Below are 72,089 nucleotides of genomic sequence, written 5' to 3' on the forward strand. Positions count from 1 at the left end.
ATATGTTTCTTAATTCCATTCTTTTACTTTTAGATGTGTGTATTGTTGTGAATTGTTAGATACTACTGCACTGTTGGAGGTAGGAACACAAGCATTTCACTACACCCGCAAAAACATCTCTTAAATGTGTATGCGACCAATAAAAATAAATGGTGATCTTAGGCTTGTGCGTGGCTGCTCAGAAATTGGAAACCCATTTCATGAAGCTCCCAACAAAGTTATTGTGCTGATGTCGCTTCCAGAGGCAGTTTGGAACTTGGTGGCATCCTATGACGGTACCATGTTGAAAGTCACTGAGCTCTTCAATAAGATAGACCATTCTACTGCAAATGTTTGTCTGCATGCTCAATTTAATACACCGGTCAGCAACGGGTGTGGCTGAAATAGCCGAATCCACTCATTTAAAGGGATGTCCATATAACACTATATATATATATATATACAAAAGTATCTCTCAAATCCATGAAAATGAACTTCTTGGCCAAGTGAACATGCAGAAGAGTCACTGCATTTTGGGAGGAATGGGGCCTTTGAGGAGGGGGACACCTTCTCTGTGTAATTTCCAGGGGAAGAGGGGGCTGAAAAGCAGACATACTGTACACACATTTAGTAATTGTAGAATATTCCTACTGTATAGTAGGAATATTGCAAAAATCGCTGAAGTTGGAGACTTTTATCTCCCTTACCAACTTCAAACATCTGCTATCTGAGCAGCTAACCGATCGCTGCAGCTGTACATACTCTATTCGAAAATAGCACACCCATTTTCACCTACCTCATCCCCATACTATTTTTATTTATTTACTTTTCTGCTCTTTTGCACACCAATATCTCTACCTGTACATGACCATCTGATCATTTATCACTCCAGTGTTAATTTGCAAAATTGTAATTATTCGCCTACCTCCTCATGCCTTTTGCACACAACAGACTCCCCTTTTTTTCTCTACTGTGTTATTGACTTATTAATTGTTTACTCCATGTGTAACTCTGTGTTGTCTGTTCACACTGCTATGCTTTATCTTGACCAGGTCGCAGTTGTAAATGAGAACTTGTTCTCAACTAGCCTACCTGGTTAAATAAAGGTGTTCTCAACTAGCCTACCTGGTTAAATAAAGGTGTTCTCAACTAGCCTACCTGGTTAAATAAAGGTGTTCTCAACTAGCCTACCTGGTTAAATAAAGGTGTTCTCAACTAGCCTACCTGGTTAAATAAAGGTGTTCTCAACTAGCCTACCTGGTTAAATAAAGGTGTTCTCAACTAGCCTACCTGGTTAAATAAAGGTGTTCTCAACTAGCCTACCTGGTTAAATAAAGGTGAAAAAAAAAATAGTACTTGTTACATTTACTCAGTTTTGTTAATTATTAAACTAGGATGTAACACATACAGTATATTAGTGCTCAGTCCTAGTAAGTGATACATAATGGGAGGAAAACTTTAGTTCAAAAGAACATCACATATGGCAAAAAGTCTAAAAAGTGTTTATTGTAAGATGTTACATTTAGAATGTATTTATTTCTCTAGCAGCACTATTTAAATGACACAGATATTCAAGGTCAGTTACAAGATTGGCATTTTTTTCTTTTGCAAGGTGTTGCTTTGTAAACAAAGAAAAAACGGAACTTTACATCATATGCTTACCACAATTTGACCATTTCTAACAAAGATGTTCCATATGTTAAAAAATAAGTTAAACATTAATAAACACTGTCTTTTGAGTTAGAAAACAAATGAAATATAGACCAGTTAAAATAAATAAAACAATACAAAACAATAAAACAGCAAATGTGAATGGCATTATTCAACAAAAACGTTACAATTTCATCATTACCGGATATATACACCACAAGTCTTTTAAAAATCTATTTTTCCAATTCTGTTTAGGGTGGGAGCACAGGTTCTCTGAAATATTACAAAATGTTGACCTGCTTGACAAAGATTCAAACAAAGCCCCAATAATTGTTCAGTACTTGTTAATTATATAAACGTATAACTTGAATGCATAACTTGAACGTTTTATCTCAAATAACAAATGAGTTGACTAATGTCAAGGTTGTGTGTGAAAATTTATTTTGGGGAGAAAAAGTTAAATACGTTTTCCTTTTTTTCCCACATGGGCCTACAACAGTGAAGTGAAGAGGGTGGGTTTATGACAGGCTATTCTGTGTTTATTACAAACAAACCGCAAGAAACAACACCATCAAAACCCAACAAAGATATTCCTTCCCTACATGTCTAGAAATGGACCGAGAGGACCATTTCAGCCTTCGGTAAATGTTTTGGCAAATTCTAGCAGAGAAAGCAACTATAAGCAACAGGAGAACGTTTGGCAACTTCACATGCACTCTGTAGATAAAATTAGATTTACATGACCAAATTATATCAGGTAGAATGACAGCCTATAACAACTACCTAGAATCAGGAAACCCAGTGCTTATTTAAACCAATAGCCCGGTGTGATTTTGTCATAGATTGTCATATTAATACTGTCATGCGGAGAAAGGAAAATAGTGACTGACAAGATTGACGCGTAGAACGTCTCAATGCTCACCAATCCATGACTTCCTAAACACAACCCCTCCAATTACAGTAGGCTATGCCCCTTTTAAAGAAGATATTTGTCACTGTGAAAGAGGGCAGCTACAATAGCACAGATAATGTCAAACTTAGGGGTCAGTAAAGGGTGTCCACTAAATTACTGGTCACTTTCATATGCCACTTTGTAGCTTGAATGTCACAGTCTTTCTTGAATATATGAAGCACCTAAATATTTACATTACATATCTCAAATGTTTGCTTTCATTACATTTCCATGGCAAGATCTTTTAACAGCTCAACAAGACAAAAGAAAAAGTCACATAACAGCCTGCTCAATAAATTGTTACATGGAAACGAACAGCAAATGTGACTTGTAGAAGTCATTATTGACTTGCCCTGGAAACACTCTCAAGAGATAGCTATAGCGTTCACAATCATCAATGGTTGTCGTACAACAATCCCTCTTGATGCCCTTGAGAGTTCAATTGAGCGTTCCCAGACACGTGTTAAATGGCCTTTAGATAAAAGTTATTGAGTCATGCAACTGCATACTGTCAAATCATCTGAAGCAACCTACTGTTATGATATGGGGGGTAGTTTTTTGTTAGCACATAGATAAACAGCACACTACCATTTCCACTCCACATCCCCTGGTGGCAGCAGCAATCGGGCCATATGCTGTGCCAAGCCTTGATAAGCAAACAGGTGGGGGCAATCAGGGATGGACAGAGAGAGGTGGACAGGAGACTCTCGGCCGGACAGTGTTTTGTGTCATCTCTTTAGTTTTGGACATGCCTTTTTGCAGTTTCCTTTTTGTATGTATTAATTTTCATCAACATAAACTGAACACACAATCATCTGCTTGGGCTGGCTGACCAGAGAGTCAAAACAGAGCCATCCCTGGACCCAGAAAAAAATGGTCTGTCTCCTGGGGCAAGTGCATACAACACGGTTCACATACTCTGACTTCTCAGGTTAACAAACACATTAAATCAGGTTACAGACCATTTAGCTAGGCCTAGGACCCCTAGACTTAGCGAGTGTAGCAATATCAGTAGGCCAGCTAGCTGGTTTCGTAACACTACAATAATCTAATCTCATTCATATGAATAGGATTAAAGTCATTCAGGCAATTGACGAGAATATACTAAAAAAAGACTATATTGTCAATATTAGTGAAACATACTAGAAGTAAAATAATCTCTCAAAAGAGTTCTAACGTTACCAACTGTCTGCATAATGCAATACTTTAATACATACTCATACAGTATTGTTTATGGTAAATAACTGAATTATTATTTTATTTAGCAAAAGCATGCTGAATATAAAATAGAACTTTCAATTACTCGAGTGACCTTTAAAAGGGTTATTTTAATTCCAGATCATTGATGTTATCTACAAAGGCATTGCGAAAAGAAGGTTCTGGCATTCTAAATCAATAAACATGCTCTGATTGCCTCACCAATTGTGTATGTTGAAGAGAAATACCTGTACAAAGCGATCCCTATCATCCCAAAGCAAGACACAATTGTCATAAATGCCTCTGATCGAGGTAAAATGTGTGTTTGAGGATTCTCCTTCCTACTCTTTTGCTATCGCTATCTGGAGTGAGACCAGTTTACATAAACAATACAGCAACGTTCTATATCGATGCCGGTTTCTGTGTCTGGTCACAGCCAGTTTCATAAAGTGAGATAAGGGACGTATGCATTATGTTGAAGAGCAAGGACAAAAGGGCAAAAACATTACGGAGAACATTAAATTATGGAGAAAACCTGCCACTTACAGTTTACAGACATGTTGCCTCCCAACAGCCCATATCATACATGCATCCAATCTCATGATTGAAGCTTTCCCAGTCTCAAAGTGTTATTATTCAGCCATTAGGAACCAATCCAAACTATTATTTAGCTTGTGGTGAATAGGTAACCAGTTCCAACACTCTGTCTAAATGTTAAGGTAAATTTACTATACCCATTTTTAACATGAATCCCACACTGCAATGTTCCCATGTTACACAAATTCTATGGATTGTTTACATGAGAGGCGATGACCTGCTCTAATTAGCTACCCAGCATTCCGAAAACCTTTTTATAACAGAAGGAAGCCAGAAGTGTTTAACTGAAATATACTGTCAGCTGCAACTGTGTTAAACCAGTGTACAGTAAGTGTATCTTTGGTATTAGTATAAAAAAAAACTTGATATAAAAGTAATGTTCCAAAAGGTTTCCAAAACCATATCAGAAGTAGGGATTATCGACATTTAGACAGAGCTTCAGGACTGGTTACACATTCCCTGCCGCAAAAATAATAGTTTGGATGGGAGCCAAAGGACTGTATATAGCCATTTGTAACAAGGAACAAGAATTAGGCCTACAGGATCATGTTAAACAAACGGTGCTCAGTTTTAAGCAGACAGTGAATAATCGGAATAGTACAATATCCGAGGAACTAGTGTAGCAGTTAGTGCTCTTGAGATCATGGCCTGAATCACTGACGGACACCTGTGGTGGTAATATTGACCAATGATATTTTGTTGTTGAAAATAGCCTTCTTTTTTTGGTAATTCCTGAAAAGCCTCAATGTACTGTATCTTTGTAGATGACTGGACATTAGAAATCAGTTGAGAGATGAGATGGGAGTAAGGTATGGATGACACTTAACAGAGGACAAAATCGGTGTGGCCAACAGACAAAAAAGGTGGAATCTAATGCTGTTCCCCACATTCTTTCAATATAATTTTGTCAACTTGATTACACTAATGTTTAGGTCTTGTGACAGTTTTACATAAAGAATTCTTAATGGTTTTTAATTGTTGTGGACAATGCATTGGAGGCAGCATTTCTGGAGGCGTGGTAGGTGACAGACTATAGAAACCCAAAGCTGAAGTAAGTCATTTGTATGTAATTTCATGAAAAGCCAGTATCTTTGTTTGCACAGCTATACTTCTCCATTCTCAAATATGGACGCATATAAAAAGGTACCTGTGACAGAAAACTATCTGGTATTGCCAATTCCCAAAATCATTCTACAATTTATATTTAAAAAAAATCTATGTAATGTATACTATTAGACAAAACCCAGCAAGACAAGTTCACTCATAATATTTATTATTATAGCATTATTTCAATCAATGTTTGTGTGGTAGGGTGACAGTGAGTCACCACTAATGTCCCTTCGTGGACATTACAAATGGTTTCTAATGGAGTTAGAGGAAAGAGTATAATTAAAACATGTTTAGCGCTTAGAGAGAAAAAAAGAACAATTAAACAAAATTAATAAGACAGGTGTTTATAGGCATGACCCTTTGAAAGCAAGTACCCAAGCTCTCTCAGTATCTGAACACAAAGCTAACCCAGTGGACAAAAAAATGTACATCGGACCAGAGGCGGCATGCCCATAGGGGGCAAAGGGGCACGTGGCCCCTCAGCTTTGTCTTGTATAAAAAAAAAATATATATATATATACACACACTACAATTCAAAAGTTTGGGGTCACTTACAAATGTCCTTGTTTTTGAAAGAAAAGCACACTCCAAGATGCTGGCCTTCTAGACAGAATTCCTCTGTCTAGTGTCGGTGTTCTTTTGCCCATCTTAATCTTTTATTTTTATTGGCCAGTCTGAGATAAGGCTTTTTCTTTGCGACTCTGCCTAGAAGGCCAACATCCCGGAGTTGCCTCTTCACTGTTGCTGTTGAGACTGGTGTTTTGCGGGTACTATTTAATGAAGCTGCCAGTTGAGGACTTGTGAGGCGTCGGTTTCTTAAACTAGACACTAATGTATTTGTCCTCTTGCTCAGTTGTGCATCGGGGCCTCCCACTACTCTTTCTATTCTGGCCTCCCACTACTCTTTCTATTCTGGTTAGAGACAGTTTGCGCTGTTCCGTGAAGGGAGTAGTACCCAGCATTGTACGAGATCTTATGTTTCTAGGCAAATTCCCGCATGGAATAGCCTTCATTTCTCAGAACAAGAATAGACAAGTTTCGGGAGAAAGTTCTTTGTTTCTTGCCGATTTGAGCCTGTAATCGGACCCACAAATGCTTACGCTCCAGATACTCAACTTGTCTAAAGAAGACCAGTTTTATTGCTTCTTTAATCAGAAGAACAATTTTCAGCTGTGGTAACATCATTGCAAAAGGGTTTTCCAATGATCAATTAGCATTTTCAAATGATCAACTTGGATGAGCTAACAGAACATGCCATTAGAACACAGGAGTGATGGTTGCTGATAATGGGCCCCTGTACTCCTAGGTAGATATTCCATAAATGTCACGCCTTGGTCATTGTATTTTGTGGTTTTGGTATATGTTTGGGTAGGCCAGGGTGTGACATGGGTTTATATGTTGTGTTTCGTATTGGGGTTTGTATTAATTGGGATTGTGTATGATTAGGGGTGTGTCTAGTTAGGCTTGGCTGCCTGAGGCGATTCCCAATTGGAGTCAGGTGATTCTCGTTGTCTCGGATTGGGAACCGTATTTAGGTAGCCTGAGTTTGCGTTGTATTTTGGTGGGTGTTTGTACCTGTCTCTGTGTAGTAGTCACCAGATAGGCTGTAATTAGTTTCACGTTTCGTTTGTTGTTTTCGTATTTCAGTTATTTCATGTACCGTTTTCATTCATTAAAGTCATGAGTAACCTACACGCTGCATTTCGGTCTGACTCTCTTCTTACAACAGACGAACATCGTTACAGAAACACCCACCACTCACAGACCGAGCAGCGTGTGAACTGGCAGGAGCCTAAGGAGGACGTTATGGACAGCAGAAGCATGGAGTATACGTCTTGGGAAGAAATCGACAGGTGGGCGGCCGACCCGGAGAGAGTGCAGGAGCCCGCCTGGGATTCCCTAAAACAATGCGAAGAGGGCTATAGACGAATGGAGTCCAAAAGGAAAGCACGGAGGCTCAGAGCGAAAACCGAAAGTAACGGGGGAGAGCGCAGAGAGAGAGTGGCTGAGTCAGGAGTCAGACCTGAGCCTACTCTCCCTGTTAATCGTGAAGAGCAGTTGCAGTGGGAGAGGCTGCACCACTTGGAGATTTGGACATGGGAGGAGGAATTAGACGGTAAAGGACCCTGGGCGCAGCCGGGAGAATATCGCCGTCCAAAGGAAGAGATAGACGCGGCTAAAGCGGAAAGGCGCAGGTATGAGGAGGCAGCACGGCAACTCGGTTGGAAACTGGAAAAACAGCCCAAAAAAATTATTGGGGGGGGGCTAGAAGGGAGAATAGTTATGCCAGGTAGGAGATCTGCGCATACTCCCTGTGCTCACTGTTGGGCTAGAGCAGACATGGGCAAACTACGGCCCGCGGGCCACATACGGCCCGTGAGGCTTTTTAATCCGGCCCGCCGAACTTGTCCAAATTATAGTAAAAACCTCCTTTTTTCCCCTTTCCCTGCAATGCCCACGTTTCCCCAATAGATGGCGCACTCAAAACACATTGACCGTTGTTGGAGTGGCGCGTATTTCTCTTTATTTCACTTTAATTTTCACTTCGTTTCACGTCACCATTAAGCCCTTCTGTGAAAATGAGCGGACCAAAGAGAAGGAAAGTGGACAGCGAATGCCGAGTGTTTAATAAGGAGTGGACAACAAAATACTTCTTCACTGAAGTCCGATCAACGGCTGTATGTCTGATATGCCAAGAAGCTGTTGCGGTTTTCAAAGAGTACAATATCAGCCGTCACTTTGCCACGAAGCATGCAAACTATGCTAGCAAGCAGTCAACACAAGAACGGGCGGCTACTGCTCAGAGGTTGGCAGCTAATTTACAGAGTCAACAGAACTTTTTGACCGACAAACTGCAATTCAAGAGTCAAGTACCAAGGCAAGTTATTTGCTGGCATTCAAATTAGCAAAGGCTAGCAAGCCTTTCTCCGAAGGCGAGTTTTTGAAAGAGTGCATGGTAGAGACAGCAGGTCTCTTGTGTCCGGAGAGCAAAGCCAAGTTTGAAAAAAAAAAGTTTAGCACGCAGGACAGTGACTCGCCGCGTGGAACTGATTGACGAAGATATAGTCAGCAAGTTAAACAAAAAGGCGGAGTCCTTTAAGTTATATTCACTAGCACTGGATGAAAGTAACGACATAAAAGACACTGCTCAGCTCCTAATTTTTATCCGAGGGATTAACGACAGTTTTGAGATAACGGAGGAGCTTTTGAGCATGGAATCACTGAAAGGGAAAACGCGAGGAGAGGACTTATATGAACAGGTGTCTGCTGTCATCGAGAGAATGAAGCTACCTTGGAGTAAACTTGCCAATGTCACCACGGATGGATCACCAAATTTAACTGGAAAAAACATCGGGCTGCTGAAAAGAATCCAGGATAAAGTGAAAGAAGAAAACCCTGACCAGGATGTTATTTTACTTCACTGCATCATTCATCAGGAGTCTCTGTGTAAGTCTGTATTGCAGCTTAATCACGTCGTGGATCCAGTTGTAAAACTTGTTAACTTCATACGAGCAAGGGGACTTAATCATCGTCAGTTCATTACGTTCCTGGAAGAAACTAATGCGGATCACCAGGACCTACTTTACCACTCTCGCGTCCGCTGGTTAAGTTTGGGGAAAGTGTTTCAACGAGTCTGGGAGCTCAAAGACGAGATTCGCTCATTTTTTAATTTAATGGGGAAATCCGAAGAATTCCCGAGCTGAACGACACAAACTGGCTTTGTGACTTTGCGTTTGCTGTGGACATATTTTCACACATGAATGAGCTGAACGTGAAGCTACAGGGGAAAGATCAGTTTGCGCACGACATGTACACAAATGTGAGAGCCTTCAAATCCAAGCTGGTTTTATTCTCCAGGCAAATGTCAAACAAATCTTTCGCACATTTCCCCACACTAGCCGTGCAGAAAGAGGCCGCCCGAAATGCGAAGAAATACTGCAAATCACTGGACGATCTGCACAGAGAATTTTGCCGTCGGTTCTGTGATTTTGAAAAAATTGACAAGTCACTTCAACTGGTGTCCTGTCCCCTGTCACAAGACCCCGAATCAGCACCGCAGGAGCTGCAATTGGAACTGATCGATCTTCAGTCTGACTCCGTCTCAAAGGAGAAGTTCAAGTCTCTTACATTTAAACTGAATGACTTTTACGCTTCACTTAACGAGACCGCGTTTCCAAACCTCCGGAGGACGGCGCAGAAGATGCTGGTGTTGTTTGGCTCGACCTACGTGTGTGAGCAGACGTTTAGCGTCATGAAAATTAAACAAAGCCCATCATAGATCCAAGTTAACTGACCAACACCTCAGATCTGTCTTGAGAATTGCCACAACAAAACTAACTCCAGACTTTGATGCACTGGCAAAAAAGGGAGACCAACAACACTGTTCCCACTGAAATGGTGAGTTTTTCTGCTGTGTTATGAAAAAATGCATATGGAAAGTTTGGAAGTGCGTCTTTTAATTAAGAGCAATGCGCATTTACGCACAGCAGCGGTACAGTAGCTTAATTAACACGCCGCACACGCTCTTAATTTAAATTTTCAGCTGCAGGTAGGATATTTAATACAGCCTATGTCTGTGTGCTTGGCAACGACACACGTGTACTGTTTGCGCGTGAAGGCGAGGGCGTCCGTGGCGAGTTTGTAGAGCGCGCGGTCAGGACAATCCATCCATGATTTTGCGGAGTTTAACACAAGTAGATATTATTGAGCTTGAGTATTTCGTTGTGTAATAATATGTTTTGAATGTTGAAAGTGATTCCATTTTTCAATAAATGTTGATTTCTTTAACTTTGCACCTTCGATTGAAACTTATTAAAAACAGACGCAATCTTGATAAATCACAGTGCGTATGTTATTTTAATCTATTTACATTTCCTCCTCCCAGTATCTGCGAAATAGTATGTAAATGCCATATCTTGCATATTCCTTGAGACAAATTTATTAACTGATAAGGGCTCTATTTTTCACATTTGAAAGACAGTTAATAAATTGGGTTGTAGTGTTCTTACTGTGCTATGAGGTTTGCACACACTACATTTAATGCTTTAGTATTTCCGGCCCAAACACTCCCTCCAAATGCTCCTGGCCCGGCCCCTCTCAAATTTTAGAACCCATTGTGGCCCGCGAGTCAAAAAGTTTGCCCACCTCTGGGCTAGAGAGACCGGGCAGGCACCGTGTTATGCTATGGAGCGCACGGTGTTTCCAGTGCGGGTGCAGAGCCAGGTGCGGCACATACCAGCCCTTCCTATTGGCCGGGCTAGAGTGGGCATCGAGCCAGGTAAGCTTGGGCAGGCTCGGTGCTCAAGAGCTCCAGTGCGCCTGCACGGTCCGGTCTATCCAGAGCCACCTCTACACACCAGTCCTCCGGTAGCAGCTCCCCGCACCAGGCTTCCTGTGCGTGTCCTCGAGCCAGTACCACCAGTTCCAGCACCACGCACCAGGCCTCCAGTGCGCCTCGCCTGTTCAGCGCAGCCAGCGCTTTTCTCCTCTCCTGCGCTGTTGGAGTCTCCCGCCTGTTTAGCGCAGCCAGAGCCTTTCTCCTCTCCTGCGCTATCGGAGTCTCCCGCCTGTTTAGCGCAGCCAGAGCCTTTCTCCTCTCCTGCGCTGCCGGAGTCTCCCGTCTGCCCAGCGCCGCCAGACAACCAGTCTCGTCCAGATCTCCCCGACAACCAGTCTCTTCCAGATCTGCCCGACGACCAGTCTCTTCCAGATCTGCCCGACGACCAGTCTCTTCCAGATCTGCCCGACGACCAGTCTCTTCCAGATCTGCCAGACAACCAGTCTCTTCCAGATCTGCCAGACAACCAGTCTCTTCCAGATCTGCCAGACGACCAGTCTCTTCCAGATCTGCCAGACGACCAGTCTCTTCCAGATCTGCCCGACAACCAGTCTCTTCCAGATCTGCTCGACAACCAGTCTCTTCTAGATCTGCCAGCCAGCCAGTCTCTTCTAGATCTGCCAGCCAGCCGTGATTTCATCTCAGTACTGGGCTTCCTCTCAGTATTGGGCTTCCTCTCAGTATTGGGCTTCCCCTCAGTACCGGGCTTCCCCTCAGTACCGGGCTTCCCCTCAGTACCGGGCTGCACCTCAGTACCGGGCTGCACCTCAGTACCGGGCTGCACCTCAGTACCGGGATGCACCTCAGTCCCGAGATGCACCTCTGTCCCGAGATGCACCTCTGTCCCGAGATGCACCTCTGTCCCGAGATGCACCTCTGTCCCGAGATGCACCTCTGTCCCGAGATGCACCTCTGTCCCGAGATGCACCTCTGTCCCGAGATGCACCTCAGTTATGTGGGGATCTGGGTGAGGACTATTAGGCCATGGTCGGCGGAGAAGGTGGATGATCCCAGGACGCGAAGGGGAGGAACTAGGACATTAATGGAGTGGGGTCCACGTCCCGAGCCAGAACCGCCACCATGGACAGACGCCCACCCGGACCCTCCCTATGATTCTTGAGGTGCGTCCGGGAGTCCGCACCTTAGGGGGGTACTGTCACGCCTTGGTCATTGTATTTTGTGGTTTTGGTATATGTTTGGGTAGGCCAGGGTGTGACGTGGGTTTATATGTTGTGTTTTGTATTGGGGTTTGTATTAATTGGGATTGTGTATGATTAGGGGTGTGTCTAGTTAGGCTTGGCTGCCTGAGGCGATTCCCAATTGGAGTCAGGTGATTCTCGTTGTCTCGGATTGGGAACCGTATTTAGGTAGCCTGAGTTCGCGTTGTATTTTGGTGGGTGTTTGTACCTGTCTCTGTGTAGTAGTCACCAGATAGGCTGTAATTAGTTTCACGTTTCGTTTGTTGTTTTCGTATTTCAGTTATTTCATGTACCGTTTTCATTCATTAAAGTCATGAGTAACCGACACGCTGCATTTCGGTCTGACTCTTCTTACAACAGACGAACGTCGTTACAATAAAAAATTAAAATAAATCTGCCGTTTCCAGCTACAATAGTAATTTACAACATTAACATTAACAATGTCAAAGTATTTCTGATCAATTTGATGTTATTTTAATGGAGATTTTTTTTGCTTTTCTTTCAAAATCAAGAACATTTCTAAGTGACCCCAAACTTTTGAACGGTAGTGTGCATATATATATATATTATTTTCTCTGTAATACTACTAGCCACCTTGCAATTTTATGAAGTTGTCTTTAGCCCAGATTGGAAACCTATCTCCCAACCTCAACTAGCTACCAAGAAGCCATTTCAGGCTATCAATGAAGTTATAGTAGCTAGCTTGTCTCTCTATCTTAGCTGGCATGTCTGCTGGCAAAGTTGGTAGACTTTAGAAAAGCAAGCAATAACTAAAAGTACTGATTAAGATTCTCATTCCTTTCAATCTTTTACCCAGATTTCAGCAGAGAAACATATTTATTTTATTTTAAAAAGAGCCACCAGTCAGGAAGACACAGACAGCTCAAGGGGTATGATTAGATATACAGAAAAATACTTATGGTCTAGTGACCAGTATACCCCACTTGGACGTAATAATGTAGTACCACATTAAATCTTAAAAGGGAACATTAACAAGACAACTGAAATGTGATGTCATTAGCGAACGTACTTATTGAAAATGTTAATTCAGCCAGTCGGTAGTAATATTAGTTATTAGTTCAATGTATTGTTATTAATGAGTGTTGTGTGCAGTCGAAGAAAACTGCACCCTTATATCTACAGAATTTGACCACGACATCATGGCTCTTGTACAGCTATTTCAGTCTTATTACATTCCAGTGGTCTGACAAAAAAGGCCAAGTACCAAAGTAGCCTATAGGTTTGGAGGATTGGGAAAGCAACCAAGAGGTAGATGTTTCTGTTCTTGTGGATTTAACATCTTTGTTTAAGTGACTAAAATAGCCCTTCAACCTTTGTGAATGTGACTACGAAGCACCCTTGGAAACAACAATAAACGAGACTGTCCCTTGATTGTACAGTAGAAATGTTTTGAAATTCGAAATGGTAGGATTGCAAATGACAATATGGGTTACGTACAGCAATAATGACATTGAATAGCTCCTTGGATAAAGAGATGCTCATTGGCCTGAAAGAAAACACTGAATGGATAATAAAGCCTCTATGGATGAAGGAGTCTCGGACTAGTCGATCAGTCAACAGGTGTATTTTGCAGTGAACTGTCATCTCACCAAGATGTCATAACACAGCCACAGGTCAGACAACACACATATTTATTTGTATTTATCAAGTGTTGTTGTTTTTTTCATCACGAAGGCATATACTATTTTCTCTGTATATTACTTGTTATATATTTATATAGAAACAAAACTAAGGGTACATTTTTGCTGAATAAGATATGAATATCAGCAAAGGGCAATGTAAACCATGTTCCATCAAACTTAACCTATCCTTTCCCATATTTCAACAGTAACATCTTTGCATAGGCAAAATGAGATTAGCCCTTTAAACAGTGAATTTCCTGAATTATTTATATATCTAAAAATCTTTTTCCAGTTGAACACAATTAAACAAACAAAAAAGTTAACTAGGCTAATCGTCCTTTAACGCTTAATACATATATTTTCTGTGCACATTTTGTTTACAGTGTTAGGCTTCAAGTAGATCTAAAAACAAAGTGTACATTGACAACTAGATGTGAAATAAATTAACCAATATGAGAGGTAGTGAAATCCCTAATGAAAGTTAAAGGAGAAACACAGTAGATAAGGCCAATGCTTCTCTTAATCACATCAATTCTGACACTTTAGATAAAAATCTTATTCTGCCAACAAACCTCTGCCATCTTTCAAAGCCATTCATTCTGAATTGAAAGTCAACATTTGAACATGACACTATGCCTATGATACCACCTCATGTCATTAATTGCTAAATCCTTGTTGAAATATCAGTAAAATGAACAACCATTTCTTTCCATGGAGTGAAAATAATCAATTACTCCGAGACACCAGAGAACATGTCGTACAAACCTGTAATACTACTCTTCACCCAGTGTAAAATGCTAATTATGAATCATTCAGAACCATTTTCCTACCTACATTTTTTTTGCAATTGGCTTCTCTTGCGTTTCCAGGATGATTGCTCACCGCATGAATGTAAACTTGGTTTGATTGAACCATAATTTCACTGTCTGGTTGGTCAAACATTCAGAAGTTACAGCTGAAATAATATCTAAAATGAGCAAGTCATTTATTTTGTCATTAATAGAGCTACATAAAAAGGTATCCTCTACCTAACCACTGTGGTGCATGCATACTGTATCACTTTCACTGTATCACTCTTCATTAAAGAGTATGCAAACACTATTGCAACAAACTATCTAGAAAGGTGGCTGAATGTGAACGAAATTTACGGAACATTGTTTAGAATATTGTTGGATGTTCAAAATGGCTGATATCATTAGGCTATGCTATATGTTCATTTTTGTGAATGAATACAAACAGAAAGCCTACATCTGATCCAATTGCACTTCAATAACCTAGAGTATATGGGCTTTATTAAAACCCTTAATTGAATTAAATAATGACTGGCCTTGGCACATGAACGTCAGGTAGTATGTTCAAACAGAAGAGTGGCACTGCTTCAATGACACTTGAATATCATTACCCACCAGTGGTGACAATACACACAACTCTCCCTCTCACAATATACTTTACTCATGCACTGACCTTTTACACATCAACAGGTGACAAAGGCCTGCAATCATTTCTCCATGTTTAAATGTCACACTTGCAACAACAACAAAAAAATCATTTAACATATATTTTAGGCCTATATGTTCATGGGACTTTAACTCTTTAAAATGTTTTGATAAGTATGTATCTGGACGGCAGGTACACACAATAATGCGTGCTGGCAATTTTAGGGAAAAAAACAACGACCCGTCTCAAACATATCTATTCACCTCCCCTGCCCAACTCTGTAAAGCAGAGAGACTTAAAGGCATGGGGCTCACCGGAGATCCAAGCACCTTATTGGAGCCTCAATAACCAGTCTTAAAGACAAACGCACATCTGGTGAACAGGACTGCAAACCTCCAAACAACCTATATATAAATACGTCTGATTCCACCTCTTCTGCCCCCGACTGGGCTGTTACTTAGCTGGTACTGACCCCCTTCAGTCTAGGACTAGCTACAGCTTTAAAACAAGAAGCCATATAGGCCTACTTCATAATTCCATGTGTCAGCATTGCATCCCACTCTTAGACCTCATGGTGATGCATTAGACATACCACTATCTTACAATTGACCTTCCAAACCAAGGCATCGTGATTACTACTATTTATATTATAGGCAGTAGAAAAACGAATAAGTAAATGGTTCTCTTTCATTCTCGAGAGCTGTAAAGTGTTCATTATTTATTGTATGAAACGACTGAATTGAATGTTTTGATTATTTTTTTTCTCCAACAATGATTCCAACCTTTGACATAACCTGTGCTTCTCTCAGGGTGAGTGGTGTGGGAAGGATAGAAAGGACTCTATGTTTACTAAACTGTGTTGTTGCCATAACAAGCAGCTCTTGTGCTGCCCTTTTCACATAAAGGCATTGTGATTTCCCGTGGAAAGTAATGTTCATAAGACATTTAGCTGCCCGACCACAATTCTAGCCCTTCTCCCAGTTTTAGAGTTGTAAAGAAGGCAAGTGCTTGGATATTAACACTGCTGTAAAACTTTCAACCTTCTCAAAATCAACGACTGCAAGCTAATTGGCAAATATCAATATTCCCTTCACATCAAGAGCTTGAAAGGGTATATCCCAAGAACAGAAGAAAATACATCTCATATTCCTTTGCAGTCCACTGCTAAAATACCAAGCTACTGTAGAGCGAATTCCATTACCTTGTTACATGCAAAGTCTGATTTTCCTGCTCACCACGGTCAAGCTCTACAGCCATCGTAAAAAATACATTGTTTTTGGACTGTAAAAATGGCTGAGGCATGGGACAGAATTTGAGAGAGAAAAATACAGAGCAAGATAGAGAAAGAAGGAGCGAAAGGAGGAGAACTCTCAAAAGTACAGTACAGAAACAATGGGTCTGTCCTTCCTTTTGTTTCTCTTTGTCACAGTAGCCCGAGGAGCTCTTATCTGCAGTTAAACCAGGAACTAAACCTCAGGGCTGCCTGCGAGCAGACACTTGAAATTGCTTAAACTATTCATTATTTTCTTGTTTCTTTTTCAAAAAAGGAAAATATCAAACCCAGTTCTGGCACCTTATTGTCTTCTTGTTTTTTGGGAGGGTGGGGGTTACTTTAGGTGTCTAGGCAGGAGCTTCTCTTGCTGTCCAGAAGGTCCCTGTAAACGGAGGAGTTGAGGAAACGGGGGTAGGAGTCTCTGTGCATCAGGGTGTAGATCTGCAGCTGGGCCTCCTCGTACATCAAGTTGCTGGGCTCCGTCAGGCTCAGGTTGATGCCTTCCCTCACCCGCGAATCCAGGCTCACCTGGAGGCAGAGGAGCGGGAGAGAACAGTGACATTGCTATCACACACAACCACTTTGAGATTGGGGTTTCAATATGTCTTGGAATCCGACCTGGGTCAAATACATGTATTCCAAACATTGTCAAATACTTCAGCTCAGTGCTTTAATTTCCCACAATGGAACCAATGGAATAGTCCTGAAAGCAAAGTAAATATCAGCCGAGTGATACTAGGTGCCAGTCAAACTCCTGCTTCCAACATGATGCCTCCTACCTCTTTCGGCGATAGAATGGAGACGTAGTCCTCGTAGATGATCCTGGCTTTCTCATCGATCGCAGTCGGGTCCGTCTCCTTCTTCAGCTCCTCACAGGCCAGCCAGAACAACAGGTTCTCTTCGCTGTACTCAGAGCGCAGAAATTCTCGGAAAATCTCCCTGCCTTCTGAGGAGCGCATCACCAGCTCAAAGCTACGGGCCCAGGCAACTACCTCGTCTAGAGTGGGTTGCCTAAACACAGGATACCAGGAACCCAGTGTTAGCAGTCTGGACTCTCACATTACACAAGACAAACAAATTGCAATAACATGGTTTCCACAGGCTGTTTCAATTAGCAATAGAAATAGTAGCAGTCATATGTCATACATAGGTCCTGGGCTCATGATAAACATGAAAAGAACAACGGCCTGCACACTGTATGCCAGCGTTACCTAAGCCTCACGGTTCCATTTATGATCCATATTACTGGAGATATGTTTTTTTAATTCGTTTTTTTAATCGCAGGACACATTTGATAGGCGCTGGGGCGCTAACTAGCCTAATAATTACTAGGTGGTAACAACCTGGTAACTTGACAGGCACACATTTGGTTGAAGATGGCACAAGAAGGGAAAAGGGTACGCAGGTAATGAATGTGCTTGTCAGAACGCTACCATTATTCCCCATACTTATTTTATTATTTAACTTCTTCACAATTTTGACAGTGTAATTACTTATTTGAAATCTGATTTACCTACTTGTGTCTTTGAAAATGAATTAAATGAGGCTATGCATTTTTGTAGGCATTCATATAGATACTATGTCAAGGACAGTGTTGATTATAAGTCATAAAAACGAGAATAGGCTACATTGAAATGCCCCATACCTCAAATATCCTGTTTTGTCATTTTAGAGAGATGTAATTTCAGTATTGTGCACAAGCTGCTATAGGCAGATATGGTAGGGGGACGACAAACATCTTGCCTATATACTGTTATATGATGACACATTTCTGCAAGTAGTCAGCCTCAACCACCTGAAGATTTATAGCCAGGTAGTGATTTGGAGAAAGTACATGTTATAGCTTGAACATTTTCAAACAGCTAGAACTTGGGAAACATAGTTTTCCATAAGGGCCACACCCCTGATCTATTTTATTCAAGCCTTATTTTTAAAGCGAAAGTTGACCCACCTTATAATGTAGACCGCTTACCTCGAAGCAGTCTAAGAAGACATGAAGAGACTGCAATCCATACCTTGGTTAGCCACTGTAACCAACCAACCATTCCATTTGGCTGACTTGTGCATATACTAGTGGAATACATTGGTATGATCCTAATCACCACATTCAATGACTTCAACACTTTGAACCAGAGCATCTCCCTAAGAGCCTTTTTGACCTAAAGGCTTGCACACATCGCACCGAATGTAGATCTAGCGTTCATCTGCCGATCAAACCACCCACTGCAAACGTCTGACTGACAATATTTTTCACTCAATTCTACAAGTAAAATCGGCGGTCACTCGGTTGGCAAATTACGTTCACAGGTGCTAAGTAATCTCTGCCAGCAAACGCTATTGGTGTGTCTGAGGCCTAAGAGTCATGGCTACAGGGACCAATTGAAATGTTGTCATTAAAAGGTGGTAATTAGGAGCATTCAGTGTGCGGGACTTCCTGCTATTTTCATGTCTCAATCGACAAAACATGCTAAGCATGTCACATGCTAAAGTGTTACCATTATTACAATTAGGACTGGGTGATAAGGAGAAAAATCCATCTCACTTATTACAACAACAACATGAAGAATGGGTGTTCCAAGGTAGTGCCTCAGGTTGAACCCTGTGTCATGGCCACAGCCATGTGAGAACAGTATTGGGCTCACAATTGTTTGGGCAGCCAGACAGGCTACATCGTGTAAATGCAGCTGAATGCAGAAACCTGACAATATTACATATCACGCAAATAATAAGCACACAATATACCGTAGAGCTGAGCCCTATACACTATAATGGACCTGCTCCTTTGGGGTGGATGAAAATTATGTCCTTGTGTCCTCAGTTAAGATATGTTTCAGTCAAATAACTGAAATTGTGAGAGAGGTGGAGAGAAAATAAAACTCATGCTCTAATTGGCTAATACAGCAAATGAGTGAGCAACACACAGGAATAGATATTGACACAGCAGCAATGTAAAGAGAGAAAATTAATGGGCCAAAGCAGTAAAACGAAACAGGCAAAACAATTAATTTCTGGCATGCAATTAATTTCTGGCATGCAATTAATTTCTGGCATGCAATTCATTTCTGGCATGCATTCTGGCTAATTTCTTGCATGCAATAATTACATTTTCTGGCATCCTTTCTTGAGGTTGACAGTCCTAATGTATAATGTCTATGTACTGTATAATGCCTTCAAAAGACAGGGATGAACAGACGTGACCAAAGGCCATCAGCTTATCTGACAACATGAAAACAAAATTAACACCTCACTGTTGTACTTCCCTTTCTTGCACTAACACTTGCACTTGTCTTTACTTACTAAGGCTGATTTTGCTAATAGCTGCTTTGTTGAGGAACGTTTTACTATGACTGTCATATGTGGTCGTCTTATCTACTGTAAGTTGCTCTGGATAAGAGCATCTGCTAAATGACCAAAATGTGACATCATATGAAAACAGTTTGGTATTTTCTCAGAGACAACCTATGGAAAAAGGCATAGCTGGCAACTTACTGCTCCTCCATGGCTTCAATACTATCCATTTTAGTGCATGCCCGTTCGGAACGCTCCATGCGGTCCTCATTCCTGGAAAAGGAGAAGCAGATCAAACATTACTATGGTTTTCAAACATATTCCATATTCAAACATACTTATTCATATGGCAGTCTCAAGGTTGGATGTTCATGTAGTATCTTTGTTGAACTACTGCCTGAGAACAGGTATGTATTTTTCTGAAAACCAGGAGAAAACTAGACGTGGAAACAACCTGTGAGTGGAGTGAGAGTCCCTGCTATTTACAGTACACAAAACCTTTACAAAATCGCTATACCGGAAATGTACATGTTAAACACATGTTGGATACACAATAATTACACAATAACAAATTATATTGTAACACAAATTTAATTGTAACACATTAACAATACATTCTAGCTGTCTGTCCTTTCACAAACACCTGAAAAGCTAGTTTGAGGTGCATGTTTTGTTCCTAAATACATTACAAATGCATTGGAAAGAGGTTATAAAGAAATTTCAACTGCCATGCAAACGGAATGTGTTAATTCTGTGTGAAATTTCAAGTAGGAATGTATTGGAGAAAAGGCACGTTTATATGCCACTGTGTAAATACTGCTATGCAGATTTGACTGATTTGCGCTTGGATGTAGCCTAGTTTAGGCCTATTGGTTCAGCCTGTGTCATATGATCATTATTTTCATACGAAACACCTACATATACAATCATGTCCAAATCATCCGAAAGTATCTCAAATTGATTGTGAAGCTCAACAAAGTCCAATATTGTCACGTTCTGTCCATCGTTCGTATGTGTTTTCCTTGTTTTAGTGTTGGTCAGGACGTGAGCTGGGTGGGCATTCTATGTTGTGTGTCTGGTTTGTCTATTTCTATGTTTGGCCTGATATGGTTCTCAATCAGAGGCAGGTGTTAGTCATTGTCTCTGATTGGGAATCATATTTAGGTAGCCTGTTTTGTGTTGGGTTTTGTGGGTGATTGTTCCTGTCTCTGTGTTTGCACCAGATAGGACTGTTTAGGTTTTCACTTTTCTTGTTCTGTATAGTCTGTTCATGTATAGTCATCTTTATTAAAAACATGAATAACCACCACGCTGCATTTTGGTCCGCCTCTCTTTCACCAGAAGAAAACCCTTACAGAATCACCCACCAACCAAGGACCAAGCGGCGTGGTAAACAGAGGCAGCAGCAACAGCAGCAGCAGGAGAAGCGACAGGTGCAGGAGGAGCAACAGCAGCAGCAGCAAAGGCAGCAGCAGGAGAAGCAACAGAGGCAGCAGCAGCAGTGGGAGAGGCTGCACTATTTGGATAAATGGACTTGGGAGGAGATCCTTGACGGAAAAGGACCCTGGGCAGAGCCAGGGGAATATTGCCGCCCCAAAGCTGAGCTGGAGGCAGCGAAAGCAGAGAGGCGGCATTATGAGGAGCTAGCACGGCAGAGCGGCTGGAAGCCCGAGAGGCACCCCCAAAAATGTATTGGGGGGGGCACAGGGAGAGTGTGGCAGAGTCAGGAGTCAGACCTGAGCCAACTCCCCCTGTTTACCGTAAGGAGCCATGGATGGAATTGGAGCTGTCGGCGAAGCAGAGTGCTGAGTCTGAGAGTGTGGAGGATGTATTGGACAGAGTAGAAAGAAAGCTGTTGGTTTGGCATAGTATGCACGGCATACCAGTGCCAGCACCACGCATCAGGCCTACAGTGCGTCCCGCCTGTCCAGCGCTGCCGGAGCCTTCCTCCTCTCCAGCGCAGCCAGAGTCTCCCGCCTGTCCGGCGCTGTCAGAGCTGCCGCCCTCATGCCAGAGGCGCCAGAGCCCCTCATTCCAGAGGCACCAGTGCTCCTCAGTCCAGCGCTGCCAGAGCCTTTTTCTCCAGTCTGCCCAGCGCCGTCTGAGCTACCCGTCTGCCCAGCGCCATCTGAGCTACCAGTCTGCCCAGCGCCGCCAGTGCAGCCAGTTTGCCCAGTGCCGCCAGTCAGCCAGGATACGCCAGAACTGCCAGTCAGCCAGGATCTGCCAGTCAGCCAGGATCAGTTAGATCCGCCATTCAGCCAGGATCCGCCAGTCTGCCAGGATCCACCAGTCAGCCAGGATCCGCCAGGATCGGCCAGTCAGCCAGGATCCGCCAGTCAGCCAGGATCCGCCAGTCAGCCAGGATCTGCCAGTATCTGCCAGAACTACCAGTCAGCCAGGATCCGCCAGAACTGCCAGTCAGCCAGGATCTGCCAGTCAGCCAGGATCCGCCAGAACTACCAGTCAGCCAGGATCTGCCAGAACTGCCAGTCAGCCAGGATCCGCCAGTCTGCCAGGATCCGCCAGTCAGCCAGGATCCGCCAGAACTGCCAGTCGGCCAGGATCCGCCAGAACTGCCAGTCGGCCAGGATCCGCCAGAACTGCCAGTCGGCCAGGATCTCCGCCAGAACTGCCAGGCAGCCAGGATCCGCCAGAACCGCCATTCAGCCAGGATCTGCCAGTCTGCCAGGATCTGCCAGGCATGCCAGGATCTGCCAGGCAGCCAGGATGCCAGTCAGCCGGATCAGCCAGGATCCGCCAGTCTGCCAGGATCTGCCAGAAGTGCCAGTCAGCCAGGATCCGCCAGAACTGCCAGTCAGCCAGGATCCGCCAGTCAGCCAGGATCCGCCAGAACTGCCAGTCAGCCAGGATCCGCCAGGAGTGCCAGTCTGCCAGGATCCGCCAGTCAGCCAGGATCCGCCAGAACTGCCAGGATCTGCCAGTCAGCCAGGATCTGCCAGTCAGCCAGGATCTGCCAGGATCTGCCAGTCAGCCAGGATCTGCCGGAACCACCAGCCAGCCAGGATCTGGTAGATCCATCAACCTGCCTGAGCTTCCCCTCGGTCCCGAGCTTCCCCTCGGTCCCGAGCTTCTCCTCGGTCCAGAGCTACCTCAGTTCAGTGGGGCCCGTTGTTAGGTTTCCTAGGCCAAGGTTAGCGGCGAGGGTTGCCACTCAAGGGACACTAAGGAGGTGGACTAAGACAATTATGGAGTGGGGTCCACGTCCAGCGCCAGAGCCGCCACCGCGGACAGATGCCCACCCAGACGCTCCCCTATAGGTTTAGGTTGTGCGTTCGGAGTCCGCACCTTGGGGGGGGGGGTTCTGTCACGTTCTGTCCATCGTTCGTATGTGTTTTCCTTGTTTTAGTGTTGGTCAGGACGTGAGCTGGGTGGGCATTCTATGTTGTGTGTCTGGTTTGTCTATTTCTATGTTTGGCCTGATATGGTTCTCAGTCAGAGGCAGGTGTTAGTCATGGTCTCTGATTGGGAACCATATTTAGGTAGCCCGTTTTGTGTTGGGTTTGTGGGTGATTGTTCCCGTCTCTGTGTTTGCACCAGATAGGACTGTTTAGGTTTTCACTTTTCTTGTTTTGTAGTCTGTTCATGTATAGTCGTCTTTATTATAAACATGAATAACCACCACGCTGCATTTTGGTCCGCCTCTCTTTCACCAGAAGAAAACCCTTACAAATAGAGGATTTGAACGTGATGTGCGAAAAATGCTAATATCGGTCCCATGACTTGAATGGGATTTGTGCCGCAAATGCTAAAATGTTAGCATGTGGAAACAGTGCCACGGTATCTAAACCAAAGCGTGGGTTGCTGTCATACCTTGTCCCAGAGCTGGGACGATAAACCAAACACTAGACACCGACAATTGCTTGTCAGTAATTTTAGGTGATTTTGTTACATAACGTTCCTGTAGATTTCTCTAAAACAATTCTTTGGTCAACAGTAATATATGCATTATGTTTAATCCTGCCACGAAAGTATCTGCCTGTCCCTGTTTCGCTGTCAGCTGCTGACTCTTACTCCCTCTGCTCACTGTGCGCAAAGAGGAGGGAGAGATGCATTCTGAGAAGCACAAGCATATGACCATTGCTCAAAATGCTACTGGGGAAAATTACAGTTTTCAAAGCAACTACTGTTGTTCTAGTTAGGGAGGAGAGTCACAGCTTTCTGTGAGTATATAATATATTTCTTACCTCTTAATATTGAGTTCATGGCACCAATTCACAACCAGAGTAATCTGTGTAGTATGGTTTTGATGCGCCTGAGGAGTTGAGCCGGAGTGCGCCATTTGCAGTGAATAGGTCTACATCAAGTAGTCTTGGCCTAGCACGGGATTTTCTTTTAGGACATTAGCCTAGATTTACTGATTGATTAATCAATTAGCCCACATGGCTTTATAGCAACAATAGTTGTTAGCAATCTAGCTAAGTGTTTTGAGTTCCCACTTCCTAATAACAAATAATATAGCCTTTAGGCCAATATGCACAAAGATGTCAGAAAATTCTCTGAGGATCAAGACATACATCTGAACATTCTGGATCCTATCAAAATATCAATAATGCATTTCCTGGATATGTTAGATGAAACAGCTTGCTTTTTGAATCATAGGCTACCATTTTAATTGTCTTACTTGGCACTGGGAAAATGTGTCTAGAACCCTGCAGCTAATATAAAGTAACTGTTCGAAAAAACTAAATATGTAGCGTTATTTGTTTTATAGAGAAAAAAAAAGTTACATTTATTACAATAATACTTTTTGTTCATAACGCCCAGCTCTAGCACCTCCCCCCAAAAATGTTTTATCATAATTTGTTATCGTTATATGGATTTTTGTTCAAATCGCCCAGCTCTACCTTGTCCATAGACTGCTTACAGGGTAATGAAACCAATATGTCATTTTGTCATTTGAGTGAACTATGGAGTGTCCGTTTAGGCCCATGCATCAGAGAGAGAGAGAAACAATATTTTCTGACTGGACTGCTTTGGTGGAATTCTCCACACTGTCTAGCCTACATTCCTCTCTTGCGTTCTGTATATATATTGAAATAGGCTAAAGCAAAAAGGAATAGGCAAATCACTGTCATTTGTGTGTTCTTTACTGCGCAGCGCCAGTTAAGTTCAAATAGGCTGAACCACCATTTGTCACATCACAATGTCATCACCTTCGATAATGGTTGTCAATCATCAGACAGTCAATACTAACGTAGCCTAAAAATCTAAACATTCAGTGTTTAGCCTCATTTAGCCATCACAGCACTCGGTTTCATACCAACTACGATTTAGCTGTTGGGGGATGTACAATGCATTCGGAAAGTATTCAGACCCCTTCTCTTTGTCTATATAAAAAGGTCCCACAGTTGACAGTGCATGTCAGAGAAAAAAAAACAAGCCATGAGGTTGAAGGAATTGTCCATAGAGCTCAGAGACAGGATTGTGTCATGGCACAGATCTGGGGAAGAAAACCAAAAAAAATGTCTGCAGCATTGAAGGTCCCCGAGAACACAGTGGCCTCCATCATTCTTAAATGGAAGACTCTTCCAAAACCCTTCCTAGAGTTGGCCACCCGGGCAAACTGAGCAATCGGTGGAGAAGTGCCTTGGCAGGGAGTTGACTAAGAACCTGATGGTCAATCTGACAGAGCTCCACAGTTCCTCTGTAGACATGGGAGAACCTTCCAGAAATACAACCATCTCTGCAGCACTCCAACAATCAGGCCTTTATGGTAGTGTGGCCAGATGGAAGCCACTCCTCAGTAAAAAGGTACATGACAGCCCACTTGGAGTTTCCCCAAAAGGCAACTAAAGGACTCTCAAACCATGAGAAACAAGAATCTCTGGTCTGAAGAAACCAAGATTGAACTCTTTTGCCTGAAAGCCAAGCATCACGTCTGGAGGAAACCTGGCACCATCCCAACAGTGAAGCATGTAGTGGCAGCAGGGACTGGGGTTTTTCAGCAGCATGGACTGGGAGACCAGTCAGGATCAAGGGAAAGATGATCGGCGCAAAGTACAGAGAGATCCTTGATGAAAACCTGCTCTAGAGCACTCAGGACCTCAGACTGGGGCGAAGGTTCAACTTCAGGACAACGATGCTAAGCACACAGCCAAGACAACTCAGGAGTGGCTTCGGGAGAAGTCTTCAAATGTCCTTGAGCCAGAGCCCAGACTTGAACCCAATCGAACATCTCTGGAGAGACCTGAAAATAGCTGTGCAGCGACGCTCCCCATCCAACCTGACAGAGCTTGAGAGGATCTGAAGAGAAGGATGGGAGGAACTCCCCAAATACAGGTGTGCCAAGCTTGTAACTTTCATTTGGATGATGATGGTCACATGATGATCGGTGCTTGATCGGTGTATGGCTGCCAATTAAAACATTTGATCCATATCTCATCATATAATCTACCCTGTCCAATTCATCAGTGAACTGTTGTCAATAGAGCATGAGGCGAAACCAAATTGGGCAAGTATGCTATTTATGGCAACAGTTTGTGACAAAACCATCCGTAGAGTTGAAATTGCAATTGAAACACAAACTTCTGTTTTATTATTCAGTACTTGAAAACTAAAACAAATGTGCTTTTATGTGCACTATGTTATCACGCACAGCATTTTATCTACTAAAAAGTAGAAGCTAAAAATAAAATAAACACCTCGTGGGAAAATTCACATATTTTCTCTATGCAGACTTTAGAATATATGACCGACCGGCTCGATCTTATGTAGCAAAATTTGAAATGGTAATTTTTGGATGAAAGTAGAGACTCAGAGCTAGAAAATGGTATATCATACACTACAGTTGAGGAACAATGGGAAAGTAATTCTGCCTTGAAAGTTGATAAACTTGTAACCTCACTTTTGAGAAAATGGCCTTTGAATGTATTGTTACACCTACTGCAGAGCTCTTCTTTGTCTACACCCATTCAGCATCGTTCACACCCTCAAACTTTAGCCCCACCCATCTCTTTAACCACTCTGAACCACCCATACTGGATCCGGGATAACTGTCATCAGCAACGCTAAATAGCATAGCGCCACAGTCAAATAATATTACTAGAAAATATTCATATTCATGAAATCACAAGTGCAATATTGCAAAACACAGCGTAGCCTTTTGTTAATCCACCTGTCATTTCAGATTTTGAAATGATGCTTTACAGCGAAAGCAATACAAGCGTTTGTGTAAGTTTATCGATCGCTCGACAAAAAAATAAGTACACTTAGAATCAGGTAACTTGGTCATGAAAATCAGAAAAGCAATCAAATTAATAGTTTACCTTTGATGATCTTCGGATGTTTTCACTCACGAGACTCCCAGTTAGACAACAAATTTTTTATATCCAAATACCTCCGTTAGTTTGGTGTGTTATGCAAAGGAATCTACCAGAAAGAGCGATCACGACAACGCAAACAAAAATCCCAAATGATATCCATAATGTCCACAGAAACATGTCAGACGTTTTTTTATAATCAATCCTCAGGGTGTTTTTCAAATATCTATTCGATAATATATCAACCGGGACAGTTGGCTTTTCACTAGGACCGGGAGGAACAATGGCCGCCTTTCTCTTTTGCGCACAATTCACTCAGAGACCCCACCTATCCACTTACGCAATGTGGTCGTTCACGCTCATTCTTCAAAATAAAAGCCTGAAACTATGTCTGACGACTGTTGACACCTTGAGGAAGTGATAGGAAAAGGAATCTGGTTGATATCCCTTTAAATGGAGCAATGGGAGGCTATGGAACATGGAGTTTTCCACTTCCTGGTTTGATTTTTCTCAGGGTTTCGCCTGCAATATCAGTTCTGTTATACAATATTTTGACAGTTTTGGAAACTTTAGAGTGTTTTCTATCCTAATCTGTAAATTATATGCATATTCTAGCATCTGGTCCTGAGAAATAGTCAGTTTACTTTGGGAATGTTATTTTTCCGAACATAATAATAGTGCCCCCTAGCTTCAAGAGGTTAAGGTTGATCTGAACGTTCTGTCCTAACAGCAGCAGTCAAGCACCCAAGCTAACTGACTAACGTTGGCTAGCTTGCTAGCTACATCCAAACACAAATGAGAGAACAGCTCACTCTGACAATTTTACACGCCCTAGCAGAGCTGGTCAGTCTTATCCAGAGCGTTGGCGACTGCAACTGTGATGCTGGCAACAATTTACGTTTTTTTGCCAACGTTTACTGACGGGTGTTGAGCGTTCGTAAATTCGTCAGTTATTCTGCGCTCTGGCAAACTTAGAAGAGAGTGCTCTGAAATCAGAGTAGATAGCCAGATCAAATTTACCAGCTACGTCTACGACATCATTAACATTCTATTGAAAAGCTTACTTACGTCTTTTGTTAAGACATGTAGCTAGCTAGCTAAACAATGAACCATAATCCCAACTCATGATGTTATTATCCTGCATGATTTTTCAGGTAGCTAACCAACCAGATGCCATGTTAGCTAGCTAACATTAGGCTATAGCTAGCTAAGCAAATGGCTCTGAGATAAGAAAAATATTACTACACAGAGCATACATGTAACGTTAGCCAGCGAGCCAGCCATGAAATTAAAATGACTGACTAAATTAGAAATGTGTCATATCTGAAAATATAGGTTGCTAGACTATTTTACCCGTATACATGGATGGATGCTTCTCCCTCTCTGTCACACAGATGCAATGGTTGCCCTTAGTTTGAAGATGTAATCCAGAGACAAGGGTTATCTCCATCTCATTAGCTATCATACTCTAATTCCACTGATTTCAAATCTCAGTCCTCCAGAAAGAGATCAGCACTTATGCAGTTCTACTACGCAATATATATTTTTTTTTAAGCAGCGTTAAAACAGGATTACCTACACATACTGACCAGCTCTAATAGACAGAAGCGTGCTACATGGCAGACCAATCCGAACTCATCTCTCGGCATGTACAGTGCAATCATTATCTCAGACAATCATTGCTAGCAGGAAGGTTGCAGGCTTTTTCTGTGGCTAAACCTACTAGGCTCGTCATTTAACAATTGTATTTGTATTTACAGATGGCATACAAGTTTGTTATTAAGGCACATGAAAGTTCACATGTTCCAGAAAGCATTTCTGCCAAAAAAAATGCATTTTGATTTAAAAACGAGTCACATATGGAAATCTGTCACCAATTGGAAGGAAAACCTAGCAACAGACACAGAACACCACCACAACCAGATTGGATTTACTTGTGCATCTCTGACAGCAGATTCCTAGTGTTGTGCTAGTAAGTGCTGCTTTAATGTGCTTCTGCCTAGAGGCACAGCCTCTTGACACAGCAGCATCTCTCAAAGAGCTTGAGATGATAAGTTCCTCTTCTTTATCTCAAAGCTCTATTTGTCTTTGGGTTATAAAAGCACTTGAGGGAGTGCTCTTTAGCCATGGGGCTACCGTATCCAATCAAACCTAATAAAAGTAGGCTATATGTAGTATCTTTGTTTACAAACTACCGCCTGTGTACTTTGTGGACCTATGATTTTCTGAAAGCAGGAAGCATCTACCTGTGACGGATTCCACAGGAATCCCACTCCCCCTTTATTTATTTTTTGCTAATGCACAAAAAAGTACCCCAATTGAATTGAGACGATAATGCAGCTAGGTTCCAGAATGAGCGCTAAGGATTCAGAAAACCCCTCCTAATCTTCATCTGTACCCATACATGGCATGTCTCTTCCTACATATATTATATGTCATATACTGGGAGTTGCACAGTGGTGAATATTAGCTTCCTCTTAGTATCTTCATCAAAGTATCCTTTGTCCTGACATAATTGAGCTGGCTAGCCACAGGCTCTACACCTCCTGAGATGACTAAATATAAAACATGTTCTTCACAGCTATTTTGCATGTGATGTGAAGATGGAAATAGGCTGGCTGTTTATAGAGAAGATAAGGTCACCATATAATTGGGAAGGGTTGTGGAGGCCACATTTTAGAAACGGGTCTTACAATTATGCTTTCTTCAATGTTTTCATTATTTCAAGCCATTGTTTTGTAGGCCTATATTGTGGGTTCACTGTCCACGACAGACTTGGCTGTGGTGGCGTCCTGAAGCTTGCTTTGTTCAGCCTTGGTCTTAAACTTACAGTAGGTTCAAAGTTAGGCCCATTTTAAGTGTTGCTAAAACTATTGACTTACATGGTAGTTTTAGAGACCGATACCATGTACAGTGCCTTTAGAAAGAGTTCACAGCCCTAGACTTTTACCAAATTCTGTTGTTACAAAGTGGGATTAAAATGGATTTTAAAAAATGTCAACAATTTACACAAAATACTCTAATGTCAAAGTGGAAGAAATTTCAAACAATGGTATAAAAAACAAAAAACACAAATGTATCTTGATTAGAGATACGTATTTAACCCCCTAAATCAAAACATGTTAGACTCACCTTTGGCAGCGATTACAGCTGTGAGTCTTTCTGGGTAAGTCTCTAAGAGCTTTCCACGCCTGGATTGTGCAAAATTTGCCCATTATTCTTTTAGAAATTCTAAAAGCTATGTCAAATTGGTTGTTGATCATTGCCATAGATTTTCAAGAGGATTTAAGTCAAAACTGTAACTCGGCCACTCAGGAATATTCACCGTCTCCTTGGTAACCAACTCCAGTGTAAATTTGGCCTTGTGTTTTAAGTTATTGTCCTGCTGAAAGGTGAATTAATCTCCCAGTGTCTGGTGGAAAGCAGACTGAACCAAGTTTTCCTCTAGGATTTTGCCTGTGCTTAGCTCCATTCATTTTTATTTATTTTTATGTTTGTGAATGATAACAAACATAACCCATAAAATGATGCAGCCACCACTATTCTTGAAAAGATGGAGAGTGGTACTCAGCAATGTTTTGTATTGTATTTGCCCCAAAAATAACACTTTGCATTCAGGACAAAAAGTGAATTTGCTTTGACACCTTTTTTTTGCAGTATTACTAGTGCCTTGTTGCAAAAAGGATACCGTGGGGCAAAAAAGTATTTAGTCAGCCACCAATTGTGCAAGTTCTCCCACTTCTCCCACTTCCTCCATACAGATCTCCTCCAGAGCAGTGCTGTTTTGGGGCTGTTGCTGGGCAACACGGACTTTCAACTCATTCCAAAGATTTTCTATGGGGTTGAGATCTGGAGACTGGCTAGGCCACTCCAGGACCTTGAAATGCTTCTTACGAAGCTACTCCTTCATTGCCCGGGCGGTGTTTTTGGGATCATTGTCATGCTGAAAGACCCAGCCACGTTTCATCTTCAATGCCCTTGCTGATGGAAGGAGGTTTTCACTCAACATCTCACGATACATGGCCCCATTCATTCTTGCCTTTAGACGGATCAGTCGTCCTGGTCCCTTTGCAGAAAAACAGCCCCAAAGCATGATGTTTCCACCCCCATGCTTCACAGTAGGTATGGTGTTCTTTGGATGCAACTCAGCATTCTTTGTCCTCCAAACACAACGAGTTGAGTTTTTAGCAAAAAGTTATATTTTGGTTTCATCTGACCATATGACATTCTCCCAATCTTCTTCTGGATCATCCAAATGCTCTCTAGCAAACTTCAGACGTGCCTGGACATGTACTGGCTTAAGCAGGGGGACACGTCTGGCACTGCAGGATTTGAGTCCCTGGCAGCGTAGTGTGTTACCGATGATAGGCTTTGTTACTTTGGTCCCAGCTCTCTGCAGGTCATTCACTAGGTCCCCCCGTGTGGTTCTGGGATTTTTGCTCACCGTTCTTGCGATAATTTTGACCCCACGGGGTGAGATCTTGCGTGGAGCCCCAGATCGAGGGAGATTATCAGTGGTCTTGTATGTCTTCCATTTCCTAATAATTGCTCCCACAGTTGATTTCTTCAAACCAAGCTGCTTACCTATTGCAGATTCAGTCTTCCCAGCCTGGTGCAGGTCTACAATTTTGTTTCTGGTGTCCTTTGACAGCTCTTTGGTCTTGGCCATAGTGGAGTTTGGAGTGTGACTGTTTGAGGTTGTGGACAGGTGTCTTCTATACTGATAACAAGTTCAAACAGGTGCCATTAATACAGGTAACGAGTGGAGGACAGAGGAGCCTCTTAAAGAAGAAGTTACAGGTCTGCGAGAGCCAGAAATCTTGCTTGTTTGTAGGTGACCAAATACTTATTTTCCACCATAATTTGCAAATAAATTCATAAAAAATCCTACAAATGTGATTTTCTGGATTTTTTTCCCTCCTTTTGTCTGTCATAGTTGAAGTGTACCTAAGATGAAAATTACAGGCCTCTCATATTTTTAAGTGGGAGAACTTGCACAATTGGTGGCTGACTAAATACTTTTTTGCCCCACTATGTGTTTTGGAATATTTTTATTCTGTACAGGCTTCCCTTTTTTCACTCTGTCAATTAGGTTAGTATTGTGGAGTAATATGGTATAAAACTTACAAGATGAAGTTATAATACTGGTTATGCATCGAATTGCATTTCTTAGTACTCTCTCATCTGTGTCTGTGGGACTGAGTTGGGCCTCTGGGGCTTGGCGCTGGCAATTGAATTATAATGGCTTGGTGATAGAACCTACAGCCTGCATTCCATAGAATGAGTTGGTGTTTTGTGTATTATTAGGTACAAAGACGACTGATGGGAGGAACCTCGTCTTAGGTGCCAAACCCTGATTTCTATACAATTGGAACAGTCTTCACAGCAAATGCTATCTGACTGGGGGTTACTCCTTTCTCACATACAAATCCTAACCTTTTGCACCATTCCAGGCATCTGTTTGTCATGAACATTCAGGAGGATGTACTTTGCTATAAAGAGCTGTAACCCAAATCTGATTACCGATGGGTGGTTGTTGACCAGCTTCATTATTGCAATTCTTAATCAATAATAAAGATTGATTGTTTGAAGAAATAACAAAGTCTCTCTCACTTGGTTAGAATTTCCACCACAATATTTGGCGACAAGGAAGGGATGATAAATCATAATTTTGCTGATTGTTCCTGGGAAATCCAGGTTAACCGTGCATGGGAGTTGCATTAGATGCAGCCGGGGAAGCCATACTCCACTAGACGGAGCAGATCGGATCCCCGCCTGGCTGGGAGCGTTAGTGGAATGGATGTCATTTCGAACAGAGACCGATAAATAGGATGACACTGACATCTCTTGGAAACAAATGTTTGTTTTTTGGAGAAAAAAATTTAGTTAACATCCAAACCTGAATGGACCGGATGGAAACTAGAACCTACGTGGACTAGTTAAGACTTTAAAGCAAAACCCCTGTGTGGGTTAAAGTCCTGTGTGGGATATTTCACTTACTTGCTGTGCTGTTTCATTGTTCATTTCTTCAGTCGTTTCATTTTCAACCAGGATTTCTATGAATTCCACTATTGTGCCTAATCCTTATTGTGGCTAGCTTCACAACACACAACCCGGTCCGGTCGAGCCTCACTAGCCAGATTAAGCTATCTGACTGCTTATAACATTAGCTTTGGGAAACAGGGTTAAGTAGCTGGCTAGCTAAGTTCAATTTCAATAGGCGAACAACAAGTGGCAAATGGTGCATGCATCTTTTTATGTACTTGTACATGTGCACCTCACTCAGGTTTCAACTCAGATTGCATGGCCTTAACTTATGTATGGAATACTATGTGATAAGTGCATGTTTAACGGTATATAAAGTATGATAATGTACTGGTGTGAAGAAATTTCGTCAGTGGTGTAAAGTACTTGAAAGTACAACTTAAGTAGTTAGTGTGGTATCTGTACATTACTATTTCATATTTTTGGTTACTTTTAATTCACTACATTAGTAAAGAAAATAATGTACTTTTTACTCGACACCCAAAAGTACTTGTTACATTTTGACCTGAAAATTGTCCAATTCACACACTTATCAAGAGAACATCCCTCGTCACCCCTACTGCCTCTGATCTGGCCGACTCAAAACACAAATGCTTTGTTTGTCAATTATGTCTGAGTGTTGAAGTGTGCCCCTGGCTATCGTCAATAAAATAATTGTGCCGTCTGGTTTAATAAGGAATTTGAAATGATTTATACTTTTACTCTGTGACAATTTAGTACTTTTCCCACCACTGGATATGGCTGGGGGTTATAGCATTTATTTCACATGACCCATCAATTTAGACAAGTGTGTCTGGGTGTCTAATATTTATACATTTTTTATCTGGACACTATGTTTACCTGGAATTGTTCCTTATTGTAGGCTACTACCACTTTTAGTCTTAATCTTTACTACACTACTCACTGTTTAGCACATGATCTCACCCCGTGTGAATCCTTAAAGAGATGGGTGGGGCTAAAGCTTAAGAGGGTGTGAACAATGCTGAATGGGTGTAGACAAAGGCGAGCTCTCCAGTAGGTACCAAAACTTTCAAAGGCCATTTTCTCAAAAGTGAGTTTACAAGTTGATCAGCCTTCAAAGCAGAATGACTTTCCCATTGTTCCTCAATTGCAGTGTATGATATACCATTTTGTAGCTCTGAGTCTTTTACTTTTATCCAATGTAAAAATAACATTTCAAATTTTGCTGCATAAGACTGATTTGAGCTGGTCAGTCACATATTATTCTTACAATCTTAGAGCTTGCTTATAACCTTTGATCAGTTTGTAAATATATTACTCTTAAACTGCAAATTACTGTTTGCTCATGTTGTCATCACAAACTTCACCCCTTTTATGGAAATGCAAAGGATGGCTTATCAATACACTATGCAAACTACAACCAATGATATCAGTTAATATTTACATTGTTCTTGTCACATTTAGGGATCGTGTTAAAAAAGAAAGATATAACACTGAAAAACTGCGTTTTGTAAACGCAGATCTAAAATGTTCTTATTGTAATTTCTGCTCGGCTTAATTTTGTGCTCCGGTTACACTTCTCCACTTGGAAGATAAATATTTTCTATTGTCTTCATGAATCAGATTCCCGCATTCATAAACGGTTATTCGATCAGCAGACAGCACTCTGACTAATATACTTTCTCTGGTATAGTTTCTCTCCGGTAGCAAGTTAAAATGTAGGGGGGGACTTACAAAATATTAGGAAATGTCGCAGGGTACATTCTTTCTATGACAACCATGACAAATATGATGTCCACTCACTGGACAAAAACTGGTTGAATCAACATTGTTTCCACGTAAACTCAGCAAAAAAATAAACATCCTCACTGTCAACTGTGTTTATTTTCAGCAAACTTAACGTGTAAATATTTGTATGAACATAATAATATTCAACAACAGACGTAAACTGAACAAGTTCCACAGACATGTGACTAACAGAAATGGAATAATGTGTCCCTGAACAAAGAGGGGGGGGGGGGTCAAAGTCAAAAGTAACAGTCAGTATCTGGTGTGGCCACCAGATACGTGGTCTGCCACTGCGAGGATGATCAGCTGTCTCCCTGTAGCGCTGTCTTAGGCGTTTCACAGTACGGACATGGCAATTTATTTCCCTGGCCACAACTGCAGTTCTCTTGCCTCCTTGCAGCATGCCTAAGGCATGTTCACGCAGCTGAGCAGGGACCATGGGCATCTTTCTTTTGGTGTTTTTCAGAGTCATTAGAAAGCCCTCTTCAATGTCCTAAGTTTTCATAACTGTGCCCTTAATTGCCTACTGTCTGTAAGCAGTTAGTTAGTGTCTTAACAACTATTCCACAGGTGCATGAACTGTTTATGGTTCATTGAACAAGCATGGGAAACAGTGTTTAAAACCATTACAATGAAGATCTGTGAAGTTATTTGGAGTTATGAATTATCTTTGAAAAACAGGGTCCTGAAAAGGGGACGTTTCTTTTTTTGCTGAGTTTAGATTCAACATCCTCACAATGAAATGTTGAAACATTATTGATTCAACCAGTCTTTGTTGAGGGGGTGGGGCATCAGATTTCTCATGTTTATCATAGAAATAATGTATCCAGCTACATTTCCTAAAGTTTTACTTGAAGTTTATCTTGCATTTTAACTTCCTCCCGGAGAAAAACTACACAGAAGAAAGTACATCAGAGCAGTGGTGGACTGATTGGATTTGCAAAAAGTCAATGTAACATGCAGACCAGACCGTGCATGTTGATTTTGTCCACCCACACCAGACGTGATCAGAACACGCAGGTTTAAATATCAAAACAAACTCTGAACCAACTATATTAACTTGGGAACAGGTCGAAAAGCATTTTAAAAATGTATGGAAATTTAGCTAGCTGGCTTGCTGTTGCTAGCTAATCTGTCCTAGGATATAAACATTGGGTTGTTATTTTACCTGAAATGTACAAGGTCCTCTACTCCAAAAATTAATCCACAGATAAAAGGGGAAAAGTTTGTTTCTAGTAATGTAATCTCTCCTCCTTCAGGCTTCTTCTTCTTTGGACTTTACATTGCGGTTGGCAACCAACTTTAAGGTGCATTACCACTACCAACTGGACTGGAGTGTGGACCTCACCTTTCAATCACCCACGTGGGTATATGCTCCTTAAAACCAATGAGGAGATGCCACATGTGTATATGATTTTTTTTTTTAACAATGAGGAAATGGGAGAGACGGGACTGGCAGCGCATCAAGCATCACACACAGAACCAAGTTCTATTTTAGTGCCTGGTTACGCAGACTCTCATTGACGCACACCATCAGTGTGGGTGAAATGATTGAATAACATGTATGTGTACATTTATTTTTGCAACACTCGCGCATGCGACGCTAGCGGTGTGGTCAACATGTAAGGGCATTTAGCCTTTATTTACCAACTTTTAACCAAAATCCAATGACATGTTGCATTTCTTTCTTGATTTCACATTGGATAATGTTAGTTGACAACTCAATGAAATATAAATCAAAACTAGATGTTGAACTGAAAAAAATACCATACTTTTTCATTTGTAAGCTAATTTACTTATGTGTGGCTGATAGCCAAATAGTGTTGCACTTTTGTAGTCATCTGATGAAAACCATGCTATTTTCTACCAAATGTGTTGCATTAATTTATTTTGTGTGAAGAGAAACTATAGTTGCACGCCCCTGATAACTCTATTGAAGCAAACAAACACAAACATTGACTTTCAATATAAAATGCAGGTGAAATGGTTCAAATCCAGATTTTTTTGATAGGTCAGAATTTTGAAAATGCAGATTATTAAAAGCTAATGCGCCCCTGCCGTTTTCTCCACGGAAACGCGAAAAGTAGTAATCATATAGTTGTATATGGGTCTCCTATCCTAAACTCACCCTTTTCCCAGGCATCAAGATAATTGGTCTGATAAACAATGTTTATGCACCCATAGAACTGAAAACTATGAGGGGGAAAGACTTCACGCATCAAGTCATGTTTTACCTGGTGACCTACAGTCTTTCAGCATTCATTACTTTAATTTCTAAACAATGTGATCAGCCTAAACATTGGGTGAATAACGACAATAACTAAAAATGTACGAATATTGGTTATTTTGGCCTAAAGTGCTGATAACTAGTTTACAATACTTTCCCCCACTAATATAAAAACATTGAAAGGGATGTGGTCTTGAAGGGAATATGACCAGGTGCTTTTTTCTGTCTATATTTCAGGAAAATCTAAACACAATTTCTCATAATTCTAAAGGGCATTTAGACAGCCATAGCCCTTTGAATATGGAGGAGACATGGGGAAAGTAAACAGAAAGCGAGGATTGACGTACCAGAGGCATTTACAACAACCACACCAGCACATGCAGCAGTTGTTGGGCCTTGGATGGCCAGGCGCCTGTGGAGGTCCTTCAATGTGTGGCTGCTGCCGTTTTCTCATATCAACTCCGCTTAAACTTCGGGGCTGTGGACGAAATCCAAACACATTGGTTAAGGACTATGCCATCTTCCTCATAGATGTATGAATATCACAACATTGAGAGAACACGAACCAGGTGAATTTCATACAGAAATCAATACAGATGTGAAAATGTATTTTTGCACTGGTTGTTTTTTAAATTTGCCCCTATTATCTTTGCCACTCATTCATGCGGTCAACTTTTTATAATTTCAACAAAATAAAATTTTAAAACAAGGTATTGTGTGTGTGGCAATCACAGTCAAACCATGTCAACAACCAAGGACCACTTTGGAAACAAGAAATGTAATTATTACTTTCAAGTGATATCCTCTGGGTCCATATTGTACATTTTGTTGTATATGTCTGTTACCCAAAATAAATTAAATTCAACAATATTGATATTGAAACTCAGAGGTCAACGTAGAACATTTTCAGCTGCACAAGCCCAAAGTGAAAGAGAGAAAGATAGAGGACAAGGATGGAGAGAAAAATAGATAGAATGATAGAAAGAGGTGGTGAAAGAATGAGACAGAGGATTCCCTCCTGGAGCTGGCCTTGCTTGGCACTGTGACAAATCTGCTCTGCTGTGTGAGCAAGAAATTGGTACACACACAAACCGTACACCACAGACTGTACACACAGACCGTACACACACATGAGCAGAAGATGCTCAGTCTGTGCTACATTATGGGTCTGCTGTGAGTGCCTAAATAGATACCAAAATAAAAAACATACATTACAAACAGCATAACAATTTACCCCTCAAAAAACAGATATGTACAGTTCAAGTCGGAAGTTTACATAGACCTTAGCCAAATACATTTAAACTCAGTTTTTCACAATTCCTGACATATAATCCTTGTAAAAATTCCCTGTCTTAGGATCACCACTTTATTGTAAGAATGTGAAAAATGTCAGAATAATAGCAGAGATAAGGATTTATTTCAGCTTTTATTTCTTTCATCACATTCCCAATGGGTCAGAAGTTTACATGCTACCAAATACTAATTGAGTGTATCGCCTTTAAATGGTTTAACTTGGGTCAAACGTTTTGGGTAGCCTTCCACAAGCTTCCCACAATAAGTTGGGTGAATTCTGGCCAATTCCTTCTGACAGAGCTGGTGTAACTGAGTCAGGTTTGTAGGCCTCCTTGCTCGCACACACTTTTTGATTTCTGACCACAAATGTTCTATAGGACTGAGGTCAGGGCTTTGTGATGGCCACTACAATACCTTGACTTTGTTGTCCTTAAGCCATTTTGCCACAACTTTGGAAGTATGCTTGGGGTCATTGTCCATTTGGAAGACTCATTTGTGACCAAGCTTTAACTTCCTGACTGATGTCTTGAGATGTTGCTTCAATATATCCACATAATTTTCCTACGTCATGATGCCATCTATTCTGTGAAGTGCACCAGTCCCTCCTGCAGCAAAGTACCCCCACAACATGATGCTGCCACGCCCGTGTTTCATGGTTGGGATGGTGTCCTTCGGCTTGCAAGCCTCCCCCTTTTTCCTCCAAACATAACAATGGTTGTTATGGCCAAACAATTCTACTTTTGTTTAATCAGACCAGAGGACATTTCTCCAAAAAGCACGATCTTTGTCCCCATGTGCAGTTGCAAACCATAGTCTGGCTTTTTTTATGGCGGTTTAGGAGCAGTGGCTTCTTCCTTGCTGAGTGGCCTTTCAGGCTATGTCGATATAGGACTCGTTTAACTGTGGTTATAGATACTTTTATAACCGTTTCCCCCAGCATCTTCACAAGGCCCTTTGCTGTTATTCTGGGATTTATTTGCACTTTTCGCACCAAAGTACGTTCATCTCTAGGAGATAGAACGCGTCTCCTTCCTGAGCAGTATGACGGCTGCGTGGTCCCATGGTGTTCATAATTGCCTACTATTGTTTGCACAGATGAACGTGGTACCTTCAGGTGTTTGGAAATTGCTCCCGAGGATGTACCAGACTTGTGGAGGTCTACAATTATTTTTCTGAGGTCTTGGCTGATTCCTTTTGATTTTCCCATGTCAAGCAAAGAGGCACTGAGTTTGACGGTAAGGCTTGAAATACATCAACAGGTACACCTCGGATTGACTCAAATGATGTCAATTAGCCTATCAGAATCTTCTAAAGCCATGACATAATTTTCTGGAATTTTCCAAGCTGTTTAAAGGCACAGTCAACTTAGCATACGTAAACGTCTGACCCACTGGAATTGTGATACAGTGAATTATAAGTGAAATAATCTGTCTGTAAACAATTGTTGGAAAAATTACTTGTCATGCACAAAGTAGATGTCCTAACCGACTTGCCAAAACTATACTTTGTCAACAAGAAATTTGTGTAGTGGTTGAAAAACAAGTTTTAATGACTATGTAAACTTCCTACTTCAACTGTATATCATTGTAACTACATCCAGGTGCAAAGGCATGTGACCGAGCAAAGAAACACATTATGTTTGTCCCCAATGACAAGGAGCACAAACCAAGGGCCTGTCTATAGCCTACTAGGCCTACATGTGTGAAGGGGAGTAAACAAGTGGACATAAGCTAGCCTAAAGGTTGCAGTGCAATAGCTGTGTGCAATACCACCATTGTGAAACCCAACAAAAGTAGGATACAAAGGCATTAACCTACTTTAGGCAGTGGACACTGACATATGGGCAAATCTTTCTTGAGTGAATGAACACTCCAGTACAATCAAGCCTATTCAATCAATCAATAAAAAATATGATAGCCAGTTATAATTGTAATGGCTTAGCAGATAATGAGAAAAGACGATCAGCATTTACCCGGCTAAAAGAGAAGGAATACAATATCTATTGTTTACAGGGAACTCAATCAACAATTTTAGATGAAGTTGTGTGGGAAAAGGACTGGAGGGGGGGGGGGATATATTTCTCCTATGTGCATAGAAATTCAAAAAGGGGTGAGGATATGAAGTAACATTAATTTTGATCAGAATGTGCAAATTGTCCAAACAAGGTAGATTTTAAATATGTTATTGGACCATAAACAGATTTGGCTCACTAACCTATACGGTTCAAATAATGATGATCCACGCTTCTTTGAAAATATATATAATAATTGATCAACCCTACAAGCAATACAAGACTATTATTATGGTGGGAGATTATAATACAGTTTTAAATACCTCTATGGACCGTAAAGGATATCACCTTCATCCACTTAAGGAAATCCGGAATGTCATGGATATATTGGAACAAGTGGACATATGAAGGTTTAAATATCCCGACCTAGTAAGATATACATGGTGGAAGCTCAATCAAGCTAGTCGACTTGACTACTTTCTTATGTCATTCTCTCTGGCACCAAAAGTTTAAAAAGTGTTGATAGGGGACAGAATGCGGTCGGACAATCAGATCATTGGCATATACATTACTCTTACAGCATTTCCACGTGGGGGCGAGGATATTGGAAATTTAATCAAAGCCTTTTGGACGATAACTTGTTTTTAACTTGGACAGAATAATTTATAACTGACTTTTTACGACATAACATAGGTACAGCAGATCCCCTTACTGTACGGGACACTTTTAAATGTGCCTTTAGAGGTCATGCAATTCAGGACTCATCTCTAAAACAAAAGCAATTTAGGTCAAGCCATATCTCAGACTGGCCAATAAAAATAAAAGATTAAGATGGGCAAAAGAACACAGACACTGGACAGAGGAACTCTGCCAATTTAGGTCATTTTAACAAAGGAAACTGTACAGATGCTGGGATGCTGGCCTTCTAGGCAGAGTTCCTCTGTCCAGTGTCTGTTCTTTTGCCCATCTTAATCTTTTATTTTTATTGGCCAGTCTGAGATATGGCTTTTTCTTTGCAACTCTGCCAAGAAGGCCAGCATCCTGGAGTCGCCTCTTCACTGTAGACGTCGAGACTGGTGTTTTGTGGGTACTATTTAATGAAGCTGCCAGTTGAGGACTTGTAAGGTGTCCGTTTCTCAAACTAGACACTCTAATGTACTTGTCCTCTTGCTTAGTTGTACACTGGGGCCTCCCACTCCTCTTTCTATTCTGGTTAGAGACAGTTTGCGCTGTTCTGTGAAGGGAGTAGTACCTAGCATTGTACCAGATCTTCACATTCTTGGCTATTTCTCAGAACAAGAATAGATTGATGAGTTTCAGAAGAAAGTGTCTTGTTTCTGGCCATTTTGAGCCTGTAATCGATCCCACAAATGCTGATGCTTCAGATACTCAACAAGTCCAAAGTAGGCCAGTTTTATTGCTTCTTTAATCAGAACACAGTTTTCAGCTGTGCTAACATAATTGCAAAAGGGTTTTCTAATGATCAATTAGCCTTTTAAAAGAAACTTGGATTAGCTAACACAACATGCCATTGAAACAAAGGAGTGATGGTTGCTGATAAATGGGCCTCTGTAGATATTCCCTTAAAAATTAAATCAGCCGTTTACAGCTAATAGTCATTTACAACATTAACAAAGTCTACACTGTATTTCTGACCAATATGATGTTATTTTAATGGACAAAAAATATGCTTTTCTTTCAAAAACTAGGAAATTTCTAAGTGACCTCAAACTTTTGAACAGTAGTGTATATATAATATACGTATGCATATGTATGTACAGAAGCAGTCAAAAGTTTGAACACTCATTTTTCTTTATTTTTTACTATTTTCAACATTGTAGAATAATAGTGAAGACATCAAAACTATGAAATAACACATATGGAATCATCGGGGCGGCAGGTAGCTTAGTGGTTAGAGCGTTTGACTAGTAACCGAAAGGTTGCAAGATCAAATCCCCGAGCTGACACGGTAAAAATCTGTCGTTCTGCCCCTGAACAAGGCAGTTAACCCACTGTTACTAGGCCATCATTAAAAATAAGAATTTGTTCTTAACTGACTTGCCTAGTTAAATAAAGGTAAAATAAATACAAAAATAAAAATGTAGTATGCAAAAAAAGTGTTAAACAAAGCAAAATGTATTTTATATTTGAGATTATTTAAAGTAGCCATCCATTGCCTTGATGTTGCCTTGATGACAGCTTTGCATTCTCTCAACCAGCTTCATGAGGTAGTCACCTGAAATGCATTTCAATTAAGAGGTGTGCCTTGTTAAAAATGTATTTGTGAAATGTATTTCCTTCTTAACGTGTTTGAGCCAATCAGTTGTGTAGTGACAAGGGAGGGGTGGTATATAGAAGATGGCCCTATTTGGTATAATACCAAGTCCATACTTTGGCAAGAAAATATCAAATAAGCAAAAGAAAACAGCAATCCATCATTACTTTAAAGTAAGGTTAGTCAATGTGGAAAATTTCAAGAACTTTTAAAGTTTTTTCAAGTGCAGTCGCAAAAACCATCAAGTGCTATGATGAAACTGGCTCTCATGAGAACCGACACAGGAAAGGAAGACCTTGAGTTACCTTTGCTGCAGAGGATAAGTTCATTAGAGTTACCAGACTCATAAATTGCAGCCCAAATAAATGCTTCACTGAGTTCAAGTAACAGACATCTCAACATCAACTGTTCAGAGGAGACTGTGTCAATCAGGCCTTCATGCTTGAACTGCTGCAAAGAAACCACTACTAAAGGACACCAATAAGAAGAAGACTTGCTTGGGCCAAGAAACACAAGCAATGGACATTAAACCGGTGGAAATCTGACCTTTGGTCTGATGAGTCCGAATTTGAGATTTTAGGTTCCAACCGCCGTGTCTTTGTGAGACGCAGAGTAGGTGAACGGATGATCTCCGCATGTGTGGTTCCCAAGGTGAAGCATGGAGGAGGGGGTGTGATGGTGCTCTGCTAGTGACACTGTCAGTGATTTATTTAGAATTTAAGGCACACTTAACCAGCATGGCAACCACAGCATTCTGCAGAGATACGCCATACCACCTGGTTTGCACTTAGTGGGACTATCATTTGTTTTTCAAAAGGACAATGACCCAAAACACACCTCCAGGCTGTGTAAGGGCTATTTGATCAAGAAGGAGAGTGATGAAGTGCTGCATCAGATGACCTGGCCTCCTCAATCACCTGACCTCAACCCAATTGAGATGGTTTGGGATGAGTTGGACTTGAGTGAGGAAAAGCAATCCAGGTGAAGCTGGTTGAGAAAATGCCAAGAGGGTGCAAAGCTGTCATCAAGGCAAAGGGTGGCTACTTTGATTTGTTTAACATTTGGTTGGTTACTACATGATTGCGTTATTTCATCGTTTTGATGTGTTCACCATTATTCTACAATGTAGAAAATAGTAAAGATAAAGAAAAACCCTTGAATGAGTAGGTGTGTCCAAACTTTTGACTGGTACAGTATATATTTTTGATTTTACCAAAAAATATATGGGGGATTGGAAATCAGGACAATTACATTGATGGGAGCTACAATCTATCTACCCCCCCAAAAAACAAAAAATTGCCTACTGGGAACATCCCTAGGAAATAAGAGGCGCAATTTTTTAAATATGTGCTAACATTGGATTCTTTCTGGTAATTATTTCAGAGAATGGTTACTATCACCACGATTATTAACATCCTGGTAATGAATGGTACAATAATGCTTGTTTCAATCAATCCCAAAGAACAGATCATTATTAATATAATTATAATAATTATGACAGGTTAATAAATACCATTCTGCACAATCCTGGTGTGGAACTGTAGATGGTACATGTTGGCTAACATTAAAAAATAAATCTCTCCTGTGATTCTACTTCATTTCACTACTTTTAAACTTTGCTCTTGAATCCCAAAACTATTAAATAAAGGATCGTCTTACCTGCAAAGTCATCATTCAACTTTTGCTCCGTATTTATGGACACTAAAAATGAACAGTGAGAATGTCTCTCTCTGTGGCCTTCACTTTGACATCCATGATAGGGATCATATATGGACCAATAAACCAAACATGCAAATCCTGAGTTGGCCACTTGAGCAGCCATCGGTTATTCACCTTCCACTGGTGGAAAACATGCACATTGATGCAAAATACAGTGACAAACACCTTTGTTCTAGCTGGGGACACATCCAAGCCACTGAAAAGAAATGCAAATAAAAGGTTCCCTCCATGTGGAAAGACAAATATAGGCTTAGCCAAAGAACCTAATTTTCATTCTGCATCTCCATCATTTTGGCTAGGATTCATTTCTTATTTTAATTCTATTGTCGAACTGCAGTGAGAAGAACTGTTATTCTATTAGCCATTTGGGAAATGTACTGTCCTTTGATCTTGCTGTGGCACAAAATACAGCAGAGGCACACATCATTTTGTTCAATGGCAAATATGACTCTCTTTAAATGTAAGGCTAATTTATTCAATACTAACAGCTCATGGTCCTAGGCGTTCTAAAGCAGCAGCCAGTGATGCAGAGCAAGGGCTACGGCCCACTGCACAAGAGGATCCTCCTCCGCCTGCCACTCTCCAGTCTCCACCCAGAGAGATGTCATGCACTACCAAGACTGGTAGTACCAAGACTGGTAGTGCCAAGACTGGTAGTGCATGACAAAAAAAGCCTTAAATTAGATCTGCTACATTTATGCTGTGACTGTCAGAATAAATGAGTCTATGTCTGTCTGATGCGTACAGCTGAAGAGAATTCAGAGAATTCAAATACTGTAAAACTTCAATCAAATCAAAGTTTATTTGTCACGTGCACCGAATACATCAGGTGTAGACCTTACAGTGAAATGCTTACTTACAGGCTCTAACCAATAGTACAAAAAAGGTATTAAACGCCTCGTCTGAAATTGCCACCCGTCCCTATAAATAGCCTGGCAACGGTACACATTTCAGCAAATTAACAAACGTTTCAAATAAACTCATGGTCTAAATGAATTGTTTACGAGGTTCACATGTATTACTGTAGAAAAGGCCCATAGAGTTGGTGGAATAATCCTTTAATTCATTGCCACTTACTCAGCTGGGCCAGGGGCGCTTTAATGGTGGAAATGGTGGGGAGTAGACCCCTAGAAAACCTACCGATCAACCTCTAGTCAAAGTGGTGAATAATGATTCTGTCAAGGAAAAGTTGCTTATATATTTTTTTTAGAGACAGACTAAGACAAAAGAAATGTGACACAGTGTGTAAATGATAACACGAGTGCAGGAAATGTATTAAAATGCTGGAAGTGAATGCTGGAATTAAACAATGAAATACGCAAATTAGAAACAATGAACTATGCAAATTAGCAAACGCTGTGTGCATTAAGGAACGAGACACCTGGCTCAAATACAGTGCCTTCAGAAAGTATTCACACCCCTAGACGTTTTCCACATTTTGTTGTGTTACAGCCTGAATTTAAATTTGATTAAATGTAGATTTCTTTGTCACTGGCCTACACCCAACACCCCATAATGTCAAAGTAGAATTGTTTTTCAAAATTCTTACAAATTAATTTTTAAAAATGAAACGCTGAAATGTCTTGAGTCAAGTAAGTATTCAACTCCTTTGTTATGGCAAGTTTAAATAAGTCCAGGAATAAATCTGTGCTTAACAAGTCGCATAATAAGTTGCATGGACTCACTCTGTGTGCAATAACAGTGTTTAACATTGTTTTTGAATGACTACCAGTTAATGTTCTGTAGCTGCCGAGTTACAGATTTGTCTGAACTCTACTTGAAAATCAATGGCAAGACCTGAAAATGGTTGTCAAGCAATGATTTGATAGAGCTTGATGAATTTTTAAAAGGATAATGGGCAAATGTTGCACAATCCAGGTATGGAAAGCTCTTTCAGACTTACAGCTGTAATCGCTGCTTCTACAAAGTATTGACTCAGGGGTGTGAATACTTATGTAAATTACATATTTCTGTATTTCAATACATTTGTTACAATTTCTAAAATCATGTTTCCACTTTGTCATTGTGGAGTATTGTGTATAGATGGGTAAGTGAAAAATTATATTTAATCGATTTTGAATTCAGGCTGTAACACAACGAAATGTGGATTAAGTCAAGGGGTATCAATACTTTCTGAAGGCACTGTAGAAGGCCGTCTCTAATAAGCAAGCGCCTGTTGTGTTCAGTGATATAAGCAAATAAACGCCTGGGCTATTAATTTCTGTTTTACGGTCGTAACATACTGAATTTCTTTCAATGATGTACGGATAAAACTTAACAGTCACATACACTACTATAAGGTATTGGACATCTGTCCTAAGTAACCTACCATAAAAATTAGTCAGTTGCTTCCACAGACAGACCAGGCAGGTGAATCATGGCGTTGAGGTAAGTGGTTGGTTGAACTTGGGTGGGTTCAGAAGTAAAGCACTAGGGTGTGTCTACAGGGTAGTATTGTTGTTCTCACCATCCCTGACGGAGGGCCAGGAAGTGAGGGATAAGGACAGCGGTTTCTGCCTGGGTCTCAGCAGAGTTCAGGGACTCAGTGGGTGAATCATTTGCAGTGTTGATCGCAAGGGGAGCAACAATATACCATCTGAAAAACACAAAAGAGAAATACAGTGCATTGTAATATTGTACAGACGGACAGTGGGTTTATATTAACCTTTGATCTTGTGTCACTAAAGCATTAGGCCAGGGGTGTCAAAATAAATTCCTGGAGGACCGTGTGTCATTGATTAATTAGGAACTTCCCTCACCAGGTTGTTTAGGTCTTAATTGGAAACTAATTGAAAGGAAACAACAAAACCAGCAGACACACGGCCATCCAGGAATGTAGTTTGACACCCCTAAATTAGGCTTACTTTTCACCTCCTTTTTGGTGATTTGGAGCAGCCAATTATATAAAACAAAATAGTAAAGTCCACCAAAAATCTAAGTCTGTCTCTTACCACTGTGCATAATGTAGGATATATCCCAACAGTGTTCAAAAGTGACTTATGGACAGTATATCACATGTGAGTTTGTGTAATACAGTTTTAGGCCTTTAGGCTAGCTATAGCATGGGCCTACAGTATGTACGACTGCAAAACTACTGCAAGCACATGACTGCAGAGGTCTAGATTGTCATCTCCTTGACAACTACAAACAGAGACACTTCCTCATCTGGTTTCTAACATGGCCTGGGGAGGGCCACTGTACAGTACCCTGCCTAGTCGAGATCTGTGTCAGAGGCTCAGGAGGTTCACAATAAAGACATCATTACATATACCCACAAGTCAAAATTAGCTTGGTCAGGAAACAGTGCCTAGTAGCCTAGGGAAGTTTAGTGGCCTGGGCCGCTGCCTCCAGATTACATAGCCTATACCACAGCAGCATGGGTTTAAAATCAAATCAAATCTTATTTGTCACATGTACATGGTTAGCAGATGTTAATGTGAGTGTAGCGAAATGCTTGTGCTTCTAGTTCCGACAGTGCAGTAATATCTAACAAGTAATCTAACAATTCCCCAACAACTACCTAATACACACAAATCAAAATGGGTGAATGAGAGTATGTACATGTAAGTGTATGGATGAGTGATGACCGAGCGGCATAGGCAAAGTGCAGTAGATGGTATAAAATACAGTATATACACGTGATATGAGTAATGTAAGACATGTAAACATGATTAAAGTGGCATTATTTAGAGTGCATTGTATGAAGTGACTAGTGATCCATTTATTAAAGTGGCCACTGATTGGGTCTCAAAGTAGGCAGCAGCCTCTCTGAGTTAGTGATTGCTGTTTAGCAGTCGGATGGCCTTGAGAGAGAAGCTGTTTTTCAGTCTCTCGGTCCCAGCTTTGATGCACCTGTACTGACCTCGCCTTCTGGATGATAGCGGTGTGAACAGGCTGTGGCTCAGGTGGTTGATGTCCTTGATGATCTTTTTGTCATTCCTGTAACATCGGGTGCTGTAGGTGTCATGGAGGGCAGGTAGTTTGCCCCTGGTGATGCGTTGTGCAGACCGCACCACCCTCTGGAGAGACTTGCGGTTGAGGGCCGATGCAGTTGCCGCACTAGGCTGTGATACAACCCAACAGGATGCTCTCAATTGGGCATCTGTAAAAGTTTGTCAGGGATTTGGGTAACAAGCCAAATTTCTTCAGGCTCCTCCAGTTGAAGAGGCGTCTTCACACACGGTCTGTGTGAGTGGACCGTTTCAGTTTGTCTGTGATGTGTACGCCGAGGAACTTAACTTTAGCAACCCTCTCCTCTAGCCTTCCTCTCTACTTCTTTAATATTCAATAAACAAAAAATAGACCTACGTGAAGTGTGGGACTTCCCCACTCCTTTTAAAAAAGGAAGATAAACCCCTAAATGGTAGCCGAAGTAAAGGCTCTGCTAAAAATTACAATACAGAAACAAGCTGCTACACATCCGCAGTCCCAACAGAGGATTCACATCCCCAGGACCTCTCTGCAGTCCCAACAGAGGATTCACATCCCCAGGACCTCTCCGCAGTCCAAACAGAGGATTCACATCCCCAGGACCTCTCCGCAGTCCCAACAGAGGATTCACATCCCCACGAACTCTCCGCAGTCCCAACAGAGGATTCCCATCCCCAGGACCTCTCCGCAGTCCCAACAGAGGATTCCCATCCCCAGGACCTCTCCGCAGTCCCAACAGTGGATTCCCATCCCAAGGACCTCTCCGCAGTCCAAACAGTGGATTCACATCCCCACGAACTCTCCGCAGTCCCAACAGAGGATTCCCATCCCCAGGACCTCTCCACAGTCCCAACAGTGGATTCCCATCCCCAGGACCTCTCCGCAGTCCTAACAGTGGATTCACATCCCCACGAACTCTCCGCAGTCCCAACAGAGGATTCACATCATTGCTTTCTATACAGCGAGTTGGTGGTGGTCTATCTATGGGTAGCGACAGCTTCCATCTTCCAATTTGTTATTGCGAAGTTTGCACATTCAAACCAGTCGCCAATGATCAAATCGCTGAATGTCTCCTTACGTCTCCTTCTTCCATTATAATTGAATGATTTACGGTAGCTTAGTCAGTCAGTGTTAAACAACGAGAATCTTCCATAAGTGAGATGTAACAGCAACTTTTTAAAGTTGTGGTGGCTAGCCTAATTGAGTGGGTCCGCTTAGTTAGTCAGTTCAACCATTTAGCTTAGCCAATGGTGAAGGTGTGCTCATTTCTTAAAGATGGGTGACCCCTCACACCCTTAAGAACTCAATCTAAAAATATGGACAGACATTTTTTCACATCTGGTATGATTTACTAATGTCAATATGCTAATAATTCAAAGTGACTTACAGTAAGTCTTTAGTTAGGCTACTATGAACATTGATTAAAATCTGGAAAATGGAGAGCACATCCCATAGAATGGTCCTGACTTGACTACCAAATTACAATATAGCCTATTAGGCCTAGCCTACAGGCTTAACGTTCAAATGGCTATTCCTGTACACATCCACCTAAAGGGATAGTTTGGGATTTTGACAATGAGGCCCTTTATCTACTTCCCCAGAGTTAGATGAACTTGTGGATTTTTATGTCTCTGTGTGCAGCAACTTCCAATCACTGAGCTAACGCTAGTTAGCATTGGCTCGTGAAACTACTTTTTAACTTCCTTCATACTGGAAGCAGATGCATAAAACTGGTATCCACGATTTCACCTGACTCATTGCCAAAATCCCAAACGATCCCTTTAAGCCAAGAATTGATGAACGCTTCACCTTGAAACCAAGGCTCACCTAAATGTACCCTAAGTGGCCACACAACCAAAGCGCATGCAACATGAAGTATGACTCACTGTAGGGCGTTTTTAGGGGTGACATAAGTAACATGAATTGATTAGCTGGTATTCAACTGGCTGGTGCTACACTACCTCCTCAGGTACTCCTCAAGGGGTGTGGTCAACAAGTGATTGAATTCATATAGAACGACCCACAAGTACATTTAATGCTTAAATTAAAGCATAGCCACATAGGCTACATACAGAACAGTTTTAAAGTTCCACCAATTAGGCCCTCAGTTATTAGCCCGGAGGGACACTGAGACTTTTGCAGTTTTTTAACACCTGTAATTACATTTCCTGCAATCTAGAGCAAAGAAATGCCTTATATCCCACCAACAGATATTAGCTAAATATCACCTGTGTCATATTTGAGAGCAGTTACAAAATACTAATTTGAGAAACCCATGGACGGCCTCTAGCTCTTGGCTAACATGGTGTCACCAATTTTCTTTCAAATAGACTGTATTCATAGGGGCCCAAGGGCGGGAATACATTTCGGGGAGGACGTAGGAGTTTCATTTTCTGTATAACCTCAGAGTTAATGGTCACGCAACACAACCCTAACGCTTTGTTCAGACAGACTCTGGAAATATGGCAAAGAAGCACAATGCTTACCTCTGCCCCATCCCGATTCAGCAATGTATTCTGAGTAGATCAAGAGCTGAGGTTTTGGGGTGCTCTGCAATTCTTTATTGAAAACAAACGACTAGCAAAATCTAAAAGTTAAAATCACAGTTTGAATTAGAGCTAACATTACCGTATGAGTGATAGGCCTACTAGTCCAGGCGATGTGTGAAAACTTTTTTTATAAAAGCATGAAACTTGGAATACTTGCAAAGTTTGGGGCTCGTAATATAAGTTATGGAGCCATCACAAAAACTTCTGCTGGCCATTTTTCTATTCCACTATAAATGGACAATGAATTTTCCTTACTATCTGCTGAAATGAACATGATATCAACGGAAAAGGTGATGTCTACATCTAGGCTATGTTTTGATGGTCAATGATTACAATGGTATCATACAACATCATAAATCTATAGATCTTTCATCATCACAGATCTCTAGACTTTGCCAACAACCTCTCATTGTCCATTTTCCAAACTTGTACGATCTGGAGCACTGAGCAGAACAGCCTCAAAACAAATAACATCAACAGCAATGTCAAATCAAACAATCCTATGTAAGGGGCATGTTTAAAAAAAACGTTATGGATGTTACATTGCCTGTCCCAATAAGAATGGCTTATTAAGGGGATTCGCCATATCAACTTCTCCTGTCAGAGCTCTTCTTTGTCTACACCCATTCAGCATCACTCACACACTCTTAAGCCTTAGCCCCACCCATCTCTTCACATGTGAGGCCATGTGCTATACAGAGTGAGTACAGGAGTGTACTAAACAACAGATTTCAAGACTAAAGGCTGGTTTATACTATGTCTATCGACATGTCTGTAGACAGCGGTTGCAGTGACATCATGAACATTCTATTGTTATCCGACATCAAACTTGTCATTGTCGTTATGAAAAAGTATAAACACAAAAACGATAGGTATAAAATACTTGTTTAAGTTCAAATGCCTCTTCTGTAAAGTAGTGATGCGCGACAAATGCCCATTTTCCTGAAATTAGTCACATTTACTCAAAAGTCTACAAAGTGAGACTGTCCTCGTGTTTCTTGGCAATTTACATTGTTTTGTTCACACGGTCTGTTGTTCATTTGAGTTTGCTGCTTCAAATGATAGCGAAGAGATGCTGTCTACTACTAATCCGATCCAAAATCTCACACACACAGACACACATGACAGGAACTGAGTAGCCTCTTTACCACGGTAACTTCACATCCTTAAAGCGGTAGCTGTTTTTGGGAACTTCATCTCAGTGCAAGAGGCACCACTACCGACCGTGGTTCGATACCAGGCTGTATCACAACCGGCCATGATTGGGAGTCCCATAGGGCGGCACACAATTGGCCCAGTGTCTTCCAGGTTAAGGTTTGACCGGGTTTTTAATTTTATATTTAACCTTTTATTTATAGGCAAGCCAGCTAAAAACAAATTCTTATTTACAATGACGGCCTACCAAAAGGAAAAAGGCCTCCTGCGGGGACGGGGTAGGCCGTCATTTTAAATAAGAACTTGTTCTTAACTGACTTGCCTAGTTAAATAAAGGTTCAATAAAAAAATAAAAAATATTATTCTGTGGCGTTTATTAGAGGTTGGCACCCAACATTATGGCGCATTAATGCCACCCATTGTACTGGAGTGTCCCTGCCTCCCACCTGTGTACTGGAGTCTTAGCTTAAAAATGTCCCAATAGAATTATAAAGGGTTCCTGCAGATGCAGGAATGCCCACATGCAGGAATTGTGGGCTGCAATTACACCCTTCTCCAATTTCTTGAGTCTCGACATATAGCCCATTTGGTGATTGGTTAAGACCTCTTGAGTGTGTGACATCACAAAGATGCTTTACAGAGCCGTGTTTAGCTAGCTCGTGCCCCGGCATGAGCAGTTAGCACTGACCGAACGACTTGGGAAATGCAGCTTCAGCTTGATCACCAGATTAATTGGGAAATAAATGAAAGCCTCACCAGCTAGCTACCAATCTATTTTAGTTTCATTGTCTGAAAAACGAGCCCACTAATTATTTTTACCTTACCACAAATGGTCTGGTATGTGTCGCTTGATATGAGCAAATGTACCTATTCTTTGATACATTTGGATTATGCGTACACGATTAGTTAGTGGCTATTGCCTGGATGAAATCCCCAAGCAGACTAGGTGAAAAATCTTTCTTTGCCCATGAGCAAGGAACTTAACCCTAATTGCTCTAGGAAGTCTAGTAAATTACAAAAAATGTAAATGTAAAAATCTAGCTAGCTACATTTCAGTAATTAGCTATGCTCCTAAATGCGGTGGTCTTTGGATAAACAAAGTTGGAAGAGTTGAAAATATTTATCTGAAAATGAGCTAGTCGCCAGTTATTGTTGCCCGTGGCGTAATCATGTCTAACGTAGCCTGTGTGCCCATGAGCTCCCATGGCAAGATATCTGTGTCTTTTGGCATCTACGATTAGCTAGCCATTTGGCTACTGCATGGCCGGTGTAAACCAGCATGCCAGCTAGCCAGCTACATTTCAGTCTGTAGCTATTCTTCTAAATGTGGTGGTTACTGGATAAACTAGCTATGAGTTGAACATATTTGGCTGAAAACTAGTAACCAGTTGTTGTTGCCCATGGTGGAATCATATTACATTTACATTTACATTTAAGTCATTTAGCAGACGCTCTTATCCAGAGCGACTTACAAATTGGAGAGCGACTTAACCCACTGGCTCCTGAAGTCTGTTTATGGCCCCATGAGCAAATTTGCATTTCGCTAGCTGAGCTGTTTTATAAGAAAATGGCTGAAAATGACTGTAGCTAGCTAGCAAGCCAGCCCTCCTCTGCGCCAATGTCATTGGGGTGCGGGAATGTCAAATTCGTATTTTTGTTTTATGTTAACTGTCATTGAAGTTCAGATCCGAGGCAAGAGAAATCGTCCACCATGTTTTGTATTTTGGTAAGGGCTCAGAGCAGGGCCTAAAATTCACTTTTTGGTCCATCAGCCACTGTGGTAGGTAAATGAAAAAAATCTACCAGCCACTCAGATTTTTTAGCAGCCAAAATTTTTTGGGCCATAATTACTTAAAATGTATTAGTAAGATGTAATGTGATATATTGCTAAATTTCATTTCATTTTTTTCCCACCCGAGTCTTTTAACTAAATTATCCGATGAGACTAAATGTTTATTTTATTTATTTTATTTATTTAATTAGGCAAGTAAGTTAAGAAGAAATTATTGTATACGTCGATGACCTACCCCAGACTGCTACTCCTACTGCTCTCTCTTCGTCCGCCCACGTGTTCTCGCACACCCCGAGAGCTTCTGGTCAGCGGGGTGGTGGCACCGGGATCCTCATCTCTCCCAAGTGGTCATTCTCTCTTTCTCCCCTTACCCATCTGTCTATCGCCTCCTTTGAATTTCATGCTGTCACAGTTACCAGCCCTTTCAAGCTTAACATCCTTATCATTTATCGCCCTCCAGGTCCCCTCGGAGAGTTCATCAATGAGCTTGATGTCTTGATAAGCTCCTTTCCTGAGGACGGCTCACCTCTCACAGTTCTGGGCGACTTTAACCTCCCCACGTCTACCTTTGACTCATTCCTCTCTGCCTCCTTCTTTCCACTCCTCTCCTCTTTTGACCTCACCCTCTCACCTTCCCCCCCTACTCACAAGGCAGGCAATACGCTCGACCTCATCTTTACTAGATGCTGTTCTTCCACTAACCTCATTGCAACTCCCCTCCAAGTCTCCGACCACTATCTTGTATCCTTTTCCCTCTCGCTCTCATCCAACACTTCCCACACTGCCCCTACTCGGATGGTATCGCGCCGTCCCAACCTTCGCTCTCTCTCCCCCACTACTCTCTCCTCTTCCATCCTATCATCTCTTCCCTCTGCTCAAACCTTCTCCAACCTATCTCCTGATTCTGCCTCCTCAACCCTCCTCTCCTCCCTTTCTGCATCCTTTGACTCTCTATGTCCCCTATCTTCCAGGCCGGCTCGGTCCTCCCCTCCCGCTCCGTGGCTCGACGACTCATTGCGAGCTCACAGAACAGGGCTCCGGGCAGCCGAGCGGAAATGGAGGAAAACTCGCCTCCCTGCGGACCTGGCATCCTTTCGCTCCCTCCTCTCTACATTTTCCTCCTCTGTCTCTGCTGCTAAAGCCACTTTCTACCACTCTAAATTCCAAGCATCTGCCTCTAACCCTAGGAAGCTCTTTGCCACCTTCTCCTCCCTCCTCAATCCTCCCCCCCCCCCCTCCTCCCTCTCTGCAGATGACTTCGTCAACCATTTTGAAAAGAAGGTCGACGACATCCGATCCTCGTTTGCTAAGTCAAACGACACCGCTGGTTCTGCTCACACTGCCCTACCCGGTGCTCTGACCTCTTTCTCCCCTCTCTCTCCAGATGAAATCTCGCGTCTTGTGACGACCGGCCGCCCAACAGCCTGCCCGCTCGACCCTGTCCCCTCCTCTCTTCTCCAGACCATTTCCGGAGACCTTCTCCCTTACCTCACCTCGCTCATCAACTCATCCCTGACCGCTGGCTACGTCCCTTCCGTCTTCAAGAGAGCGAGAGTTGCACCCCTTCTGAAAAAACCTACACTAGATCCCTCCGATGTCAACAACTACAGACCAGTATCCCTTCTTTCTTTTCTCTCCAAAACTCTTGAACGTGCCGTCCTTGGCCAGCTCTCCCGCTATCTCTCTCAGAATGACCTTCTTGATCCAAATCAGTCAGGTTTCAAGACTAGTCATTCAACTGAGACTGCTCTTCTCTGTATCACGGAGGCGCTCCGCACCGCTAAAGCTAACTCTCTCTCCTCTGCTCTCATCCTTCTAGACCTATCGGCTGCCTTCGATACTGTGAACCATCAGATCCTCCTCTCTCCACCCTCTCCGAGTTGGGCATCTCCGGCACGGCCCACGCTTGATTGCGTCCTACCTGACAGGTCGCTCCTACCAGGTGGCGTGGCGAGAATCTGTCTCCTCACCACGCGCTCTCACCACTGGTGTCCCCAGGGCTCTGTTCTAGGCCCTCTCCTATTCTCGCTATACACCAAGTCACTTGGCTCTGTCATAACCTCACATGGTCTCTCCTATCATTGCTATGCAGACGACACACAATTAATCTTCTCCTTTCCTCCTTCTGATGACCAGGTGGTGAATCGCATCTCTGCATGTCTGGCAGACATATCAGCGTGGATGACGGATCACCACCTCAAGCTGAACCTCGGCAAGACGGAGCTGCTCTTCCTCCCGGGAAGGACTGCCCGTTCCATGATCTCGCCATCACGGTTGACAACTCCATTGTGTCCTCTTCCCAGAGCGCTAAGAACCTTGGCGTGATCCTGGACAACACCCTGTCGTTCTCAACTAACATCAAGGTGGTGGCCCGTTCCTGTAGGTTCATGCTCTACAACATCCGCAGAGTACGACCCTGCCTCACACAGGAAGCGGCGCAGGTCCTAATCCAGGCACTTGTCATCTCCCGTCTGGATTACTGCAACTCGCTGTTGGCTGGGCTCCCTGCCTGTGCCATTAAACCCCTACAACTCATCCAGAACGCCGCAGCCCGTCTGGTGTTCAACCTTCCCAAGTTCTCTCACGTCACCCCGCTCCTCCGCTCTCTCCACTGGCTTCCAGTTGAAGCTCGCATCCGCTACAAGACCATGGTGCTTGCCTACGGAGCTGTGAGGGGAACGGCACCTCAGTACCTCCAGGCTCTGATCAGGCCCTACACCCAAACAAGGGCACTGCGTTCATCCACCTCTGGCCTGCTCGCCTCCCTACCACTGAGGAAGTACAGTTCCCGCTCAGCCCAGTCAAAACTGTTCGCTGCTCTGGCTCCCCAATGGTGGAACACACTCCCTCACGACGCCAGGATAGCGGAGTCAATCACCACCTTCCGGAGACACCTGAAACCCCACCTCTTTGAGGAATACCTAGGATAGGATAAAGTAATCCTTCTCACCCCCCTTAAAAGATTTAGATGCACTATTGTAAAGTGGATGTTCCACTGGATGTCATAAGGTGAATGCACCAATTTGTAAGTCGCTCTGGATAAGAGCGTCTGCTAAATGACTTAAATGTAAATGTAAATGTAAACCCGGACAACGCTGGGCCAATTGTGCGCAGCCCTATGGGACTCCCAATCACGGCCGGATGTGATACAGCCTGGAGTAGGGGACGACAACGGTAGCTAGCTAGGCCACCGGTAGACAAGAGTACTTCGCCCCCACCTGTCAGGCACTGTTTTCCCACAGTTCTGTGAACGACGGCAAGGGCAAGTGTTTGGAAGGTGGGAGCATAGGACGCTGTGTGCTAACTTGTTTGCTAGCTAGGAGGACTCCAGTACACAGCAGGCGGGATAGCTAGACCAACGGTAGACAGTGTCCTTTGCCCTTCCCTGTCAAGCACTGCTTTCCCGCAGTTCTGTTAACGATGACAAGGGCAAGTGTTTGGAAGTTGGGAGCGTAGGACACTGTGCTAACTTGTTTGCTAGCTAGCTAGGAGGACTCCAGTACACAGCAAGTGGGAGGCAATATAGGTAGCTAGCTAGCACACCGGTAGACAGTGTACTTCGCCCACCGCCTGTCCGGCATTTTTCCCCCTGCAGTTCTGTTAACGACTGTGAGGGCAGGTAGCTAGTTAGGACTCCGGTACACACAAGGCAGGGGCGACACAGGTAGGTAGCTAGCTAAGACACCGGTAGACAATGTCCTTTGCCCATGAAAAGCACAGAAAATATGTATATTTCCCTTTTGACCACATTTGAATCGTAGAGACAAATCCATAATATCAAGTGTAACACAAGCATGAAGATCACGTGCACCAATGGGCTGTTCCTGCAGATACAGGAACGCCCCAAACTACGGCTGCAATCACACACTATTGTGAAATTGCCCCCACTTCCTATGGAACGAAATTTCGCCTCCTGTAACTACAGATTCTGATTCAACCCTTACCAATGATAATCTTACTAGGGAGGTAGATAAGTGTAACTTGTGGATACCATTTCTATGTCTCTGCATGCGGTTTGAATGAAGCTGCTAACTAGTACTAGCGCAATTGCTAACAAGAATCAGCGCATGATGAAGTCTATGGCTATCTGCTAGCATAACGACCTCTTAACTTTCTTCATACTGGACACAGACATAAAAATTGTATCCACGATTTCATCTGACTCTGGGGAAGTAGACAAGGCATCATTGCCAAAATCCCGAAGTATCCCTTTAACCTTAACCACACTTCTAACCTTATGCCTAACCTTAAATTAAGACCAAAATAAAATATTTGTTTCCATGAATTTTTACGATAAACCAGTAGCAAATGTGGATTTTGTGGCTATGGTAACTTGTGACAACCCCTAGTTTGTTATTAACAAATAAACTGACTCGCTGCCTAATTAAATGCATGAAGAAATAATAGTTAGCTTATGAACTGTAGCCCAATCGTACATTTTAGACTAAAATACATGTTAAAAGCATATGCACGCTTGTCATAACTTCCTAAAGCATTCGCAACATAGCGGTCGTTGCCTGCTGCTCATCCTTGGGTGTTTTGCATGGTCTCTCACTGTCTTGCAGTTGTGATTCGAGGAATCTGAACTAGCTAGCTAGCTAAATCATTGCAGGTAACGTCAGCTGCAAAGACAACCTGATTCCGCATGGCAAAATACCAAATTATAATGCAAAACCACTACAAAGATACGATAGTGCCTTATTGTCGCATCAACAAAACTACGAATAACACCCACTTTCTGTATAGCTAGCTAGCCACCATCAGACGTTCTCATGTTCTGTGCTGCGAAGAGGCGGCAGCTAGCTACTGAGACTAGCATGGCTAGTGCTAGCTCGTGGGACATTTAACATAAGAATATCCATCATCTTACCCTTTTAATTCTGGTTGTCAGTCGTCTATAGTGGTTACTTTATATGTGTTTTATGTTGATGCTTGTTAGATCGCACAGTAAAGATACATCCTGCCGTCTAATCTCCATCGGCGGTGTTTTTCTTCCATCCGCCCAACTTCAGCACCGACACCGAAACCGTTGATATACTGCGCATGCGTGCTGCTGTCACTGTCAGCTCAATTCTGGCCAGGCAGGGTGCGGGAAAGTGTGTTGCTTACATTGATTTTTCAAAGATGGAGAAGTAATATTGAAACATTTACTGTAAGTTTCCCAGTGTCTTTGCCACATCAGAGCCACATAGATGGCCACCGTCCTCTCTCCTTGGCACACCTTAATGTAGTCTGAAATACAGTTGCTGATTTCATTCTTACCCAAGTTTTTGCAATTCCTGCTTACACCATTGGTTCAATACTTATGTCAATCTAAGCACCAGCAAGTTGTTGCTCAAGCATGTGAAACTTAAACATGTGTTTGCATATGGAATGTATACAATATTTCTCTGAACCAAGATGAACAATTGTTTGGCTCTACCAAAATATTAAGTATTCTTTAACAGAATGTTGTTGTTTTTTAAATCTTGTGTTTGTAATCATTTGGATAATAAATTGCAATAGGAATAGGCATTTTGTATCACCAGCTGATTATTATAGAACACATTAAAGCTCCAACATGATCTTAAACTATCTTATCTTAAAATGGATACAGACTTTTAACACAAATTAAATAATACGAGTGACATTTTTATAGAAAAAGTAATGATCTTTTCTCATATTTAGGTCAACAAGAGAACCATAGAAGTACCCTGACAAATATCTAACATAAATGGGAATGAGAGTTTGTTCTCACCAGAGATAGAAAAGAGCCCTGTGTGCTTCCAAGCCCCTCCATCACACTTGACTAATTGTGGTTGCTGTTGTAGTCTACTATCTTGGTATGAGGGCTTCAGTGCCAGTGGACATGTCATGTCTAGATGGGATACAGCTTTGGTCAAATTGATGGTAAAAATTGACTTTTTTTATTTTATTTTTGCTAACTCTAACCCTTTTTCCTAACCATAACCTAATTTTCCTAACCTGCTGCGTAAGTTCTCCTAAACTGCTCTATTTGGACAAAAGCTGTATCCCTTCTAGACAAAATCCAGTGGACATTGCAGTTTTACCTTGTGAGAGATGGGAAGTGCAACACATTTTTGCTCTAATCCTCCACTGGGAGGCATCAAAACCATGTTGCCTTCTAATTCCGATGACTACAATGGGTAAATCATGCCTATTGATAAATGGAGGGCAATAGAAATTATATTCTATATATTATTATATCTTATATATTATTATTATTATTATTATTATTATTATTATTATTATTATTATTATTATTATTATTATTATATTCATGGTGTTACTGTATAATGTGATAGTAGTGACTCATTAAAAAGTATAGCCTATTTATTTTGTACAACTCGAAGAGGAAATTATAGAGACATTTTCATATTATAGAATACATTTATAAGGCCTAATGTAGGCTAATCAATACAGGGGTTAAGTAACAGTGAATGTTGTTTCATTATGCCCAGTAGCATAAGAACATCAAGGAATTAGTCAACCTCTCCCAAACTGAGGCAACCTTCCACAAAAAGGGTCTTAGACCAGACGATAAACATGGTACAGCAAATTAAATGATCAAATCACCATCAAAGGTAGCACAGTCCCTACCACCCAGCTCTGCTGCCCTCCTTTTTACCAGCATGCCCTGCTCCAACAGTCCAAGCCTGGGAAGTCTACAGAAAGCTACAGAAGGTGAAAACCCATAAGGCAGCAGGCCCAGATGAAATCCCAGGCAGACTAATAAGGAGTTTACATATGAGCTGAGAACAGACCACTGGCTGACATTCTTAATTTACCACTACAAGAGGACATCGTTCCTGCTGAATGGAAAGAAGCTATAATGGTCCACTTACCTCAAATCAAGTCACCCTCCATCAGTGAAGGCCTATCTCACCAACCTCTCTTCTGAGGAAAGCAGCTGAGAGCTTTATCACTGAATGAACTCTTACCGATATCCTACCCCAGATTGACACCTAGCAGTGAGGATGTCTTGGATAGTTCAATCTGTGCCACTGACTTAGTCTGCTTTAAATCCAGTTTGTCTACAAATTAGTAATTGATATGTTGGATTCACGTCTCCATCTCAACCAAAAATCTAAGTTAGAGAATAGGACTAAATAAAAACACTTTAATTAAAGTGCAATTAAAGTTTGATTTGATTTAGTCATATTCTTTAACTTAGATTTCAATTATTAATTTGTAGCAAATGGAATTAAAGCCAGACTTTAATTTAGAAGTCAATAGCACAGGTGGAACCATCCAAGCTTAAACTAAATCTAAATGTTGATATTTGGTTGTGTTGACAACCAAACATAATTCATTATCACTTTTGAAATACAATAAATAGCCTATTCACTTATTGGCAAGTTGACAAATTACAGTGGCAAGAAAAAGTATGTGAACCCTTTGGAAATACCTGGATTTCTACATAAATTGGTCATAAATTTGATCTGATCTTAATCTAGGTCACAACACAGTCGGCTTAAATTAATAACACACAAACAATTATGTTTTCATGTCTTTATTGAACACACCATGTAAACATTCACAGTGCAGGGTGGGAAAAGTATGTGAACCCTTGGATTTAATAACTGGTTGACCCTCCTTTGGCAGCAATAACCTCAACCAAACATTTTCTGTAGTTGCAGATCAGACCTGCACCATGGTCAGAGGAATTCTGGACCATTCCTCTTTACAAAACTGTTTCAGTTCAGCAATATTCTTGGGATGTCTGGTGTGAACTGCTCTCTTGAGGTCATGCCACAGCATCTCAATCGGGTTGAGGTCAGGACTCTGACTGGCCACTCCAGAAGGCGTATTTTCTTCTGTTGAAGCCATTCTGTTGATTTACTTATGGGTTTTGGGTCGTTGTCCTGTTGCATCACCCAACTTCTGTTGAGCTTCAATTGGCGGACAGATAGCCTAACATTCTCCTGCAAAATGTCTTGATAAACTTGGGAGTTCAATTTTTTCATTGATGATAGCAAGCTGTCCAGGCCCTGAGGCAGCAAAACAGCCCCAAACCATGATGTTCCCTCCACCATACTTTACAGTTGGGATGAGGTTTTGATGTTGGTGTGCTGTGCTGTGCCTTTTTTTCTCCATACATAGTGTTGTGTGTTCCTTCCAAACAACTCAACTGTAGTTTCATCTGTCCACATAATATTTTTGCCAGTAGTGCTGTGGAACATCCAGGTGCACTTTTGTACATTTCAGACATGCAGCAATGTTTTTTTTTTGGACAGCAGTGGCTTCTCCGTGGTGTCCTCAAATGAATACCATTCTTGTTTAGTGTTTTTCATATCATAGACTCATCAACAGAGATGTTAGCATGTACCAGAGATTTCTGTAAGTCTTTAGCTGACACTCTAGGATTCTTCTTAACCTCATTGAGAATTCTGCGCAGTGCTCTTGCAGTCATCTTTGCAGGACAGTCACTCCTAGGGAGAGTAGCAACAGTGCTGAACTTTCTCCATTTATAGACAATTTGTCTTACCGTGAACTGATGAACATCAAGGCTTTTAGAGATACTTTTGTAACCCTTTCCAGCTTTATGCAAGTCAACAATTCTTAATCTTAGGTCTTCTGACATCTATTTTGTTTGAGGCATTTTTCACATCAGGTAATGCTTCTTGTGAATAGCAAACTCACATTTTGTGAGTGTTTTCTATAGGGCAAGGCAGCTCTAACCAACATCTCCAATCTCATCTCATTGATTGGACTCCAGGTTAGCTGACTCCTGACTCCAATTAGCTTTTGGAGACGTCATTAGCCTAGGGGTTCACATACTTTTTCCAACCTACACTGTGAATGTTTAAATGATGTATTCAATATAGACAATAAAAATACAATAATTTGTGTGTTATTAGTTTAAGCACACTATGTTTGTCTGTTGTTGTGATTTAGATGAAGATCAGATCAAATTTGCTGACCAATTTATGCAGAAATTCAGGTAATTCCAAAGGGTTCACATACTTTTTCTTGCCACTGTATATTTTGGATTCATGCCTCCAACTCAAGCAAAAATCTAAATTAAAGAATGGGATTAAGCCAGTGGCTCAGATGGAACTTTACAAGCAGTAGATACATCTCCTTTAAATGTTGATATTTGGTTATGCTGTCAACCAAACACAATTCAACATGACCTTTGTAATACAGTAAATAGGTTAGTGTAACTATACATTTCTTTTTATGTAATCATATAAAGCGTGGATAGGTTGTTGCAGTTCTGTTGAGATCTTCACAATTCCAGAATCTTGAACGGCGTTGATCACTTGCATCATGTACTTTTAATGTTATCTCAACTGAAAACCAAGTCATTTGTTTCTGCTATTAGATGAAGCACAGTGATAACATATTAATCTGTGGTATAAATAAACAAAATATCTGACTGTTTGTATTCCTGTTTGAACTTGTCTGTGATTTTAAATGGTTGAGTGCGCAGTGATAGACATTTGCGGTAGGTGACAACAACCAAACATCAGACATTGTTTTTCCATTGTAAATTGGTTGTGCTTTTCAATGGTTAAAAGCATAGTGATGACACATTATAAATTCAACTAACTTTTGTCTGTCTTTTTGAGTGGGTGACAATAGGTTGTAATCTTATTGATCAACGTCACAACCAAATATTACCAAGTTACCCACCTTGAAATGACGAGATGTGCCCAGTGGGTATTGCTCTTACAGACACTCTTACAGACATTAATATTAAAGACCGACAGACATCTGTTTCTCGACAATAACAATGTAATTTGCAACATCCGTATAATAATATTCCAGTCCAAAATACTACTTCACACCAACACACCTCCCAGTGTTGGCACTAGCTACACCTGATCAACCTCAGGCACTACCGGAACAACCAGCAGTGGGCCACCATTCTGGGGCTGTAGCCGCAGCCTTCCACCTATCAATTACCTCTGCCTCTGCCACCACACTCCTCCAATCTAGTTTCCTCCAATCCAGCCTCTGCCCCAGGCTCCTCCTCCAGCCTATCCTCATCCTGTAGTGCCCCCAGCATGTGGTGTATCCAATCCAACCACCCTACTAGGCAGAAGACCATACAGAACAACAGAGGGTCCAACATTTCCACAGCTAACCAGAGAGGGCGAACTTTGAGTACTTGTATTCAATTATTAGCAATGGAACCTTGAATCGAGTACTCGTGTACTCGTGCCGATCCCTACCTTCAAGGAGATCAAGGCAATGGACCTTCCACCTATCAGGTAAGGATATAGCCACGCATTTGATGACTTTGTCTTCCATGTTGAAACACTGGTTGGGCTCCTGAAAACCATGGGCTATCAAGGTTAAACTGAACTCCTGTGTGGCTCCCATGATGAGCTTGTATTGTTCAGCTAAATCAAACATTTCATCTGTTGATCCAGCACAAGTGCTATATCCTATAACCTGCCAGACTTCTCCGCCCGGCTCTTTTTTTCAAATACAATACATTTTCCACGTTGATTCAACGTCATCACCAGGGCTGGGAATTGTTAGGGACATAATGATATGATATTATTACGATACTATGATATGCATTGCGATGATCATGATTCTACAGTAAGTGTGTTGCGATTCAATACCGGAATTTTATTGCAATTCCATGCTGCAGAGGGACTGAAATAAGTGAAAATAACAAATTGGCTCCCTATTTAAAAAGGTGGAGAAAAAGCTATGAAGGAAAAATACTGAAGTTTTGGTGCAGGTACAGCCAACTAGTGCAAAAATAATTTTGTGATATCGTCAAAATTATTCGACATGTCTTCCTAAATAATATGTATGTGTAACTATGTAATATGTATATGTAACTGTCAATTTTTACCCCATCACTAGTCATCTCATTTAATAATTGGGTTGAAATGGCGTGGAAACGATGTTGATTCAGACAGATTTTGACCAGAGGGAAGTCAAACTCGTTCTAGACCAGCCAAGACCCTCAAGTCAATGACCCTTTCAAGAAGGTGGCTGATGTGTCCTTACCCCTAACCTCTGGCCACATATTCTCCAACAAATAAAGGTATTCACTTTGTCAGTAACGCACAACATGCATTTACCAACAGGATAAGGAATGCTGGAGTGAAAACTGTTGCTTATGAGCAGAGTGGGAACTGGTCTGGTGAGAGGCAAGAGAGGGGTGTGGACAGAGATTGGGGTGAAGACATAAACCTTCACAACAAAAACATTGTGTAGTGTAACCAGAGAATGAAGAGTAAGCGAGACCCCACTCCCTGTTATTTCTGGTTCAATGAAAGTCAATTAACTAAGTAGACCAGACCCAGCTGCTATTGCATTGGTGTCTATGGGAAACCCACCCCGTTAAGTAGACCGGAACTGACCATTTTATTTCAATGGTAAATGCCTGAGTGAAATATCTTCATTTATCCACCATCTTTGGTGTAACTCATAGACAGTGGTGTAAAATACTTAAGTAAAAATAATTTTTAAAGTACTACTTACAGTTGAAGTCGGAAGATTACATACACCTTAGCCAAATACATTTAAACTCAGTTTTTCACAATTCCTGACATTTAATCTTTGTAAAAATCACTGTCTTAGGTCGGTTAGGATCATCACTTCATTTTAAGAATGTGAAATGTCAGAATAATAGTAGAGAGAACAATTTATTTCAGCTTTTATTTCTTTGATCACATTCCCAGTGGGTCAGACATTTACATACACTCAATTAGTACTTGGTAGCATTGCCTTTAAATTGTTTAACTTGGGTCAAACGTTCCGAGTAGCCTTCCACACACTTCTCACAATATGTTGGGTGAATTTTGGACCATTCCTCTGACAGAGCTGGTGTAACTGAGTCAGGTTTGTAGGCCTCCTTGCTCGCACACACTTCAGTTCTGCCCACAAATGTTCTATAGGACTGAGGTCAGGGCTTTGTGATGGCCACTCCAATACCTTGACTTGGTTGTCCTTAAGCCATTTTGTCACAACTTTGGAAGTATGCTTGGGGTCATTGTCCATTTGGAAGACCCATTTGAGACCAAGCTTTAACTTCCTGACTGATGTCTTGAGATGTTGCTTCAATATATCCACATAATTTTCCATCCTCATGAGGGTGGCAGTGTAGCCTAGTGGTTAGAGTGTTGGTCTTGTAACCGGAAGGTTGCAAGTTCAAACCCCCAAACTGACAAGGTACAATCTGTTGTTCTGCCCCTAAACAGGCAGTTAACCCACTGTCCCTAGGCTGTCATTGAAAATAAGAATTTGTTCTTAACTGACTTGCCTAGTTAAATAAAGGTTACATAAAATGATGCCATCTTTTTTGTGAAGTGCACCAGTCCCTCCTGCAGCAAAGCACCCCCACAACATGATGCTGCCATCCCGTGCTTCACGGTTGGGATGGTGTTCTTTGGCTTGCAAGCCTCCCCCTTTTTCCTTCAAACGTAACGATGGTCATTATGGCCAAACAGTTCTATTTTTGTTTCATTAGACCAGAGGACATTTCTCCAAAAAGTATGATCTTTGTCCCCATGTGCAGTTGCAAACCGTAATCTGGCTTTTTTATGGCGGTTTAGGAGCAGTGGCTTCTTCCTTGCTGAGTGGCCTTTCAGGTTATGTCTATATAGGACTTGTTTTACTGTGGATATAGATACCTTTGTACCTGTTTCCTCCAGCATCTTCACAAGGTCCTTTGCTGTTGTTCTGGGATTGATTTGCACTATTCGCACCAAAGTACATTAATCTCTAGGAGACAGAACGTGTCTCCTTCCTGAGCGGTATGACGGCTGAGTGGTCCCATGGTGTTTATGCTTGTGTACTATTATTAGTACAGATGAACGTGGTACCTTCAGGCATTTGGAAATTGCTCCCAAGGATGAACCAGATTTGTGGAGGTCTAAATTAATTTTTAAATTATTTATTTTTATTTTCTCATGATGTCAAGCAGAGGCACTGAGATTGAAGGTAAGCCTTGAAATACATCCACAGGTTGTCACATTCTGACCTTAGTTCCTTTGTTTTGTCTTTGTTTTAGTATGGTCAGGGCGTGAGTTGGGGTGGGCAGTCTGTTCTTTTTTCTATGGGATTTCTGTGTTTGGCCTGGTATGGTTCTCAATCAGAGGCAGTTGTCAATCGTTGTTCCTGATTGAGAACCATACTTAGGTAGCCTGTTTTCACCTTTGAGTTGTGGGTGATTATTTTCTGTTCTGTGTTTTGTGTATTCACCGTACAGGACTGCTTCGTTTCGTTCATTGTCGCTTTACTGTTTTGTTTCAGTGTTCGATTGTTCTATTAAATCAATATGGACACTTACCACGCTGCGCATTGGTCCTCACCTTCTTCCACCACAGACAACCGTTACACAGGTGAACCTCCATTTGACTCAAATGATGTCAATTAGCCTATCAGAAGCTTCTAAAGCCATGACATAATTTTCTGGAATTTTCAAAGCTTTTTAAAGGCACAGTCAACATAGCGTACATAAACTTCTGACCCACTGGAATTGTGATACAGTGAATTATAAGTGAAATAATCTGTCTGTAAACAACTGTTGGAAAAATGACTTGTGTCATGCACAAAGTGGATGTCCTAACCGACTTGCCAAAACAATAGTTTGTTAACAGGAAATTTGTGGAGCGGTTGAAAAAGAGTTTTAATGACTCCAACCTAAGTGTATGTAAACTTCCGACTTCAACTGTAAGTACTTTTTTGGGGTATCTGTACTTTACTCTTTATATTTTGACAACTTTTACTTCACTACATTCCTAAAGAAAATAATGTACTTTTTACTCCATACATTTTCCCTGACACCCAAAGGTACTCGTTACATTTTGAATGCTTAGTAGGACAGAAAATTGTCCAATTCACACACTTATCAAGAGAACAACCCTGGTCATCGCTACTGCCTCAGATCTGGCGGACTCACTAAACACAAACGCTTAATTTGTAAATTATTTCTGGGTGCTTGCAGTGTGCCCCTGGCTATCCGTAAATATTTAAAAAAACATTACAATTGTGCCGTCTGGTTTGCTTAATATAAGAAATGTTTTATTATTCATACTTTTGATACTTACGTATATTTAAGCAATTACATTTATTTTGATTACTTAAGTATATTTAAAACCAAATACTTTTAGACTTTTTCTCAAGTAGCATTTCACTTTTACTTGAGTTATTTTCTATTAAGGTTTCTTTACTTTTACTCAAGTATGACAATTGGGTACTTTTTCCACCGCTGCTCATATAGATCCTATTAAATTAATAGTATTATAATTCCTAATTCTATGTTGTAACTGACTAATAAATCAATACCCTAGGAACGATGCACAACACATGATGTTTCTGATTGTCATAAATAAATGGATTTGATTGATTGGACTGGCCTTAAATGACCTTTGATGGAATAGCCTAAAATGACCTTTTAATGAGACAAGAACCATAAGCCACTTATGATTTGCATTGAAACGGTTAATAGTTCACTGACAGTACTGTCTTCTGAAAACAGGAAAGTCTGTCAAATAAGTTAACTTTCTCAATTGCCAAACAATAATCAAATCATTAGTAGACCCATTTCTAGAATCATAGTAAAAGGTCTGAATACTTATGTAAATAAGGTAAGAAATTAAGAAATGCTAGCGGCCATGAGTAAATTCAAATGTGAGTTGGTTTCGGGGTGTGGTTTGATGTGGGTGTCTTGTGTGTGTGTGTTTGTAGGTGGGAAGAGTTAGCCAAATTATTTAGCCAATTAGCTTCAGCTGGCTGGTGTGGACCTGACTTTGACTCTGGGGCTAGTTAGGGACCGTTAATAAATACATGTAAATGAGACAATATTTTCATGTTGCACACATTTAAGTTTTCTCATTAAATGCTTTTAATATTTGTATATGAATTTCTACAATTCATAGTTGGTTTGAGATTTTTAAGTCATTTAAATTTAGAGCTATCGGAATTTGAACATGTACATTGTGTAATTTGCCAATGGTCCCTAACTAGCCCCAAAGGAATATTCAAAGTCAACCCAAATTTACCACAGGCATTACAATTGTCTTGCATGTAGCTGCACTCTGAATTTATATTTACTTGCATGTTGCAAGCTGTGGGCATGTGGGCAGGATTGAAACACACCCAACCTTCATTTATGCTGTGATGCAGTCACAACCACAAGTCTCACACAACTCAGTTTTGGAGAAGACTGACTGCATGACCGAAATTGTACAATTTATACTTTGTAGTCAATTTTGATAGTAGAATAAATGTTTCTGATTCATAACGATGCCACATTGACATCTAACCGGTGCTGTAGGGGTGGGTGAGGGGTCAAGGGATGGGAGCGGCCCACTGTGTTGTGAAATCTCAACTAATCACAGCAGATACCTCAGTCACTCCAGGGGCTTCTTGCAATGCCAGCTACTGCCTACCGCAGTATATTGTAGTGTTTATTTTTGTCATAAAAATGTGTCAGTAAAACATAAGTGATTTTTGGTTATTTAATCTCATATCATACTGAAATGAGTGGCCACCAATCAGTAAACAAAAAATGTAGAGCGCTTAATAATGGAGCTTACTTTTCTTCTTTAGTCAAAATAGAAACTTGTAATTAAAGAGAATAAAATTTCAGAATAGTTTTTTAGTTATTGATTATATATTCAGCATTTACTTAGTTTGCAAGCAGCTATTTTTCATTTTTAATCATTGTGTTCAGAAAAAATCTATTACTCTCCCCAATGCTGCGGAATTATTATGCCGTTCTAAGAGAAAGTATCGCTGAAAGAAAGTATTGAAATTACACAAGTAAATTCAAAGAACAAAACTTTCCTTCAGTGAGTCTGAGTCATTGAAAAATTGGTAAAAATGATGGACTGACGGGATGATTGTCACGTTCTGACTATAGTTCTGTTATTTTATTCTTTGTTTTAGTATGGACAGGGCGTGAGTTGGGGTGGGCAGTCTCTTTGTTTTTCTATGTTGGTTTTTGTGTTCAGCCTAGTATGGTTCTCAATCAGAGTCAGGTGTCGTTAGTTGTCTCTGATTGAGAAGGTAGCCTGGGTTTCACTTTTGGTTTGTGGGTGTTTGTTTCCGTGTATTTGCTTGGGCCACACGGTACTGTTTCGGTTTTGTAAATTCACATTGTTTTTTCTGTTTAGTGTTCTGAGTTTTAATTAAAAATCATCATGAACACTTACCACGCTGCGCTTTGGTCCTCCTCTCTTTCTCCCGACGACATCCGTTACAATGATGTCACTGTTGAATTTGAATGTCCTTGAATGTCCTTGTCAGGATGCTCTCATGCAGAATCAAACAAAAGTGTTCAGATCAGGGAGGGACCATCGTTAATGTCAGGCAGTCTGAAGTTCACACATTAACAGAGCGTACATCCCGCCACTGTTTTAGTAAACAAACAGCTGAGGGTTGGGGCTGGAGAAATGTAACCACTCTCAAATTCATAGGCAGTGCTATGGATGCAAGGACTAGCCATTTGTGATACTGTATCAAAATGAGTTTTAACCATATTTGAGGCTATACAGTGTTGGTTTAAAATTACATTGTTTGCAAACAATGGAGTAAAACAAGCTATTGTTTTGGGTTCTGACAGTTGAACTAAGCTCACGAGGCATTTCTAAGTTATATTCTTCAATAATAAATGGGTTTATATCAACAACAAAAAATGGATGTAGCAATCGCAGATTGCCATTTGTGCAATGCATAATGCATAATGTGCTGTCACTTTAATCTACATGAAGCAGCAAGTAAGACAATATAAAAAAAAATTGGGGGAAAACCATTATTATTTTAATGTATTTATTTGAACACATCCTATTTCCTCAAGGTGAAAAAGAATCCCTGGGGACATTTGCTGTGCTGCATTGTACATTTGTAAAAGTATTGCAACGTACAGTGATGTTGATGTGTACAGTGGAGTGCATTTGGATATTTCAAGTGAAGTTTGATTTCAATAAAATCCCTTTAGTGCTATAATGGGTTAACAATTAGGTTTTCAGTTTTGTAGAGCTGTTTATATGGTAATGAGTGGGCCTTAGGTGCCAGTGTCGTCAAGGTGACAGCTTCATCAGACTGAAATGAATGTGAGATGTTCATGAAGGAATAGCCACAGCAAAATGCGTTAATTTGCTTACTTAGAAATCAGAGATATCTTATATTTCTTTAGAGAGTTGAAAGATAATTAAAATGCTTCTTGCAAATTGCATTGTTAAAGGCAATGAAGGTGAATGTTTTCGTTTACTAAGCTTCCTTAATATTCTTTGTTTATAGACTTCAAACATATCCATACTTTATTCCTCTTTACCAGTTATGTGATGTATTTGGAGCATCAATTATATTGTACAATATTTGCACATTATTCTTTTTTGAATTCTTCAAGCTCTGTCAATTTGGTTGATCATTTCTAGACAACCATTTTCAAGTCTTGCCATAGATTTTCAAGCCGATTTTCAGTCAAAATTGGAACTTTGCCTATCAGGAACACTCAATGTTGTCTTGGTAAGCAACTCCAGTGTAAATTTTGCCTTGTGTTTTAGGTTATTATCCTGCTGAAAGGTGAATTGGTCTCCAAGTGTCTGTTGGAAAGCAGACTGAAACAGGTTTTCCTCTAGGATTTTGCCTGTGCTTAGCTCCATTCCACATTTTTTTCATCCTAAAAAAACTCCCTAGTCCTTATCAAATATAACATTAATATGTAATGTTTTGTGGATGAAACAAAGTGAGTAAATGTTTAACAGCTTGACGTGAACTATCACATCTTTAGTCTAAGTTTCACACACTACCAAGCCTGTCTTGAATAGGATTCATACCCTTGTAACTGAATGGAATGTTTGATCCAGGGGAAATTGAAGAGTTACCACCAATAGGCTATACCTTTGATTTGATTTCCACCTCTAAATATGCTGTAGTCAATTCACACAGCAAGGGAGCAGGCTTAGCTGATTTATTGAGGGTAGCGATTAAAATGAAGGCCTGAATCTTGTTCAGTGTCCAAGGATAACAAGGCTTGCTTGCAGTTTCATGCTTTCAAACATAATGATAGGCTCAGAATCCCCCAGATGAAATCATCTCCCTCTCTTATCCACTTGACATTTCATACGGAATACAGATATCGGCGAAAACAGGCTAAATATTATGTTTAATGGCTCCTCAGGAAATGCCAATGCTAAGATATATTGACTCAATAAAAATATAAAGTATCGGGGTGTGAGCAAAATGCTGATGAGATGTCTGTCACACACTATGGTACTGAATCTATTTTGACATCCACAGCCTATGGTACAAAAATACGGCATGAAAGGTATTAATGACATGAAAGATGAACTGCAATATGACATCTTGAACCAAAGCAGGTCAGCTTCCTACTTACAGAAATTGGCATAAAGAAGTTCAATCAGCCTAAACTGCCTGGGCAGTCATTCTCTTCCTCATTCAAGCAAATAAATTAA

The 72,089-nt window shown here is 41.3% G+C and overlaps 1 protein-coding gene across 2 annotated transcripts; it reads right to left on the bottom strand.

Moving 5' to 3' along the window:
* Positions 1–11,974: 11,974 nt before the first annotated feature.
* Positions 11,975–58,710, bottom strand: rgs17 (regulator of G protein signaling 17). Of its 2 annotated transcripts, none has more exons than XM_035801163.2 (6): positions 58,562–58,710; positions 46,733–46,861; positions 37,315–37,445; positions 19,865–19,936; positions 17,155–17,386; positions 11,975–16,903 (listed from the first exon to the last, which is right to left on the bottom strand). In XM_035801163.2, the coding sequence occupies exons 2-6, from the start codon at positions 46,733–46,735 to the stop codon at positions 16,715–16,717; spliced, it is 627 nt and encodes a 208-aa protein (XP_035657056.1). In that variant the 5' UTR covers positions 46,736–46,861; positions 58,562–58,710; the 3' UTR covers positions 11,975–16,714. The 2 variants fall into 2 exon arrangements, with proteins under 2 accessions (XP_035657056.1, XP_035657054.1); XM_035801161.2 differs by having other exon boundaries at positions 46,595–46,861.
* Between the last annotated feature and the right edge of the window lie 13,379 nt (positions 58,711–72,089).

Source organism: Oncorhynchus keta, chromosome 24, assembly GCF_023373465.1.
Source record: "Oncorhynchus keta strain PuntledgeMale-10-30-2019 chromosome 24, Oket_V2, whole genome shotgun sequence".
Lineage (NCBI taxonomy): Eukaryota > Metazoa > Chordata > Actinopteri > Salmoniformes > Salmonidae > Oncorhynchus > Oncorhynchus keta.

Bases quoted from the DNA above. Each gene is read 5' to 3' on its own strand.
- rgs17 (XM_035801163.2), bottom strand. The intron at 19,937-37,314 runs GTACGTCAATCC...CTCCTTTTCCAG, and splicing joins GGTTGTTGTAAATGCCTCTG to GAATGAGGACCGCATGGAGC. The intron at 17,387-19,864 runs GTAAGTTGCCAG...TCCTGTGTTTAG, and splicing joins ATTGAAGCCATGGAGGAGCA to GCAACCCACTCTAGACGAGG.